At 40.8% G+C, this 72,089-nt stretch overlaps 2 long non-coding RNA genes across 3 annotated transcripts; one reads left to right on the top strand and one right to left on the bottom strand.

Moving 5' to 3' along the window:
- The first annotated feature begins 47,408 nt into the window (after window positions 1-47,408).
- On the top strand, window positions 47,409-63,098 carry LOC143099265 (uncharacterized). Of its 2 annotated transcripts, none has more exons than XR_012981464.1 (5): window positions 47,409-48,043; window positions 49,064-49,225; window positions 51,354-51,405; window positions 52,828-53,041; window positions 61,056-63,098. It is a non-coding gene; the product is annotated as an uncharacterized LOC143099265 (long non-coding RNA). The 2 variants fall into 2 exon arrangements; XR_012981463.1 differs by lacking the exon at window positions 61,056-63,098 and adding an exon at window positions 60,524-60,663.
- On the bottom strand, window positions 56,060-58,333 carry LOC143099255 (uncharacterized). The gene is made up of 3 exons (XR_012981456.1): window positions 57,480-58,333; window positions 56,735-56,798; window positions 56,060-56,314 (listed from the first exon to the last, which is right to left on the bottom strand). It is a non-coding gene; the product is annotated as an uncharacterized LOC143099255 (long non-coding RNA).
- Window positions 63,099-72,089: the final 8,991 nt, after the last annotated feature.

Here is a 72,089-nt window from a genome sequence, read left to right as displayed (position 1 = left end):
TTCCCTTTTGACTTCCCTCACACTGATTTGAATTTGTGTGTCGTATAATTTCCTTCATGAATTTCCAACACTTATTATTAATAATAATATATATTATTATTTATTTATTTATTAATTTTTTGAAGTTGCTTGTTTGGAGACTTTGCAGAGCACACGTGCCTTAAATTATTGCCATCTAGACGCTTTCCTCTGTGAAGTCACTCTAGTTGTGCTTCAGTTTTGTCAGTGACAGTCGTTTGAGGGCCCTCTCAAGAACTCTGAATAGTTCTGTGTCTCAGGGGCTCCTATTATGTTGTTTTATATGCTTTACAGTTTACATTTTCACATATAACATCTATCTCTTGTATTCATTTCTTCACTTTCAATTTTCTTTCATATTACTCACCTTTTGTATCCCATACTGTTGCTCCTTCCTCCTTCTGTCCAATCTAATAGATAAGAAAAAGAGACATTATTAAAACTTATCTAAGTATGGACTTACCAGAATTGTAACTTTACATTGTACAGCCGACGATGATTTCTCCATAATACTCTCGTACCTGCTTTCCTAAAAAAAGAACACAATATGAGAGAGAAAAAATGAAAAAACAAGAGAACTTTCTCTAACAAAAAAAAAAAAAAAAAAAAAATGGAGAATTAAATCTTAAGGCTTCTTAGTACATTTTATAAGTTTTTTTTACCTGATTTATTTACACATTAAGTTTAAGTATTTGAGAAGTGTACCCAGGTTTTTTAGACTATTTCCATTTTTCTTTACAGTAATATATACTTACCCAGTTGTTCAACCATTCCCAGTCTTTCCTTCCTGTATTCTTTCCTAGCCCTACTCCTAAACTCCTATGCCTAATTGTTAACCCCTTTCCCCTACTATCCTATACCTATACCTTAACCCAACCCCTTACCATAACCACTAATAATTCATCAACAAGTTTTAAAATGTCAGATTTCAACCGTCTACTTTTTTCCTTCTTACCCTAAACCTGTCTTCCTTTCCTATATTCTAACCCTAACCCCTACCCACATCCCTTTCCCCTGATATATTCCAAACCCACATCCTGTCCTTTCCATAAACTTACCTTAACCCTCCCATCATTTCAAATTATTGGTTACAGTAAAGGAGAACTTCCTTATAAAGAATAGGATACTTTTATTAACTGATGTCTGTGCCAATGCATTCGGGTGGATTGATTCCACCCCTCCCCCTAAACCAAACCTAACCAGCTAGTGCCAGAGGAATTGAAGATCCTATATCTGTCCTAACTTTAAACAGGAAACTCTTTCTAAATAGTCTATTGGATTTCCCTTTCCCCCTCCCACTTCTCTCATAATATATATATTTTTTTTTTAACATTTTCTACCCCATTTCTGTTGTATTGTGCTTGTTTTAACATTCTTCCCTAGAAAACTGGGTGATGACATCATCATAGGTGACAGCCCATGTGACTCAACCTGAACCAATGACACATCAAGGACCTATCTACTCATGGTCTATAAGGTTCTCACTCACTCACTGTCTCACCACCCCCTGAGGAAGTTGAAGCAACGAAAACGTTTGGGGACTTCTTTTTCTTTGTTTTTGAGTAACTTTTTAGTTTTATGTTTCAGTTTCACCTTACACTGAAAGGAAAGATCAGTTCCACTTGGATTTTACCTGTTACCAGGAACATCTTGGAATCCTTAACATCAAATGGATTACTACAAACTTTTCTAAAGCACATGACTGGAGAGACAAACCAACAAACTTTCAACTGGACTTCAAGGAAGGGTTTAAAGAGTATCTACATTCTACCACCTTCTAAGAAAATCTGTCCATATGGAGGAAGGTACTCACAGCATATTTGCTTTTAAAACATTGTAGACTTTTCCATATATTGCATTTAAAACCAAAAGAAGTACTGGTAAAACCTTAACGAGCTCCTGAGGATTCCAGCTGAAAGCTAGGTTACTAGCTTTCACAGGTGCTCATTTGGAAAAACCATGTGCAGGGTGCTTTTTGTATTTGGTTAGTTACTTTTATATTTTATCTAGTTACTGGACCTATGGACTAGGACTTTACATCTAATAGAATTCCAAGTCCAGTAAATAAGTGTTTTTACACTTAAGATTTTATTTACTTAAATTCTTTTTTATCTTGTGACTTTTTAGCTTCGATATTTAACATCATTGGGCCTATTGAAGCTTAAAGTTTGAAGAGTGTTCACACTCTGGATTGTTTATTTTGATTTGGGGTAGTTTTCTTTTATTTCTTTAACACTTTTTGACTATTTCCTTTATTTCTTTTTTCCATTTTCCTTTGTTTGTTCTCTGCTTTTACTCTTTGATCTCTTAGATCTTATCTCCACTTCCATTATGTCACGCTTTAGACCTCCCCGCATAGGGCATAGATACACTCAGCCAGTTGTACGTACCAAGCAGGAAGAAGAGTTATTCCATCTCACTAAGCAATACTTTCAGCTTTTCCAAGCTACTCATCACTTGGAGATACTATCCACTTGCTTAGCTAACCACACTTTTCCCATAGGTATGACACGCAAAGTACATGCTTTGACTTCTTTTATTAAACCAGCAGCACCCAATCAGAACATCTTAGAGAAAGTCCAGGCCAACACTAAAGAGTGGATGCATTGTAATATTAAGGCATTACAAGAACATTATAGTGAGATCAAAGAGCAGATTTTCCAGAACCTTTCCCCCTTCTCTCAAGAGGCATATGATAAAGCATTGAGATGGGCCCGCAGTCGTTATAAAAAGAAACTTACACTCTCCTCAATAGATTTACTCACACTACAACTTTTAGAAACTAGACCATTACCAACTATAAACAAGGATACTTTGTGGCATCTTGAAGTTCCTAATCCCCAGGACTGGCCAGTGTGTCCGCGTTCACCGCGACTCAAACCCAGGGTGAGACGTCGTAACATCACGCCACCTGTTAGTACACACATAACATCATCTGAAGGTATTAAATCTCCTTCACTTACCACCTTTACTCGGGAAACACCAGATCTTTCTCCAATCTTGACAGTTATAGCACCACCAGCTCTGCTGTCTGAATCCATCCGATCTAGTACAATAGAGAAACTTCATCAGGACATTGATAGTATCCCACCAGAAAACCCAGAGTGGCTTGAGTCTATCTTCTCAGACTCATTCGTTGAGGATAACAACTCTCACCTCCCTCAGGTACAGTCTTCCCCCCAGATATCTAGGACCCTGCTCCTACCCCCTCAGAACTCTTTGGAGAATGAACTCTCCAGTGTGGACCCTTTTTGAAGCGAGACACTTCGATGACGAAAAGTGCACCTAAGCAATCAGTTTTACTGACAAGCGCATTGGGCACAATTCTAAACACCTCTGAGAAGCTCTCACACGCTTCAATTGACGGTCCACCCCAGTCTTCTTCTCCTCCTCCATCTTCATGCACCACCTTGAGAATTGGTCAGATTAGTGAGTCTCATTCTAAGTCTATTGAGGTACCTAGTATATCCCACACACATACTAGTACTTCCACTCCGGTACCTGTTAATACACCGGTTACGACTGATTCGCCAAAGCGAACACCGGCCCAGCTTATGCCTCCGCCACCTACCATGTCCACCACAAAGAGAAGGTTATCGTTTTTAAACACATCTAATTCTAAGTTTTACCCTGATTTTGAGCCCTTGAGACACAGAAATACCACCAGGAAAACGGTGGACTGGAACATTAGAGTACGTAAACCTTGGGTACTTTTGGGGGACTCTAACTTGTCATATATTCCACCCTTTCAGGATCCCAGAGTACAGGTAGACAGCTTCCCTGGTGCCAACATGGACCATCTGTTTGAATTGTTGAGAAAGAGGAAACCAGATCACACCGTTACAAAGGTCATCTTGTCTGTGGGTCTCATTAATTGTCATAATGCGAATCAAGAACCGACACTTAAAAAATGCTTCACCAGACTTATGAAACAGGCAGAACTTACATTTCCTTGTGCATCCATTTACTTTCCCCTTCTTAACTTTCATGACAGGTTCAACAGAGCACAGTATTTGGCTATTAATCAACTAAATGATTTGGCTTTACGTAAGGGAAATTATCTTACTGAGGTTAATCAAATGTTTTTTGAGACAGAGGAGGATGGCGTCCATTGGTCACCCTCCACAGCACATGCATTGTATGAACACTGGATGGAACAGTTAAACATGTAGGGGGGGTTCAGGGCCCCAACACTCCTGACCCCTTGCTCTCCAATGTCACTAACCTCTGCTCTGCGTTTGTCTTATCCACAGTACAGTTAGAACTCCTGGAGAAGGGCCTCACCTTCGTACCTACTCCAGAGAAGGTAGACACAGCACTTTTCAGACAGGACTTACACTCATATCATCGTCGCTTACGAATTTTAGAGTACTTTGATTTTGAGACAGAACATTCACATTTACCTTTTCTTGAACCCTCTAACTGGGAACCAGATTCGGAGTCTACGCCGGCGTTCTTGATGGACCTAATAGGGAGAGACATTCGAGCTTTGAGGGGTCTGGAACGGATTACGGAGACCACTCAAAATCTCACGACAGCACAGAGATCAGCGCTTAAAAATCTAGCTTCTAACAGATCGATTGTCATCAAACCAGCAGACAAGGGCAGTCAAATAGTGTTACAAGACAGATCCCATTACATCAGGGAAGCACTCAGACATCTGGATGATAGAGCTTACTACGTACCTTTAACCTCTTTAATTCAGACAGAGACGCAAATGCTGGTTAGACGAGTAGTGGATGAGTTAGAAAGAGAGGGTTACATCAATAAGAAACAGAAAATGTACCTGTACGGCCCAGATGATTCAAGACCTAGACAGTTCTATCTTTTGCCTAAGATACACAAGTCGCCAGACACGTGGACTATCCCCGGGGTTTTACCCAAGGGACGTCCTATTGTCAGCGATTGCGGTTCGGAATCACACCGTCTAGCAGAGTTTGTAGATTTTTACCTCAATCCAATATCTCAGAGACATTCCAGCTATGTGAAGGACACGTACGATTTCGTAGCGCAAGTGAGAGGTCGCCAGGTTCCACTCAACACCTTTTTATTCTCCATAGACGTGGACTCACTCTATACCAACATAGAAACAGAGCGAGGGTTAGCAGCAGTTAAGAAAATTTTTACCCAATATCCGGATCCTCAGAGACCAGACAGACAGATTTTACAACTCTTAGAACTCACACTCACTCGTAATGACTTTGAGTTTAATGGTAACTACTACCTTCAAACATGTGGCTGTGCTATGGGTAGAAAATATTCACCGGCCTATGCCAATATCTATCTGGCCGTCTGGGAGGAAGAGATTTTGGCCAAGTGTGACCGAAAGCCCTTAGTCTATTTGAGATATTTGGATGACCTGTTTGGCCTGTGGACTTACTCAGAGTCCGAGTTTGTGGAGTTCATGTCTGTACTCAATAGCCATCATCCTAGGATCAAGCTTAAATATTCACTACAACAACACAGGGTCGAATTTTTGGATACACAACTCTTTTTTACTGCCTCCGATCTCTGTGCCGCCACCAAAACAATAGCCGCTAAGGTGTTCTTCAAAGAAACTGACAGACACGCCCTTCTCCATAAGGAGAGCTTTCATCCACGCCATACCTTCAAAGGCCTCATTAAGGCACAGTTAATTCGTTTTTATAGAATTTGTTCTTTTCTAGAAGATGTGAATTGGGCCACTCGAACATTATTCCGTGTGCTTAGGACATGAGGCTATTCCAACGCCTTCTTACGTAAAATCTATCGCGATGTAGCACGTTCTTTTAATAACCCGAACCCGTTAGCTACAGTAGCTAGCCCACTACGTCAGAGGTCGCTCTTACCGTTCGTCAGCACGTATTCCAAGGCTTCGTTACAGCTTCGCAAGCGGGTAGTAGCCCATTACAATCTGGCCGTAGCAGAGTGTTTTCACTTAGAAAATTTCCGCCTCATCTCAGCTCAGAGACGCAACAAAAATCTACAGGATATTCTTGTGCGAGCCAAACTACAGGGTGAGTTTGAGAGTAGTGAGAATACATCACGAGCCTTGTAACTACGCAAGCGCACGTATATCTATAGTAAACATTCACACAGGGGAGCTTTGATTACGCAAGAGCTGACACTCAAAACAAAGAACGTTGTTTATTGTCTCCAGTGTAAGTCTTGCGCCAAACTCTATATAGGCGAAACTAGGAACACACTTGAACTACGAGTCAAGCAACATCTTCGCTCACTAAAACAGGGCAGAGTTGACACTGTATTGTACGCACACTTTACACTGGGCCAATGTACAGACTTTTCCATCTCAGCTCTTCAAAGCGGAGTCCTTTGGACGGACAGACAAAGAAAATGGCATGAGAATCTTTGGATTAATAGACTAGGTACCTTCCATCCACTGGGTCTTAATAATTTGATTACGGTTACCACTGAATGATTCCAACAATATTATACGTGTCTGACGATCCAGAGTGTGCTAGGAAATAGAGAGTTTACATGTGAGGGTGACCTTTTCACATCATCTACTATTCCCATTTCTTTTAAGTCAGAGTTTAGTTTTCGTCATTATTCTTCCTTTAAGGGAGTTGCTTCCCTAGTTAGTGAGAGTAACTAGTGTATTACTACCCCCTATAGTCCTTTGATGCTCTCTAGGATTCTTAATTCTAGCTTTCTCTCCATAATGAGGTCTTACCATACCGCTAGAATCTTTGTAGTATTGTGATGATTATCATACGCGACTTTTCTCCTTCTTTCCTCCTTTTTTGAATTTTTACATCAATACCTTATTATTTTACCTGTAATGCAATTTATCACCTGCATATTCGTGTTATCTTCAGTCGTTTGTCACATGAACAGGAACATCTGTGGAAGATAGAGAGAGTTTACAGCACGGAGAGGGACCCTGGATCCCCCCTTTTAATAGCTTTGACTTGTTCAATGTTTCAGTCTGGAGTCACTTTTAATGTCTAGAACCTGCTATTTCCATTTATACTCTTCATTCTGAATAACACACTGGTCCTAGTTCAGTTTCCAACACTTTGAAATCCCTTTTAAAGTCCTTGTACCATCTTCCATTCACTTGCATTGTAGAGGTCGGTCTCTAGTGTCCAAAAGAGGTATTGCTTTTTGAAATTAAAAAACTTTTTTGTATATACTTCTAAAAGCTTTCTTAAGCTTAGTGAACATCAGAAGGGGTCATCATTAGGTTTATTAAATAGCTTAAACTCCCTTGAATTTTCCTAATTTCAGGGATTTTTTCAAATTTGTCCGTTTACAGACTTTTTCAGAAAAAGGGACATTGAGGTGACTATAATGCATACAAGCGTATCTCTTACCCACAGACAAGATGTTTACCTCTACTGGTCCTTCTTGTCCAATGCACATCTCTAATTAGAAGATTTGAAAGCTTCCTGCATTCTGAGGTTAAACCCTTGAGTTCACTACAGAACAGCTATTTATCAGTGTTTTAGACATCACCATCTATTGTCTGTATCTAGTATGCATATCTGCCTCTTCCCTTATGTGAGTTAAATTCTATTGGCTCTCTCACTGTGCACTGTTCATCTGTCAGTAATAATCTCAACAACTTTTTGGCACTTATCTGGGGAGATCCGTTGATCTTCTCTCCACGGAACATCACTCCAATTCCACTCGACTCCTAGGAGGAAGACCATGGTGTGCTCTGCATTGTCTCCATCTATGTAATTTTAAGCTGATTTTGATCCGTTTTAGGATCACTACCCTCCCAATGCACTTTATTCATGTTGTGTGTCCTATTAATAGACTCTATATATATATATATATATGTGTGTGCCTTTTTCTTTAATAAAAATTTAATCTAATTTAATTTTCACATTCCCTTTTGACTTCCCTCACACTGATTTGAATTTGTGTGTCGTATAATTTCCTTCATGAATTTCCAACACTTATTATTAATAATAATATATATTATTATTTATTTATTTATTAATTTTTTGAAATTGCTTGTTTGGAGACTTTACAGAACACACGTGCCTTAAATTATTACCATCTAGACGCTTTCCTCTGTGAAGTCACTCTAGTTATGCTTCAGTTTTGTCAGTGACAGTCGTTTGAGGGCCCTCTTAAGAACTCTGAATAATTCTGTGTCTCAAGGGCTCCTATTATGTTGTTTTATATGCTTTACAGTTTACATTTCCACATATAACATCTATCTCTTGTATTCATTTCTTCACTTTCAATTTTCTTTCATATTACTCACCTTTTGTATCCCATACTGTTGCTCCTTCCTCCTTCTGTCCAATCTAATAGATAAGAAAAAGAGACATTATTAAAACTTATCTAAGTATGGACTTACCAGAATTGTAACTTTACATTGTACAGCCGACAATGATTTATCCATAATACTCTCGTACCTGCTTTCCTAAAAAAAGAACACAATATGAGAGAGAAAAAATGAAAAAACAAGAGAACTTTCTCTAACAAAAAAAAAAAAAATGGAGAATTAAATCTTAAGGCTTCTTAGTATATTCTATAAGTTTCTTTTACCTGATTTATTTACACATTAAGTTTAAGTTTTTGAGAAGTGTACCCAGGATTTTTAGACTATTTCCATTTTTCTTTACAGTAATATCCCTTACTTACCCAGTTGTTTAACCATTCCCAGTCTTTCCTTCCTGTATTCTTTCCTAGCCCTATTCCTAAACTCCTATGCCTAATTGTTAACCCCTTTCCCCTACTATCCTATACCTATACCTTAACCCAACCCCTTACCATAACCACTAATAATTCATCAACAAGTTTTAAAATGTCAGATTTCAACCGTCTACTTTTTTCCTTCTTACCCTAAACCTGTCTTCCTTTCCTATATTCTAACCCTAACCCCTACCCACATCCCTTTCCCCTGATATACTCCAAACCCACATCCTGTCCTTTCCATAAACTTACCTTAACCCTCCCATCATTTCAAATTATTGGTTACAGTAAAGGAGAACTTCCTTATAAAGAATAGGATACTTTTATTAACTGATGTCTGTGCCAATGCATTCGGGTGGATTAATTCCACCCCTCCCCCTAAACCAAACCTAACCCTAACCCTAACCCTAACCCTAACCCGAGGAGCACTACTGAAGATGTGTCCTACAAAACATTTCACAGTCTGGTGGGGCCTCCCACTTAGTTTCTGTGAAAATAGGACTTTTCAAAGAAATACAGTCGGACTCTTTCATCTTTATTTATACAAGGTTTATACAAAATCAAAAACAATTCCACATGAAAAATCTTTGAAGTTTAGAACTTCTTAAATGACATATCAAAATCAACTCCAGACTCACTCCGAGCACATAGTGTCTATATTCCTGAACCTAATCAAATTCCTCATCTTAACCTCATCACTGATTCCAATTCCTAACCTTAACCTGTCACTGATTCATCAAAAAGTCCAACGTTTCACTTACTTTCTAACTTTAGGTATCCCTAAAGCTCTTCTTAACTATAAACTATAAACTTAATCTGAAAACCCCCTTAAACTCAACATTATAATTAAATTTAACCCCTATCTGTACCAACCCACTCCAAAATGGCTTATCTAAATAGACGTCAAGCCAAACCCAATTACAGACTCACTCGAAACACATAGGGATTGTATCCCTGAATCTTACCCAACTACTAACCTTAACCTGTCACTGCAACATTATGCCTAAGCTTAACCAAAAACACATATGTATTGTATCCCTGAATCTTACCCAACTACTAACCTTAACCTGTCACTGCAACATTATACCTAATCTTAACCAAAAACACATATGTATTGTATCCCTGAATCTAACCCAACTACTAACCTTAACCTGTCACTGCAACATTATGCCTAAATCTTAACCAAAAACACATATGTATTGTATCCCTGAATCTAACCCAACTACTAACCTTAACCTGTCACTGGAACATTATGCCTAATCTTAACCAAAAACACATATGTATTGTATCCCTGAATCTTACCCAACTACTAACCTTAACCTGTCACTGCAACATTATACCTAAATCTTAACCAAAAACACATATGTATTGTATCCCTGAATCTTACCCAACTACTAACCTTAACCTGTCACTGCAACATTATACCTAATCTTAACCAAAAACACATATGTATTGTATCCCTGAATCTAACCCAACTACTAACCTTAACCTGTCACTGCAACATTATGCCTAATCTTAACCCTTAACTTAACCAACCCACAGCAATAGGGTTTCTCACCTTGACCCTACACCTAAAAATTCAATCCTAAAATTAACCCAGTAGGGCCTGACTCTTAAAACTCAACACTATATGGTCTCTTCTTGTAATCCTACATTTAAATTTAACTCTAAATTTAACCTGAAAACGGTCTGACCTCCTAAAACTCAACACTATGACCAATTATTCTAGAAACTCACCATTTTGATCCGTTAAGTCGCCACCTTAAAAATTGATATGTAGATAGGATTAAGAGGAATTCTAAGCCCATAAAAGCTTTCCACACCAGAAATAACCACAAGTCTTGTGACAATGCTTAACAAGCGCTGGCCCGTGCATTTCCCTCGACTCCTCCTTTCAACCTCGCTTGGAGTAAATCTAAGTTTGGGGAGGATCGTTGTACATTGTCTAACACCTAACCCGCCAGAGCCTATCGGACCAAGCCTGTTACAAAGACACAAGGTTGAAAAAATAAAAATTCCTTTCATCAAACCTCCTGATGCTCCATTCCCCGCCTGGGGCAATGAATTGTTGGAGGTCTAAAATTCTTAGATGCCGATCTTGGCACAGTGGTGATAACAGCTCACTGTGGTGACTCTTCCCCACGTAATATCCCCCTCTAATCATGAGTCGACCCCCTTTTCGTAACACCCTCAACCATCGCTTCTAAATCTAAAATGTAATGCCATTACATGCCCTTATCCTTAACTTAACCCTTTCATCACACCCCAAAATAATTTTTACATACAAAAATAACTAATCCTACTCCGCCCCCAATCCTCACTCAGAGTCTGGTCTGAGAACACATAAAGCCGTGGACGCCTTGGGTGCCGCGAAGAGGTTCCCTCTGTAGCACTTGTGTTTCTCATCTGACTTGAACAACTGAGTCGATAATAATTTTCTTAGTCTTTCGTTTTAACCATACACCTAAAATTTAACCCTGTATCTAAACTTAATTCTGAACTTAAGCCCTACACGGCCTGACTCCTAAAACTCAACACCTCGTTAACCTTAACCTGATATCTTAAATTTACACCCCCAATCTTTGCTCAGAGTCTGGTCTGAGAACACATAAAGCCGTGGACGCCTTGGGTGCCGCGAAGAGTTCTTCTCTGTAGCACTTGTGTTTCTCTTCTGACTTGAACAACTGAGTAAATAATAACTTTCTTAGTCTTTCGTTTTAACCATACACCTAAAATTTAACCCTATATCTAAACTTAATTCTGAGCTTAAGCCCTACACGGCCTGACTCCTAAAACTCAACACCTCGCTAACCTTAACTGGATATCTTAAATTTACGCCCCCAATCTTTGCTCAGAGTCTGGTCTGAGAACACATAAAGCCGTGGACGCCTCGGGTGCCGCGAAGAGTTCTTCTCTGTAGCACTTGTGTTTCTCTTCTGACTTGAACGACTGAGTAAATAATAACTTTCTTAGTCTTTCGTTTTAACCATACACCTAAAATTTAACCCTATATCTAAACTTAATTCTGAGCTTAAGCCCTACACGGCCTGACTCCTAAAACTCAACACCTCGCTAACCTTAACTGGATATCTTAAATTTACGCCCCCAATCTTTGCTCAGAGTCTGGTCTGAGAACACATAAAGCCGTGGACGCCTCGGGTGCCGCGAAGAGTTCTTCTCTGTAGCACTTGTGTTTCTCTTCTGACTTGAACGACTGAGTAAATAATAACTTTCTTAGTCTTTCGTTTTAACCATACACCTAAAAAATTTAACCCTATATCTAAAACTTAATTCTGAGCTTAACCCCTACACGGCCTGACTCCTAAAACTCAACACCTCGCTAACCTTAATTAGATATCTTAAATTTACGCCCCCAATCCTTACTCAAAGTCTGGTCTGAGAACACACAAAGCCGTGGACGCCTTGGGTGCCGCGAAGAGGTTCCCTCTGTAGCACTTGTGTTTCTCTTCTGACTTGAACGACTGAGTAAATAATAACTTTCTTAGTCTTTCGTTTTAACCATACACCTAAAAAATTTAACCCTATATCTAAAACTTAATTCTGAGCTTAACCCCTACACGGCCTGACTCCTAAAACTCAACACCTCGCTAACCTTAATTAGATATCTTAAATTTACGCCCCCAATCCTTACTCAAAGTCTGGTCTGAGAACACATAAAGCCGTGGACGCCTTGGGTGCCGCGAAGAGTTCTTCTCTGTAGCATTTGTGTTTCTCTTCTGACTGGAACAACTGAGTAAATAATAACTTTCTTAGACTCTTGTTTTAACCATACACCTAAATCCAATAATAAAACTTAAATTTCAACACTAGACCTAATTAATCTAGAACCTCACCCGCTTGATCGGGTAAGACGCCACCTTAAACAGCGGTTATAGAGATAGGATTAAGAGGAATTCCAAACCCATAAAAGCTTTCCACACCAGAAATAACCGCGGATTCTATAACAATACTTAACAAGCGCTGGCCCGTGCATTTCCCTCGTTCCCTCCATTAACCTCGCTTGGAGTAAATCCAGTCGTGAGTGAGGACCGTTGTATCATGTTCCACACCGGATCTGTGACCAGGTTAATTTGTATCTTTCCACACCTCTCCGGCCCTCCATCCCCTGTGGGGGTTCTGGAGGGTTGGGGAGGTGGCCGTATGAATGCCAATCCCGGCATCAAGGGAGGCCTGCCCAATCTGGTGGCCCTCCCACACGGCTTCTCAAAAAAACGCCCAACTCTCTGGTTCTGTACAATACGTTATTAATTTTAGTTCCTTCTCCTCCTCTGTGCCCCCGCAGAATCTCAAAATGTCCGGGGAGAACCAACAGTTCAAAAAGCTCGTCAGAGCGATGCACATATATCTCAAAATGCATCACCACCTGTCCAATGTCACCGTTTCGGATGGTACGATACCAGAACCACCCTCTCTCCGTCATTTCATGGGTGTTTTACACACAACGATAAAACCGGCCAACCCCAACGAAATAACAGAGCTTATGCTGTATGGAAATGCCAGGAACTGGCTCCACAATAGCTTACAAATCATGGAGGACCATTATCTAGAGAATTTGAAGAAAGCAGAAAAAGAGATTGCGGACTTGCCGTTAGATGACTGGAATGAAGCTTGGAAAGTGGCCATAAAATGGAATAGACGCAACTTGAAAAACATAAAAGAAACCACAATAGTTAACACCACGGAAAAGATTACAAAGTACATAGAGTCCCTGTTGTCCCACAACCCAAACCCAACAGCAAACGTAATGGCTGACCCAACGTCCGACCCCACAGAGTGTAACCCAAGCTGGGCCACAAACAACACTGCAACAGTCATGGTCCCAAGTTCCAATCCTAACCTGATCCCCAGAACCAAACCCAATTTGAGGATCCAAATCTTTCAGGCTCCAAGTCCCGAGGCTTTAACCACTCTACCCCCAACGATTGACAGGGAAACCTTAACCTGTCACTGCAACATTATGCCTAAATCTTAACCAAAAACACATATGTATTGTATCCCTGAATCTTACCCAACTACTAACCTTAACCTGTCACTGCAACATTATACCTAATCTTAACCAAAAACACATATGTATTGTATCCCTGAATCTAACCCAACTACTAACCTTAACCTGTCACTGCAACATTAAGCCTAATCTTAACCCTTAACTTAACCAACCCACATCAATAGGGTTTCTCACCTTGACCCTACACCTAAAAATTCAATCCTAAAATTAACCCAGTAGGGCCTGACTCTTAAAACTCAACACTATATGGTCTCTTCTGGTAATCCTACATCTAAATTTAACTCTAAATTTAACCTGAAAACGGTCTGACCTCCTAAAACTCAACACTATGACCAATTATTCTAGAAACTCACCATTTTGATCCGTTAAGTCGCCACCTTAAAAATTGATATGTAGATAGGATTAAGAGGAATTCTAAGCCCATAAAAGCTTTCCACACCAGAAATAACCACAAGTCTTGTGACAATGCTTAACAAGCGCCGGCCCGTGCATTTCCCTCGACTCCTCCTTTCAACCTCGCTTGGAGTAAATCTAAGTTTGGGGAGGATCGTTGTACATTGTCTAACACCTAACCCGCCAGAGCCTATCGGACCAAGCCTGTTACAAAGACACAAGGTTGAAAAAATAAAAATTCCTTTCATCAAACCTCCTGAGGCTCCATTCCCCGCCTGGGGCAATGAATTGTTGGAGGTCTAAAATTCTTAGATGCCGATCTTGGCATAGTGGTGATAACAGCTCACTGTGGTGACTCTTCCCCACGTAATATCCCCCCCTAATCATGAGTCGACCCCTTTTCGTAACACCCTCAACCATCGCTTCTAAATCTAAAATGTAATGCCATTACATGCCCTTATCCTTAACTTAACCTTTTCATCACACCCCAAAATAATTTTTACATACAAAAATAACTAATCCTACTCCGCCCCCAATCCTCGCTCAGAGTCTGGTCTGAGAACACATAAAGCCGTGGACGCCTTGGGTGCCGCGAAGAGGTTCCCTCTGTAGCACTTGTGTTTCTCATCTGACTTGAACAACTGAGTCGATAATAACTTTCTTAGTCTTTCGTTTTAACCATACACCTAAAATTTAACCCTATATCTAAACTTAATTCTGAACTTAAGCCCTACACGGCCTGACTCCTAAAACTCAACACCTCGCTAACCTTAACCTGATATCTTAAATTTACACCCCCAATCTTTGCTCAGAGTCTGGTCTGAGAACACATAAAGCCGTGGACGCCTTGGGTGCCGCGAAGAGTTCTTCTCTGTAGCACTTGTGTTTCTCTTCTGACTTGAACGACTGAGTAAATAATAACTTTCTTAGTCTTTCGTTTTAACCATACACCTAAAAAATTTAACCCTATATCTAAAACTTAATTCTGAGCTTAACCCCTACACGGCCTGACTCCTAAAACTCAACACCTCGCTAACCTTAATTAGATATCTTAAATTTACGCCCCCAATCCTTACTCAAAGTCTGGTCTGAGAACACATAAAGCCGTGGACGCCTTGGGTGCCGCGAAGAGTTCTTCTCTGTAGCATTTGTGTTTCTCTTCTGACTGGAACAACTGAGTAAATAATAACTTTCTTAGACTCTTGTTTTAACCATACACCTAAATCCAATAATAAAACTTAAATTTCAACACTAGACCTAATTAATCTAGAACCTCACCCGCTTGATCGGGTAAGACGCCACCTTAAACAGCGGTTATAGAGATAGGATTAAGAGGAATTCCAAACCCATAAAAGCTTTCCACACCAGAAATAACCGCGGATTCTATAACAATACTTAACAAGCGCTGGCCCGTGCATTTCCCTCGTTCCCTCCATTAACCTCGCTTGGAGTAAATCCAGTCGTGAGTGAGGACCGTTGTATCATGTTCCACACCGGATCTGTGACCAGGTTAATTTGTATCTTTCCACACCTCTCCGGCCCTCCATCCCCTGTGGGGGTTCTGGAGGGTTGGGGAGGTGGCCGTATGAATGCCAATCCCGGCATCAAGGGAGGCCTGCCCAATCTGGTGGCCCTCCCACACGGCTTCTCAAAAAACCGCCCAACTCTCTGGTTCTGTACAATACGTTATTAATTTCAGTTCCTTCTCCTCCTCTGTGCCCCCGCAGAATCTCAAAATGTCTGGGGAGAACCAACAGTTCAAAAAGCTCGTCAGAGCGATGCACATATATCTCAAAATGCATCACCACCTGTCCAATGTCACCGTTTCGGATGGTACGATACCAGAACCACCCTCTCTCCGTCATTTCATGGGTGTTTTACACACAACGATAAAACCGGCCAACCCCAACGAAATAACAGAGCTTATGCTGTATGGAAATGCCAGGAACTGGCTCCACAATAGCTTACAAATCATGGAGGACCATTATCTAGAGAATTTGAAGAAAGCAGAAAAAGAGATTGCGGACTTGCCGTTAGATGACTGGAATGAAGCTTGGAAAGTGGCCATAAAATGGAATAGACGCAACTTGAAAAACATAAAAGAAACCACAATAGTTAACACCACGGAAAAGATTACAAAGTACATAGAGTCCCTGTTGTCCCACAACCCAAACCCAACAGCAAACGTAATGGCTGACCCAACGTCCGACCCCACAGAGTGTAACCCAAGCTGGGCCACAAACAACACTGCAACAGTCATGGTCCCAAGTTCCAATCCTAACCTGATCCCCAGAACCAAACCCAATTTGAGGATCCAAATCTTTCAGGCTCCAAGTCCCGAGGCTTTAACCACTCTACCCCCAACGATTGACAGGGAAACCTTAACCTGTCACTGCAACATTATGCCTAAATCTTAACCAAAAACACATATGTATTGTATCCCTGAATCTTACCCAACTACTAACCTTAACCTGTCACTGCAACATTATACCTAATCTTAACCAAAAACACATATGTATTGTATCCCTGAATCTAACCCAACTACTAACCTTAACCTGTCACTGCAACATTAAGCCTAATCTTAACCCTTAACTTAACCAACCCACATCAATAGGGTTTCTCACCTTGACCCTACACCTAAAAATTCAATCCTAAAATTAACCCAGTAGGGCCTGACTCTTAAAACTCAACACTATATGGTCTCTTCTGGTAATCCTACATCTAAAATTAACTCTAAATTTAACCTGAAAACGGTCTGACCTCCTAAAACTCAACACTATGACCAATTATTCTAGAAACTCACCATTTTGATCCGTTAAGTCGCCACCTTAAAAATTGATATGTAGATAGGATTAAGAGGAATTCTAAGCCCATAAAAGCTTTCCACACCAGAAATAACCACAAGTCTTGTGACAATGCTTAACAAGCGCCGGCCCGTGCATTTCCCTCGACTCCTCCTTTCAACCTCGCTTGGAGTAAATCTAAGTTTGGGGAGGATCGTTGTACATTGTCTAACACCTAACCCGCCAGAGCCTATCGGACCAAGCCTGTTACAAAGACACAAGGTTGAAAAAATAAAAATTCCTTTCATCAAACCTCCTGAGGCTCCATTCCCCGCCTGGGGCAATGAATTGTTGGAGGTCTAAAATTCTTAGATGCCGATCTTGGCACAGTGGTGATAACAGCTCACTGTGGTGACTCTTCCCCACGTAATATCCCCCCCTAATCATGAGTCGACCCCTTTTCGTAACACCCTCAACCATCGCTTCTAAATCTAAAATGTAATGCCATTACATGCCCTTATCCTTAACTTAACCTTTTCATCACACCCCAAAATAATTTTTACATACAAAAATAACTAATCCTACTCCGCCCCCAATCCTCGCTCAGAGTCTGGTCTGAGAACACATAAAGCCGTGGACGCCTTGGGTGCCGCGAAGAGTTCTTCTCTGTAGCACTTGTGTTTCTCTTCTGACTTGAACAACTGAGTAAATAATAACTTTCTTAGTCTTTCGTTTTAACCATACACCTAAAATTTAACCCTATATCTAAACTTAATTCTGAGCTTAAGCCCTACACGGCCTGACTCCTAAAACTCAACACCTCGCTAACCTTAATTGGATATCTTAAATTTACGCCCCCAATCTTTGCTCAGAGTCTGGTCTGAGAACACATAAAGCCGTGGACGCCTCGGGTGCCGCGAAGAGTTCTTCTCTGTAGCACTTGTGTTTCTCTTCTGACTTGAACGACTGAGTAAATAATAACTTTCTTAGTCTTTCGTTTTAACCATACACCTAAAATTTAACCCTATATCTAAACTTAATTCTGAGCTTAAGCCCTACACGGCCTGACTCCTAAAACTCAACACCTCGCTAACCTTAACTGGATATCTTAAATTTACGCCCCCAATCTTTGCTCAGAGTCTGGTCTGAGAACACATAAAGCCGTGGACGCCTCGGGTGCCGCGAAGAGTTCTTCTCTGTAGCACTTGTGTTTCTCTTCTGACTTGAACGACTGAGTAAATAATAACTTTCTTAGTCTTTCGTTTTAACCATACACCTAAAAAATTTAACCCTATATCTAAAACTTAATTCTGAGCTTAACCCCTACACGGCCTGACTCCTAAAACTCAACACCTCGCTAACCTTAATTAGATATCTTAAATTTACGCCCCCAATCCTTACTCAAAGTCTGGTCTGAGAACACATAAAGCCGTGGACGCCTTGGGTGCCGCGAAGAGTTCTTCTCTGTAGCATTTGTGTTTCTCTTCTGACTGGAACAACTGAGTAAATAATAACTTTCTTAGACTCTTGTTTTAACCATACACCTAAATCCAATAATAAAACTTAAATTTCAACACTAGACCTAATTAATCTAGAACCTCACCCGCTTGATCGGGTAAGACGCCACCTTAAACAGCGGTTATAGAGATAGGATTAAGAGGAATTCCAAACCCATAAAAGCTTTCCACACCAGAAATAACCGCGGATTCTATAACAATACTTAACAAGCGCTGGCCCGTGCATTTCCCTCGTTCCCTCCATTAACCTCGCTTGGAGTAAATCCAGTCGTGAGTGAGGACCGTTGTATCATGTTCCACACCGGATCTGTGACCAGGTTAATTTGTATCTTTCCACACCTCTCCGGCCCTCCATCCCCTGTGGGGGTTCTGGAGGGTTGGGGAGGTGGCCGTATGAATGCCAATCCCGGCATCAAGGGAGGCCTGCCCAATCTGGTGGCCCTCCCACACGGCTTCTCAAAAAACCGCCCAACTCTCTGGTTCTGTACAATACGTTATTAATTTCAGTTCCTTCTCCTCCTCTGTGCCCCCGCAGAATCTCAAAATGTCTGGGGAGAACCAACAGTTCAAAAAGCTCGTCAGAGCGATGCACATATATCTCAAAATGCATCACCACCTGTCCAATGTCACCGTTTCGGATGGTACGATACCAGAACCACCCTCTCTCCGTCATTTCATGGGTGTTTTACACACAACGATAAAACCGGCCAACCCCAACGAAATAACAGAGCTTATGCTGTATGGAAATGCCAGGAACTGGCTCCACAATAGCTTACAAATCATGGAGGACCATTATCTAGAGAATTTGAAGAAAGCAGAAAAAGAGATTGCGGACTTGCCGTTAGATGACTGGAATGAAGCTTGGAAAGTGGCCATAAAATGGAATAGACGCAACTTGAAAAACATAAAAGAAACCACAATAGTTAACACCACGGAAAAGATTACAAAGTACATAGAGTCCCTGTTGTCCCACAACCCAAACCCAACAGCAAACGTAATGGCTGACCCAACGTCCGACCCCACAGAGTGTAACCCAAGCTGGGCCACAAACAACACTGCAACAGTCATGGTCCCAAGTTCCAATCCTAACCTGATCCCCAGAACCAAACCCAATTTGAGGATCCAAATCTTTCAGGCTCCAAGTCCCGAGGCTTTAACCACTCTACCCCCAACGATTGACAGGGAAACCTTAACCTGTCACTGCAACATTATGCCTAAATCTTAACCAAAAACACATATGTATTGTATCCCTGAATCTTACCCAACTACTAACCTTAACCTGTCACTGCAACATTATACCTAATCTTAACCAAAAACACATATGTATTGTATCCCTGAATCTAACCCAACTACTAACCTTAACCTGTCACTGCAACATTAAGCTTAATCTTAACCCTTAACTTAACCAACCCACATCAATAGGGTTTCTCACCTTGACCCTACACCTAAAAATTCAATCCTAAAATTAACCCAGTAGGGCCTGACTCTTAAAACTCAACACTATATGGTCTCTTCTGGTAATCCTACATCTAAATTTAACTCTAAATTTAACCTGAAAACGGTCTGACCTCCTAAAACTCAACACTATGACCAATTATTCTAGAAACTCACCATTTTGATCCGTTAAGTCGCCACCTTAAAAATTGATATGTAGATAGGATTAAGAGGAATTCTAAGCCCATAAAATCTTTCCACACCAGAAATAACCACAAGTCTTGTGACAATGCTTAACAAGCGCCGGCCCGTGCATTTCCCTCGACTCCTCCTTTCAACCTCGCTTGGAGTAAATCTAAGTTTGGGGAGGATCGTTGTACATTGTCTAACACCTAACCCGCCAGAGCCTATCGGACCAAGCCTGTTACAAAGACACAAGGTTGAAAAAATAAAAATTCCTTTCATCAAACCTCCTGAGGCTCCATTCCCCGCCTGGGGCAATGAATTGTTGGAGGTCTAAAATTCTTAGATGCCGATCTTGGCATAGTGGTGATAACAGCTCACTGTGGTGACTCTTCCCCACGTAATATCCCCCCCTAATCATGAGTCGACCCCTTTTCGTAACACCCTCAACCATCGCTTCTAAATCTAAAATGTAATGCCATTACATGCCCTTATCCTTAACTTAACCTTTTCATCACACCCCAAAATAATTTTTACATACAAAAATAACTAATCCTACTCCGCCCCCAATCCTCGCTCAGAGTCTGGTCTGAGAACACATAAAGCCGTGGACGCCTTGGGTGCCGCGAAGAGGTTCCCTCTGTAGCACTTGTGTTTCTCATCTGACTTGAACAACTGAGTCGATAATAACTTTCTTAGTCTTTCGTTTTAACCATACACCTAAAATTTAACCCTATATCTAAACTTAATTCTGAACTTAAGCCCTACACGGCCTGACTCCTAAAACTCAACACCTCGCTAACCTTAATTGGATATCTTAAATTTACGCCCCCAATCTTTGCTCAGAGTCTGGTCTGAGAACACATAAAGCCGTGGACGCCTCGGGTGCCGCGAAGAGTTCTTCTCTGTAGCACTTGTGTTTCTCTTCTGACTTGAACGACTGAGTAAATAATAACTTTCTTAGTCTTTCGTTTTAACCATACACCTAAAATTTAACCCTATATCTAAACTTAATTCTGAGCTTAAGCCCTACACGGCCTGACTCCTAAAACTCAACACCTCGCTAACCTTAACTGGATATCTTAAATTTACGCCCCCAATCTTTGCTCAGAGTCTGGTCTGAGAACACATAAAGCCGTGGACGCCTCGGGTGCCGCGAAGAGTTCTTCTCTGTAGCACTTGTGTTTCTCTTCTGACTTGAACGACTGAGTAAATAATAACTTTCTTAGTCTTTCGTTTTAACCATACACCTAAAAAATGTAACCCTATATCTAAAACTTAATTCTGAGCTTAACCCCTACACGGCCTGACTCCTAAAACTCAACACCTCGCTAACCTTAATTAGATATCTTAAATTTACGCCCCCAATCCTTACTCAAAGTCTGGTCTGAGAACACATAAAGCCGTGGACGCCTTGGGTGCCGCGAAGAGTTCTTCTCTGTAGCATTTGTGTTTCTCTTCTGACTGGAACAACTGAGTAAATAATAACTTTCTTAGACTCTTGTTTTAACCATACACCTAAATCCAATAATAAAACTTAAATTTCAACACTAGACCTAATTAATCTAGAACCTCACCCGCTTGATCGGGTAAGACGCCACCTTAAACAGCGGTTATAGAGATAGGATTAAGAGGAATTCCAAACCCATAAAAGCTTTCCACACCAGAAATAACCGCGGATTCTATAACAATACTTAACAAGCGCTGGCCCGTGCATTTCCCTCGTTCCCTCCATTAACCTCGCTTGGAGTAAATCCAGTCGTGAGTGAGGACCGTTGTATCATGTTCCACACCGGATCTGTGACCAGGTTAATTTGTATCTTTCCACACCTCTCCGGCCCTCCATCCCCTGTGGGGGTTCTGGAGGGTTGGGGAGGTGGCCGTATGAATGCCAATCCCGGCATCAAGGGAGGCCTGCCCAATCTGGTGGCCCTCCCACACGGCTTCTCAAAAAACCGCCCAACTCTCTGGTTCTGTACAATACGTTATTAATTTCAGTTCCTTCTCCTCCTCTGTGCCCCCGCAGAATCTCAAAATGTCTGGGGAGAACCAACAGTTCAAAAAGCTCGTCAGAGCGATGCACATATATCTCAAAATGCATCACCACCTGTCCAATGTCACCGTTTCGGATGGTACGATACCAGAACCACCCTCTCTCCGTCATTTCATGGGTGTTTTACACACAACGATAAAACCGGCCAACCCCAACGAAATAACAGAGCTTATGCTGTATGGAAATGCCAGGAACTGGCTCCACAATAGCTTACAAATCATGGAGGACCATTATCTAGAGAATTTGAAGAAAGCAGAAAAAGAGATTGCGGACTTGCCGTTAGATGACTGGAATGAAGCTTGGAAAGTGGCCATAAAATGGAATAGACGCAACTTGAAAAACATAAAAGAAACCACAATAGTTAACACCACGGAAAAGATTACAAAGTACATAGAGTCCCTGTTGTCCCACAACCCAAACCCAACAGCAAACGTAATGGCTGACCCAACGTCCGACCCCACAGAGTGTAACCCAAGCTGGGCCACAAACAACACTGCAACAGTCATGGTCCCAAGTTCCAATCCTAACCTGATCCCCAGAACCAAACCCAATTTGAGGATCCAAATCTTTCAGGCTCCAAGTCCCGAGGCTTTAACCACTCTACCCCCAACGATTGACAGGGAAACCTTAACCTGTCACTGCAACATTATGCCTAAATCTTAACCAAAAACACATATGTATTGTATCCCTGAATCTTACCCAACTACTAACCTTAACCTGTCACTGCAACATTATACCTAATCTTAACCAAAAACACATATGTATTGTATCCCTGAATCTAACCCAACTACTAACCTTAACCTGTCACTGCAACATTAAGCCTAATCTTAACCCTTAACTTAACCAACCCACATCAATAGGGTTTCTCACCTTGACCCTACAACTAAAAATTCAATCCTAAAATTAACCCAGTAGGGCCTGACTCTTAAAACTCAACACTATATGGTCTCTTCTGGTAATCCTACATCTAAAATTAACTCTAAATTTAACCTGAAAACGGTCTGACCTCCTAAAACTCAACACTATGACCAATTATTCTAGAAACTCACCATTTTGATCCGTTAAGTCGCCACCTTAAAAATTGATATGTAGATAGGATTAAGAGGAATTCTAAGCCCATAAAAGCTTTCCACACCAGAAATAACCACAAGTCTTGTGACAATGCTTAACAAGCGCCGGCCCGTGCATTTCCCTCGACTCCTCCTTTCAACCTCGCTTGGAGTAAATCTAAGTTTGGGGAGGATCGTTGTACATTGTCTAACACCTAACCCGCCAGAGCCTATCGGACCAAGCCTGTTACAAAGACACAAGGTTGAAAAAATAAAAATTCCTTTCATCAAACCTCCTGAGGCTCCATTCCCCGCCTGGGGCAATGAATTGTTGGAGGTCTAAAATTCTTAGATGCCGATCTTGGCACAGTGGTGATAACAGCTCACTGTGGTGACTCTTCCCCACGTAATATCCCCCCCTAATCATGAGTCGACCCCTTTTCGTAACACCCTCAACCATCGCTTCTAAATCTAAAATGTAATGCCATTACATGCCCTTATCCTTAACTTAACCTTTTCATCACACCCCAAAATAATTTTTACATACAAAAATAACTAATCCTACTCCGCCCCCAATCCTCGCTCAGAGTCTGGTCTGAGAACACATAAAGCCGTGGACGCCTTGGGTGCCGCGAAGAGTTCTTCTCTGTAGCACTTGTGTTTCTCTTCTGACTTGAACAACTGAGTAAATAATAACTTTCTTAGTCTTTCGTTTTAACCATACACCTAAAATTTAACCCTATATCTAAACTTAATTCTGAGCTTAAGCCCTACACGGCCTGACTCCTAAAACTCAACACCTCGCTAACCTTAACTGGATATCTTAAATTTACGCCCCCAATCTTTGCTCAGAGTCTGGTCTGAGAACACATAAAGCCGTGGACGCCTCGGGTGCCGCGAAGAGTTCTTCTCTGTAGCACTTGTGTTTCTCTTCTGACTTGAACGACTGAGTAAATAATAACTTTCTTAGTCTTTCGTTTTAACCATACACCTAAAAAATTTAACCCTATATCTAAAACTTAATTCTGAGCTTAACCCCTACACGGCCTGACTCCTAAAACTCAACACCTCGCTAACCTTAATTAGATATCTTAAATTTACGCCCCCAATCCTTACTCAAAGTCTGGTCTGAGAACACATAAAGCCGTGGACGCCTTGGGTGCCGCGAAGAGGTTCCCTCTGTAGCACTTGTGTTTCTCTTCTGACTTGAACGACTGAGTAAATAATAACTTTCTTAGTCTTTCGTTTTAACCATACACCTAAAAAATTTAACCCTATATCTAAAACTTAATTCTGAGCTTAACCCCTACACGGCCTGACTCCTAAAACTCAACACCTCGCTAACCTTAATTAGATATCTTAAATTTACGCCCCCAATCCTTACTCAAAGTCTGGTCTGAGAACACATAAAGCCGTGGACGCCTTGGGTGCCGCGAAGAGGTTCCCTCTGTAGCACTTGTGTTTCTCTTCTGACTTGAACGACTGAGTAAATAATAACTTTCTTAGTCTTTCGTTTTAACCATACACCTAAAAAATTTAACCCTATATCTAAAACTTAATTCTGAGCTTAACCCCTACACGGCCTGACTCCTAAAACTCAACACCTCGCTAACCTTAATTAGATATCTTAAATTTACGCCCCCAATCCTTACTCAAAGTCTGGTCTGAGAACACATAAAGCCGTGGACGCCTTGGGTGCCGCGAAGAGTTCTTCTCTGTAGCATTTGTGTTTCTCTTCTGACTGGAACAACTGAGTAAATAATAACTTTCTTAGACTCTTGTTTTAACCATACACCTAAATCCAATAATAAAACTTAAATTTCAACACTAGACCTAATTAATCTAGAACCTCACCCGCTTGATCGGGTAAGACGCCACCTTAAACAGCGGTTATAGAGATAGGATTAAGAGGAATTCCAAACCCATAAAAGCTTTCCACACCAGAAATAACCGCGGATTCTATAACAATACTTAACAAGCGCTGGCCCGTGCATTTCCCTCGTTCCCTCCATTAACCTCGCTTGGAGTAAATCCAGTCGTGAGTGAGGACCGTTGTATCATGTTCCACACCGGATCTGTGACCAGGTTAATTTGTATCTTTCCACACCTCTCCGGCCCTCCATCCCCTGTGGGGGTTCTGGAGGGTTGGGGAGGTGGCCGTATGAATGCCAATCCCGGCATCAAGGGAGGCCTGCCCAATCTGGTGGCCCTCCCACACGGCTTCTCAAAAAACCGCCCAACTCTCTGGTTCTGTACAATACGTTATTAATTTCAGTTCCTTCTCCTCCTCTGTGCCCCCGCAGAATCTCAAAATGTCTGGGGAGAACCAACAGTTCAAAAAGCTCGTCAGAGCGATGCACATATATCTCAAAATGCATCACCACCTGTCCAATGTCACCGTTTCGGATGGTACGATACCAGAACCACCCTCTCTCCGTCATTTCATGGGTGTTTTACACACAACGATAAAACCGGCCAACCCCAACGAAATAACAGAGCTTATGCTGTATGGAAATGCCAGGAACTGGCTCCACAATAGCTTACAAATCATGGAGGACCATTATCTAGAGAATTTGAAGAAAGCAGAAAAAGAGATTGCGGACTTGCCGTTAGATGACTGGAATGAAGCTTGGAAAGTGGCCATAAAATGGAATAGACGCAACTTGAAAAACATAAAAGAAACCACAATAGTTAACACCACGGAAAAGATTACAAAGTACATAGAGTCCCTGTTGTCCCACAACCCAAACCCAACAGCAAACGTAATGGCTGACCCAACGTCCGACCCCACAGAGTGTAACCCAAGCTGGGCCACAAACAACACTGCAACAGTCATGGTCCCAAGTTCCAATCCTAACCTGATCCCCAGAACCAAACCCAATTTGAGGATCCAAATCTTTCAGGCTCCAAGTCCCGAGGCTTTAACCACTCTACCCCCAACGATTGACAGGGAAACCTTAACCTGTCACTGCAACATTATGCCTAAATCTTAACCAAAAACACATATGTATTGTATCCCTGAATCTTACCCAACTACTAACCTTAACCTGTCACTGCAACATTATACCTAATCTTAACCAAAAACACATATGTATTGTATCCCTGAATCTAACCCAACTACTAACCTTAACCTGTCACTGCAACATTAAGCTTAATCTTAACCCTTAACTTAACCAACCCACATCAATAGGGTTTCTCACCTTGACCCTACACCTAAAAATTCAATCCTAAAATTAACCCAGTAGGGCCTGACTCTTAAAACTCAACACTATATGGTCTCTTCTGGTAATCCTACATCTAAATTTAACTCTAAATTTAACCTGAAAACGGTCTGACCTCCTAAAACTCAACACTATGACCAATTATTCTAGAAACTCACCATTTTGATCCGTTAAGTCGCCACCTTAAAAATTGATATGTAGATAGGATTAAGAGGAATTCTAAGCCCATAAAATCTTTCCACACCAGAAATAACCACAAGTCTTGTGACAATGCTTAACAAGCGCCGGCCCGTGCATTTCCCTCGACTCCTCCTTTCAACCTCGCTTGGAGTAAATCTAAGTTTGGGGAGGATCGTTGTACATTGTCTAACACCTAACCCGCCAGAGCCTATCGGACCAAGCCTGTTACAAAGACACAAGGTTGAAAAAATAAAAATTCCTTTCATCAAACCTCCTGAGGCTCCATTCCCCGCCTGGGGCAATGAATTGTTGGAGGTCTAAAATTCTTAGATGCCGATCTTGGCATAGTGGTGATAACAGCTCACTGTGGTGACTCTTCCCCACGTAATATCCCCCCCTAATCATGAGTCGACCCCTTTTCGTAACACCCTCAACCATCGCTTCTAAATCTAAAATGTAATGCCATTACATGCCCTTATCCTTAACTTAACCTTTTCATCACACCCCAAAATAATTTTTACATACAAAAATAACTAATCCTACTCCGCCCCCAATCCTCGCTCAGAGTCTGGTCTGAGAACACATAAAGCCGTGGACGCCTTGGGTGCCGCGAAGAGGTTCCCTCTGTAGCACTTGTGTTTCTCATCTGACTTGAACAACTGAGTCGATAATAACTTTCTTAGTCTTTCGTTTTAACCATACACCTAAAATTTAACCCTATATCTAAACTTAATTCTGAACTTAAGCCCTACACGGCCTGACTCCTAAAACTCAACACCTCGCTAACCTTAACCTGATATCTTAAATTTACACCCCCAATCTTTGCTCAGAGTCTGGTCTGAGAACACATAAAGCCGTGGACGCCTTGGGTGCCGCGAAGAGTTCTTCTCTGTAGCACTTGTGTTTCTCTTCTGACTTGAACGACTGAGTAAATAATAACTTTCTTAGTCTTTCGTTTTAACCATACACCTAAAAAATTTAACCCTATATCTAAAACTTAATTCTGAGCTTAACCCCTACACGGCCTGACTCCTAAAACTCAACACCTCGCTAACCTTAATTAGATATCTTAAATTTACGCCCCCAATCCTTACTCAAAGTCTGGTCTGAGAACACATAAAGCCGTGGACGCCTTGGGTGCCGCGAAGAGGTTCCCTCTGTAGCACTTGTGTTTCTCTTCTGACTTGAACGACTGAGTAAATAATAACTTTCTTAGTCTTTCGTTTTAACCATACACCTAAAAAATTTAACCCTATATCTAAAACTTAATTCTGAGCTTAACCCCTACACGGCCTGACTCCTAAAACTCAACACCTCGCTAACCTTAATTAGATATCTTAAATTTACGCCCCCAATCCTTACTCAAAGTCTGGTCTGAGAACACATAAAGCCGTGGACGCCTTGGGTGCCGCGAAGAGTTCTTCTCTGTAGCATTTGTGTTTCTCTTCTGACTGGAACAACTGAGTAAATAATAACTTTCTTAGACTCTTGTTTTAACCATACACCTAAATCCAATAATAAAACTTAAATTTCAACACTAGACCTAATTAATCTAGAACCTCACCCGCTTGATCGGGTAAGACGCCACCTTAAACAGCGGTTATAGAGATAGGATTAAGAGGAATTCCAAACCCATAAAAGCTTTCCACACCAGAAATAACCGCGGATTCTATAACAATACTTAACAAGCGCTGGCCCGTGCATTTCCCTCGTTCCCTCCATTAACCTCGCTTGGAGTAAATCCAGTCGTGAGTGAGGACCGTTGTATCATGTTCCACACCGGATCTGTGACCAGGTTAATTTGTATCTTTCCACACCTCTCCGGCCCTCCATCCCCTGTGGGGGTTCTGGAGGGTTGGGGAGGTGGCCGTATGAATGCCAATCCCGGCATCAAGGGAGGCCTGCCCAATCTGGTGGCCCTCCCACACGGCTTCTCAAAAAACCGCCCAACTCTCTGGTTCTGTACAATACGTTATTAATTTCAGTTCCTTCTCCTCCTCTGTGCCCCCGCAGAATCTCAAAATGTCTGGGGAGAACCAACAGTTCAAAAAGCTCGTCAGAGCGATGCACATATATCTCAAAATGCATCACCACCTGTCCAATGTCACCGTTTCGGATGGTACGATACCAGAACCACCCTCTCTCCGTCATTTCATGGGTGTTTTACACACAACGATAAAACCGGCCAACCCCAACGAAATAACAGAGCTTATGCTGTATGGAAATGCCAGGAACTGGCTCCACAATAGCTTACAAATCATGGAGGACCATTATCTAGAGAATTTGAAGAAAGCAGAAAAAGAGATTGCGGACTTGCCGTTAGATGACTGGAATGAAGCTTGGAAAGTGGCCATAAAATGGAATAGACGCAACTTGAAAAACATAAAAGAAACCACAATAGTTAACACCACGGAAAAGATTACAAAGTACATAGAGTCCCTGTTGTCCCACAACCCAAACCCAACAGCAAACGTAATGGCTGACCCAACGTCCGACCCCACAGAGTGTAACCCAAGCTGGGCCACAAACAACACTGCAACAGTCATGGTCCCAAGTTCCAATCCTAACCTGATCCCCAGAACCAAACCCAATTTGAGGATCCAAATCTTTCAGGCTCCAAGTCCCGAGGCTTTAACCACTCTACCCCCAACGATTGACAGGGAAACCTTAACCTGTCACTGCAACATTATGCCTAAATCTTAACCAAAAACACATATGTATTGTATCCCTGAATCTTACCCAACTACTAACCTTAACCTGTCACTGCAACATTATACCTAATCTTAACCAAAAACACATATGTATTGTATCCCTGAATCTAACCCAACTACTAACCTTAACCTGTCACTGCAACATTAAGCCTAATCTTAACCCTTAACTTAACCAACCCACATCAATAGGGTTTCTCACCTTGACCCTACAACTAAAAATTCAATCCTAAAATTAACCCAGTAGGGCCTGACTCTTAAAACTCAACACTATATGGTCTCTTCTGGTAATCCTACATCTAAAATTAACTCTAAATTTAACCTGAAAACGGTCTGACCTCCTAAAACTCAACACTATGACCAATTATTCTAGAAACTCACCATTTTGATCCGTTAAGTCGCCACCTTAAAAATTGATATGTAGATAGGATTAAGAGGAATTCTAAGCCCATAAAAGCTTTCCACACCAGAAATAACCACAAGTCTTGTGACAATGCTTAACAAGCGCCGGCCCGTGCATTTCCCTCGACTCCTCCTTTCAACCTCGCTTGGAGTAAATCTAAGTTTGGGGAGGATCGTTGTACATTGTCTAACACCTAACCCGCCAGAGCCTATCGGACCAAGCCTGTTACAAAGACACAAGGTTGAAAAAATAAAAATTCCTTTCATCAAACCTCCTGAGGCTCCATTCCCCGCCTGGGGCAATGAATTGTTGGAGGTCTAAAATTCTTAGATGCCGATCTTGGCACAGTGGTGATAACAGCTCACTGTGGTGACTCTTCCCCACGTAATATCCCCCCCTAATCATGAGTCGACCCCTTTTCGTAACACCCTCAACCATCGCTTCTAAATCTAAAATGTAATGCCATTACATGCCCTTATCCTTAACTTAACCTTTTCATCACACCCCAAAATAATTTTTACATACAAAAATAACTAATCCTACTCCGCCCCCAATCCTCGCTCAGAGTCTGGTCTGAGAACACATAAAGCCGTGGACGCCTTGGGTGCCGCGAAGAGTTCTTCTCTGTAGCACTTGTGTTTCTCTTCTGACTTGAACAACTGAGTAAATAATAACTTTCTTAGTCTTTCGTTTTAACCATACACCTAAAATTTAACCCTATATCTAAACTTAATTCTGAGCTTAAGCCCTACACGGCCTGACTCCTAAAACTCAACACCTCGCTAACCTTAACTGGATATCTTAAATTTACGCCCCCAATCTTTGCTCAGAGTCTGGTCTGAGAACACATAAAGCCGTGGACGCCTCGGGTGCCGCGAAGAGTTCTTCTCTGTAGCACTTGTGTTTCTCTTCTGACTTGAACGACTGAGTAAATAATAACTTTCTTAGTCTTTCGTTTTAACCATACACCTAAAAAATTTAACCCTATATCTAAAACTTAATTCTGAGCTTAACCCCTACACGGCCTGACTCCTAAAACTCAACACCTCGCTAACCTTAATTAGATATCTTAAATTTACGCCCCCAATCCTTACTCAAAGTCTGGTCTGAGAACACATAAAGCCGTGGACGCCTTGGGTGCCGCGAAGAGGTTCCCTCTGTAGCACTTGTGTTTCTCTTCTGACTTGAACGACTGAGTAAATAATAACTTTCTTAGTCTTTCGTTTTAACCATACACCTAAAAAATTTAACCCTATATCTAAAACTTAATTCTGAGCTTAACCCCTACACGGCCTGACTCCTAAAACTCAACACCTCGCTAACCTTAATTAGATATCTTAAATTTACGCCCCCAATCCTTACTCAAAGTCTGGTCTGAGAACACATAAAGCCGTGGACGCCTTGGGTGCCGCGAAGAGGTTCCCTCTGTAGCACTTGTGTTTCTCTTCTGACTTGAACGACTGAGTAAATAATAACTTTCTTAGTCTTTCGTTTTAACCATACACCTAAAAAATTTAACCCTATATCTAAAACTTAATTCTGAGCTTAACCCCTACACGGCCTGACTCCTAAAACTCAACACCTCGCTAACCTTAATTAGATATCTTAAATTTACGCCCCCAATCCTTACTCAAAGTCTGGTCTGAGAACACATAAAGCCGTGGACGCCTTGGGTGCCGCGAAGAGTTCTTCTCTGTAGCATTTGTGTTTCTCTTCTGACTGGAACAACTGAGTAAATAATAACTTTCTTAGACTCTTGTTTTAACCATACACCTAAATCCAATAATAAAACTTAAATTTCAACACTAGACCTAATTAATCTAGAACCTCACCCGCTTGATCGGGTAAGACGCCACCTTAAACAGCGGTTATAGAGATAGGATTAAGAGGAATTCCAAACCCATAAAAGCTTTCCACACCAGAAATAACCGCGGATTCTATAACAATACTTAACAAGCGCTGGCCCGTGCATTTCCCTCGTTCCCTCCATTAACCTCGCTTGGAGTAAATCCAGTCGTGAGTGAGGACCGTTGTATCATGTTCCACACCGGATCTGTGACCAGGTTAATTTGTATCTTTCCACACCTCTCCGGCCCTCCATCCCCTGTGGGGGTTCTGGAGGGTTGGGGAGGTGGCCGTATGAATGCCAATCCCGGCATCAAGGGAGGCCTGCCCAATCTGGTGGCCCTCCCACACGGCTTCTCAAAAAACCGCCCAACTCTCTGGTTCTGTACAATACGTTATTAATTTCAGTTCCTTCTCCTCCTCTGTGCCCCCGCAGAATCTCAAAATGTCTGGGGAGAACCAACAGTTCAAAAAGCTCGTCAGAGCGATGCACATATATCTCAAAATGCATCACCACCTGTCCAATGTCACCGTTTCGGATGGTACGATACCAGAACCACCCTCTCTCCGTCATTTCATGGGTGTTTTACACACAACGATAAAACCGGCCAACCCCAACGAAATAACAGAGCTTATGCTGTATGGAAATGCCAGGAACTGGCTCCACAATAGCTTACAAATCATGGAGGACCATTATCTAGAGAATTTGAAGAAAGCAGAAAAAGAGATTGCGGACTTGCCGTTAGATGACTGGAATGAAGCTTGGAAAGTGGCCATAAAATGGAATAGACGCAACTTGAAAAACATAAAAGAAACCACAATAGTTAACACCACGGAAAAGATTACAAAGTACATAGAGTCCCTGTTGTCCCACAACCCAAACCCAACAGCAAACGTAATGGCTGACCCAACGTCCGACCCCACAGAGTGTAACCCAAGCTGGGCCACAAACAACACTGCAACAGTCATGGTCCCAAGTTCCAATCCTAACCTGATCCCCAGAACCAAACCCAATTTGAGGATCCAAATCTTTCAGGCTCCAAGTCCCGAGGCTTTAACCACTCTACCCCCAACGATTGACAGGGAAACCTTAACCTGTCACTGCAACATTATGCCTAAATCTTAACCAAAAACACATATGTATTGTATCCCTGAATCTTACCCAACTACTAACCTTAACCTGTCACTGCAACATTATACCTAATCTTAACCAAAAACACATATGTATTGTATCCCTGAATCTAACCCAACTACTAACCTTAACCTGTCACTGCAACATTAAGCTTAATCTTAACCCTTAACTTAACCAACCCACATCAATAGGGTTTCTCACCTTGACCCTACACCTAAAAATTCAATCCTAAAATTAACCCAGTAGGGCCTGACTCTTAAAACTCAACACTATATGGTCTCTTCTGGTAATCCTACATCTAAATTTAACTCTAAATTTAACCTGAAAACGGTCTGACCTCCTAAAACTCAACACTATGACCAATTATTCTAGAAACTCACCATTTTGATCCGTTAAGTCGCCACCTTAAAAATTGATATGTAGATAGGATTAAGAGGAATTCTAAGCCCATAAAATCTTTCCACACCAGAAATAACCACAAGTCTTGTGACAATGCTTAACAAGCGCCGGCCCGTGCATTTCCCTCGACTCCTCCTTTCAACCTCGCTTGGAGTAAATCTAAGTTTGGGGAGGATCGTTGTACATTGTCTAACACCTAACCCGCCAGAGCCTATCGGACCAAGCCTGTTACAAAGACACAAGGTTGAAAAAATAAAAATTCCTTTCATCAAACCTCCTGAGGCTCCATTCCCCGCCTGGGGCAATGAATTGTTGGAGGTCTAAAATTCTTAGATGCCGATCTTGGCATAGTGGTGATAACAGCTCACTGTGGTGACTCTTCCCCACGTAATATCCCCCCCTAATCATGAGTCGACCCCTTTTCGTAACACCCTCAACCATCGCTTCTAAATCTAAAATGTAATGCCATTACATGCCCTTATCCTTAACTTAACCTTTTCATCACACCCCAAAATAATTTTTACATACAAAAATAACTAATCCTACTCCGCCCCCAATCCTCGCTCAGAGTCTGGTCTGAGAACACATAAAGCCGTGGACGCCTTGGGTGCCGCGAAGAGTTCTTCTCTGTAGCACTTGTGTTTCTCTTCTGACTTGAACAACTGAGTAAATAATAACTTTCTTAGTCTTTCGTTTTAACCATACACCTAAAATTTAACCCTATATCTAAACTTAATTCTGAACTTAAGCCCTACACGGCCTGACTCCTAAAACTCAACACCTCGCTAACCTTAACCTGATATCTTAAATTTACACCCCCAATCTTTGCTCAGAGTCTGGTCTGAGAACACATAAAGCCGTGGACGCCTTGGGTGCCGCGAAGAGTTCTTCTCTGTAGCACTTGTGTTTCTCTTCTGACTTGAACAACTGAGTAAATAATAACTTTCTTAGTCTTTCGTTTTAACCATACACCTAAAATTTAACCCTATATCTAAACTTAATTCTGAGCTTAAGCCCTACACGGCCTGACTCCTAAAACTCAACACCTCGCTAACCTTAACCTGATATCTTAAATTTACACCCCCAATCTTTGCTCAGAGTCTGGTCTGAGAACACATAAAGCCGTGGACGCCTTGGGTGCCGCGAAGAGTTCTTCTCTGTAGCACTTGTGTTTCTCTTCTGACTTGAACAACTGAGTAAATAATAACTTTCTTAGTCTTTCGTTTTAACCATACACCTAAAATTTAACCCTATATCTAAACTTAATTCTGAGCTTAAGCCCTACACGGCCTGACTCCTAAAACTCAACACCTCGCTAACCTTAACTGGATATCTTAAATTTACGCCCCCAATCTTTGCTCAGAGTCTGGTCTGAGAACACATAAAGCCGTGGACGCCTCGGGTGCCGCGAAGAGTTCTTCTCTGTAGCACTTGTGTTTCTCTTCTGACTTGAACGACTGAGTAAATAATAACTTTCTTAGTCTTTCGTTTTAACCATACACCTAAAATTTAACCCTATATCTAAACTTAATTCTGAGCTTAAGCCCTACACGGCCTGACTCCTAAAACTCAACACCTCGCTAACCTTAACTGGATATCTTAAATTTACGCCCCCAATCTTTGCTCAGAGTCTGGTCTGAGAACACATAAAGCCGTGGACGCCTCGGGTGCCGCGAAGAGTTCTTCTCTGTAGCACTTGTGTTTCTCTTCTGACTTGAACGACTGAGTAAATAATAACTTTCTTAGTCTTTCGTTTTAACCATACACCTAAAAAATTTAACCCTATATCTAAAACTTAATTCTGAGCTTAACCCCTACACGGCCTGACTCCTAAAACTCAACACCTCGCTAACCTTAATTAGATATCTTAAATTTACGCCCCCAATCCTTACTCAAAGTCTGGTCTGAGAACACATAAAGCCGTGGACGCCTTGGGTGCCGCGAAGAGTTCTTCTCTGTAGCATTTGTGTTTCTCTTCTGACTGGAACAACTGAGTAAATAATAACTTTCTTAGACTCTTGTTTTAACCATACACCTAAATCCAATAATAAAACTTAAATTTCAACACTAGACCTAATTAATCTAGAACCTCACCCGCTTGATCGGGTAAGACGCCACCTTAAACAGCGGTTATAGAGATAGGATTAAGAGGAATTCCAAACCCATAAAAGCTTTCCACACCAGAAATAACCGCGGATTCTATAACAATACTTAACAAGCGCTGGCCCGTGCATTTCCCTCGTTCCCTCCATTAACCTCGCTTGGAGTAAATCCAGTCGTGAGTGAGGACCGTTGTATCATGTTCCGCACCGGATCTGTGACCAGGTTAATTTGTATCTTTCCACACCTCTCCGGCCCTCCATCCCCTGTGGGGGTTCTGGAGGGTTGGGGAGGTGGCCGTATGAATGCCAATCCCGGCATCAAGGGAGGCCTGCCCAATCTGGTGGCCCTCCCACACGGCTTCTCAAAAAACCGCCCAACTCTCTGGTTCTGTACAATACGTTATTCATTTTAGTTCCTTCTCCTCCTCTGTGCCCCCGCAGAATCTCAAAATGTCTGGGGAGAACCAACGGTTCAAAAAGCTCGTCAGAGCGATGCACATATATCTCAAAATGCATCACCACCTGTCCAATGTCACCGTTTCGGATGGTACGATACCAGAACCACCCTCTCTCCGTCGTTTCATGGGTGTTTTACACACAACGATAAAACCGGCCAACCCCAACGAAATAACAGAGCTTATGCTGTATGGAAATGCCAGGAACTGGCTCCACAATAGCTTACAAATCATGGAGGACCATTATCTAGAGAATTTGAAGAAAGCAGAAAAAGAGATTGCGGACTTGCCGTTAGATGACTGGAATGAAGCTTGGAAAGTGGCCATAAAATGGAATAGACGCAACTTGAAAAACATAAAAGAAACCACAATAGTTAACACCACGGAAAAGATTACAAAGTACATAGAGTCCCTGTTGTCCCACAACCCAAACCCAACAGCAAACGTAATGGCTGACCCAACGTCCGACCCCACAGAGTGTAACCCAAGCTGGGCCACAAACAACACTGCAACGGTCATGGTCCCAAGTTCCAATCCTAACCTGATCCCCAGAACCAAACCCAATTTGAGGATCCAAATCTTTCAGGCTCCAAGTCCCGAGGCTTTAACCACTCTACCCCCAACGATTGACAGGGAAACCTTAACCTGTCACTGCAACATTATGCCTAAATCTTAACCAAAAACACATATGTATTGTATCCCTGAATCTTACCCAACTACTAACCTTAACCTGTCACTGCAACATTATACCTAATCTTAACCAAAAACACATATGTATTGTATCCCTGAATCTAACCCAACTACTAACCTTAACCTGTCACTGCAACATTAAGCCTAATCTTAACCCTTAACTTAACCAACCCACATCAATAGGGTTTCTCACCTTGACCCTACACCTAAAAATTCAATCCTAAAATTAACCCAGTAGGGCCTGACTCTTAAAACTCAACACTATATGGTCTCTTCTGGTAATCCTACATCTAAATTTAACTCTAAATTTAACCTGAAAACGGTCTGACCTCCTAAAACTCAACACTATGACCAATTATTCTAGAGACTCACCATTTTGATCCGTTAAGTCGCCACCTTAAAAATTGATATGTAGATAGGATTAAGAGGATTTCTAAGCCCATAAAAGCTTTCCACACCAGAAATAACCACAAGTCTTGTGACAATGCTTAACAAGCGCCGGCCCGTGCATTTCCCTCGACTCCTCCTTTCAACCTCGCTTGGAGTAAATCTAAGTTTGGGGAGGATCGTTGTACATTGTCTAACACCTAACCCGCCAGAGCCTATCGGACCAAGCCTGTTACAAAGACACAAGGTTGAAAAAATAAAAATTCCTTTCATCAAACCTCCTGAGGCTCCATTCCCCGCCTGGGGCAATGAATTGTTGGAGGTCTAAAATTCTTAGATGCCGATCTTGGCACAGTGGTGATAACAGCTCACAGTGGTGACTCTTCCCCACGTAATATCCCCCCCTAATCATGAGTCGACCCCTTTTCGTAACACCCTCAACCATCGCTTCTAAATCTAAAATGTAATGCCATTACATGCCCTTATCCTTAACTTAACCTTTTCATCACACCCCAAAATAATTTTTACATAGAAAAATAACTAATCCTACTCCGCCCCCAATCCTCGCTCAGAGTCTGGTCTGAGAACACATAAAGCCGTGGACGCCTTGGGTGCCGCGAAGAGTTCTTCTCTGTAGCACTTGTGTTTCTCTTCTGACTTGAACAACTGAGTAAATAATAACTTTCTTAGTCTTTCGTTTTAACCATACACCTAAAATTTAACCCTATATCTAAACTTAATTCTGAACTTAAGCCCTACACGGCCTGACTCCTAAAACTCAACACCTCGCTAACCTTAACCTGATATCTTAAATTTACACCCCCAATCTTTGCTCAGAGTCTGGTCTGAGAACACATAAAGCCGTGGACGCCTTGGGTGCCGCGAAGAGTTCTTCTCTGTAGCACTTGTGTTTCTCTTCTGACTTGAACAACTGAGTAAATAATAACTTTCTTAGTCTTTCGTTTTAACCATACACCTAAAATTTAACCCTATATCTAAACTTAATTCTGAGCTTAAGCCCTACACGGCCTGACTCCTAAAACTCAACACCTCGCTAACCTTAACTGGATATCTTAAATTTACGCCCCCAATCTTTGCTCAGAGTCTGGTCTGAGAACACATAAAGCCGTGGACGCCTCGGGTGCCGCGAAGAGTTCTTCTCTGTAGCACTTGTGTTTCTCTTCTGACTTGAACGACTGAGTAAATAATAACTTTCTTAGTCTTTCGTTTTAACCATACACCTAAAAAATTTAACCCTATATCTAAAACTTAATTCTGAGCTTAACCCCTACACGGCCTGACTCCTAAAACTCAACACCTCGCTAACCTTAATTAGATATCTTAAATTTACGCCCCCAATCCTTACTCAAAGTCTGGTCTGAGAACACATAAAGCCGTGGACGCCTTGGGTGCCGCGAAGAGGTTCCCTCTGTAGCACTTGTGTTTCTCTTCTGACTTGAACGACTGAGTAAATAATAACTTTCTTAGTCTTTCGTTTTAACCATACACCTAAAAAATTTAACCCTATATCTAAAACTTAGTTCTGAGCTTAACCCCTACACGGCCTGACTCCTAAAACTCAACACCTCGCTAACCTTAATTAGATATCTTAAATTTACGCCCCCAATCCTTACTCAAAGTCTGGTCTGAGAACACATAAAGCCGTGGACGCCTTGGGTGCCGCGAAGAGTTCTTCTCTGTAGCATTTGTGTTTCTCTTCTGACTGGAACAACTGAGTAAATAATAACTTTCTTAGACTCTTGTTTTAACCATACACCTAAATCCAATAATAAAACTTAAATTTCAACACTAGACCTAATTAATCTAGAACCTCACCCGCTTGATCGGGTAAGACGCCACCTTAAACAGCGGTTATAGAGATAGGATTAAGAGGAATTCCAAACCCATAAAAGCTTTCCACACCAGAAATAACCGCGGATTCTATAACAATACTTAACAAGCGCTGGCCCGTGCATTTCCCTCGTTCCCTCCATTAACCTCGCTTGGAGTAAATCCAGTCGTGAGTGAGGACCGTTGTATCATGTTCCACACCGGATCTGTGACCAGGTTAATTTGTATCTTTCCACACCTCTCCGGCCCTCCATCCCCTGTGGGGGTTCTGGAGGGTTGGGGAGGTGGCCGTATGAATGCCAATCCCGGCATCAAGGGAGGCCTGCCCAATCTGGTGGCCCTCCCACACGGCTTCTCAAAAAACCGCCCAACTCTCTGGTTCTGTACAATACGTTATTCATTTTAGTTCCTTCTCCTCCTCTGTGCCCCCGCAGAATCTCAAAATGTCTGGGGAGAACCAACGGTTCAAAAAGCTCGTCAGAGCGATGCACATATATCTCAAAATGCATCACCACCTGTCCAATGTCACCGTTTCGGATGGTACGATACCAGAACCACCCTCTCTCCGTCGTTTCATGGGTGTTTTACACACAACGATAAAACCGGCCAACCCCAACGAAATAACAGAGCTTATGCTGTATGGAAATGCCAGGAACTGGCTCCACAATAGCTTACAAATCATGGAGGACCATTATCTAGAGAATTTGAAGAAAGCAGAAAAAGAGATTGCGGACTTGCCGTTAGATGACTGGAATGAAGCTTGGAAAGTGGCCATAAAATGGAATAGACGCAACTTGAAAAACATAAAAGAAACCACAATAGTTAACACCACGGAAAAGATTACAAAGTACATAGAGTCCCTGTTGTCCCACAACCCAAACCCAACAGCAAACGTAATGGCTGACCCAACGTCCGACCCCACAGAGTGTAACCCAAGCTGGGCCACAAACAACACTGCAACGGTCATGGTCCCAAGTTCCAATCCTAACCTGATCCCCAGAACCAAACCCAATTTGAGGATCCAAATCTTTCAGGCTCCAAGTCCCGAGGCTTTAACCACTCTACCCCCAACGATTGACAGGGATTTAGAACACGTGTTTTATGAGGACCTGAGTGAACCGCTAGGAGGGAGTTTTGAGGAGGCCGGTCCTGCCACGCTTTTGAGGGCTTCTCCTGCCACACAAACTAGGGCTGCTCCTGCCACGCTACCTAGGTCCGTTCCTCAAGATGGGCTCCCCAAAACCCAACTTTCCAAGCGTAGAAGTGTATCCCCCATACAGAGGATGGAAAAAAGAACTAGAAGGGCCCAACCCCCAGATGATCCGAGGGAAAGGTCCCCAGACACTTCCACCCCTTTATACGAGAGACATGAACATTACGGACTGAAATATCAGAATTTCACACTGGACCCTAGAAGACCCATCCTCATCTTGGGAGGTTCAAACCTTGATAGGATTCCGAAGATTGAGAACAATGAAGTCCAGGTGGACTGCTACCCAGGGGCACTGATGGCCCATGCTACCCACATCCTGAAACACAAGACGGCGATATCTCCACAAACCCAAAAGGTCATTCTATCCTTTGGTCTGAACAACAGAGATCAGAGCAACTCGTCGCTTCTTAACAGCCAACTTTCTCGTCTCATCGAAGCGGCTCAAATAGCTTTCCCAAACGCCCTTATTAGAATACCGGAAATAAATTACAGTCAAAGTCTTAAACCCGAATTCAGGAGCAACTTGGATAACTTAAATGCTTTAATTAGGAGAACAGGCCTCAGCCTCCCCCCACTACCCAGTGAAGTCTTTGGTACGACCTGGGATAAAATCCACTGGTCCCTAGCGACTGGTAGAGCCATGGTTCAGCATTGGCTTTCCCTTTTGCATTAAAAGCAAACTTGCTAAAAGAGGTAAAAACCAACTAGTGACTTCCTTACAACCTTAAAAAACAAAAGGATAGAATAATAGAGGTCATTTTCATAGTTAACTTTGGACTTTAATTTCTAAAAATTCATATACAAAAAAAAAAAAAAAAAATGGGTCTATGATGAAAGGGAAATATGCAAGGCAATGTTGCCTTTTCGGACAACCCTTCCTGAAAAACCCAAAAGAATCCGTACATTGCACCCTAAATGAGAACATACCTTAACCATCATCAACAGGTTATATACAATACTCATCGCACGGCGAATAAACAAAAACTCACTGGGACGCCACCCTTTCACCTCTTCGTTCTTCCCAAAACCGCGATGGACCAAAACCTTAAACCCTCTAAGACTAAGTGTTGGAGAGCACCGTTGTACCTGGTTTCACACTTAACGTCATGCCAAAACCAACTCCAGACTCACTCGAAACACATGGAGAAAAATGACTAGCTTCCACAAATTAGCTTTGTCATTTCCGTGGGCTTGGAATTTGCAATAAACACCACGCTACGCACATCAGAATCGAATGCCGCTCTGAAAAGTTATTTAATTAGTCTCAAATCAGAAATGAAATTATCACAGGTAGGTAGGACGGGAAATAAAAACCCCTATATACCAAACCACAGAAAACCAGAGGGTTGATCGTCCAATAAACGCCACGCCGCGCACATTAGAATCCAATTTCTTTTCTAATACAATGTGAAAAAATACTTTGTTTCTACATGGCTCTTAGTTCATGTTATGTATCCTATTAATCAATATTATCAGTGTTGCAACTGTACACCTTTGCAGATGTTTTTCCCCTTTTATCTATTGGAATGCCAGTGTGGTAACTGTACACTGCATGCTCTTAATTATTTATCTATTTAATTATCTAATTTCATTCCAAATAGGTATACATTTAGCTTTTACCTTTTAATTTTTAGTTTCTTCCTTTCTGTAAGACAATCTTTTTAATTACTCTATGTATCTAAATTGCTCTTAGCTCACGTTGTGTATCCTATTAATCAATACTGTCAGTGTTGCAACTGTACACTTTGGACAGATATTTTCCTTATCCTGCTTGTCTGTTGGAAGGCCAGTGTTGCAACTGTACACATTGGGCCATGGTTTATCTATTGTCATTCTAGCTTGTCATTGTACAACACTTTGGTCAGTGTGGCACTGTCTTAAATGTACTTTATTAATATAAATGACTGACTTACTTATTTTATACAAAAGTACAAATTAATCCTATCTGACTTTTACTTCCTTTGGGAGAAGGTGGAGGAATCTGGTGAAGACCCATGGGAGGTTGATTTGGAGCGCCTACGCCATGGGACAAACAAATCTCATCCGATAAAACCAATACGCTGACTCCTTGAGCCTCTTATTTGACACGTCGGATTCACAGGATTCATTCATACGCATTACATAAGCAAAAACAAACAATGAAAAGACATGGTGCAAACAAATCTCATCTGGTAAAACCAATATGCTGACTGTTTGAGCATTTTATTCAGCGCATCTGATTTACAGGATTCACCCGATACGCATTACATAAGCAAAAACAAACAATGACAACAAATGGAAACATAGAAGGACAATATATTCCAAAAAACACCTAATAGATAAAGAGTATAGTAAAAAATAAACATCATGACTAAAATTAAAGAACAGTTACAGGACCCCATGCAAGACTAAAGCCCATTATGTATTTATAGTTTAATTTAAAGCATTGATCCAAGAATACAAACAAATCCCATTTTATCCTTAACCTCCTTCTAGGATAAGGTGGAGGAATTGAACAAAAGCCTACTGGGATTTAATTTACAACACCTACGCTAAAACACAAATAAATCCCATCTGATTTTTAAACCTTCCTCTCTGAGTCAGGTGAAAATGGCAATCTGGTGCTTTTTCATTGTCCACTGGAGGGCACCATCATAATAACATTGCAGTTTATTCTCAATCAATGGAACTTAACATGTGGAAACACAAATACGCTTATTTCTTTGGAACCGTAATAGATAAAAACTCGGGGTCTTTTACATTGAAAAGAGCTGATTTTCCTCATGTAAACCGACTGATTTTGCAACCTTAATAATCCCGAATCAGCGAACCAAAGACGAAATTGTAAACCGGAAGTTTAACAAACCTCAGAACCAGGAAGTGAGTGAGAGACCAGCCTAACCACGTTTGAGCCTCCGTATCTCGGGAACCACAAAAGCTACAAACTTCTAGTTTTCTGCATTAAAAAGAGCATCTTCTCTACTTGTAAACACACTAAGAGAACAATCGTTATAATCTCACAACGACGGATCGAAGACGAAGTTCAAAATGTAGGTAATATGAAAATGTGGTAAACACTAAGCACAAAAAAACCCCATATCTCGAGAACCAAAAGGGTTAGAAACGTCTAGTTTTTGGCATTGTAAAGAGCACGGCCTCTACTATTAAACGGACTAGGTCAGCAACCCCAGCAACCGGTTTTCTGAAAACGCGAATTTCCCAACTTTAAGATGCAGTCTAAATTAAGGACACAAAAAAGCCTGTATCTCTGGAACGGTGATAGCTAGAGACTTCCAGTTTTTTGCATTGTAAAGAGCACGGTCTCTACTATTAAACTGACTAGGTCAGCAACCCCAACAACCGCGTTTTGAAATCGCCATTTTTCCAACCTCAAGATGCAGTTTAAATTAAAGACAAAATAGCTTATATCTCTGGAACAGTAACAGTTAAAAAACTAATAAATGAGCACAATCTCTACTATTAAACTAATTAGGATATCAACCCCAGTAGCCACGTTTTGAGATCGCTATTATTCCACCCTTAAAGTGATAATTACATTAAACAATGACCTCCCTACTCCTGAATCGTTAGCCTCCTTTGCACCTCATCGGCACTAATCTGGACAACATTTACCAGCACCATTTATCCCAATTCCAGGTCAACAACTCTTACTCCCAGCTAACGCAACCGGCGATTACCCTACCCTATTCAAACTACTCTCAACTTATGGAACAATAAAAACAGAGAAGCTGGACCATATGCTTTATCTATCAAACATTCTGTATCCTTTAATAGGAGCCTCAAAACATTCAAAATGTTCTGCTTAGCCCCTCATTGGGGATGGTGCACAATACCATTCACGGGCCCCCCATAAAAGACAAACAGCACTATCATGATTTAAAACCAACTCCACAGGTTCTACTATGGTTCTACTCAACCTTTACTGCGAATTTTCACTCCATTTTTGTCGTAATAGGTTAACCCAATTGGACAGGGGACACACGCTAAGGACTGATCATCCTATAGCGAGGCCGCCTCAGATGAGGGTGTATAGTGATTAAAGGCCTGAAACATCCGATGATTCTGAGGAGCACTACTGAAGATGTGTCCTACAAAACATTTCACAGTCTGGTGGGGCCTCCCACTTAGTTTCTGTGAAAATAGGACTTTTCAAAGAAATACAGTCGGACTCTTTCATCTTTATTTATACAAGGTTTATACAAAATCAAAAACAATTCCGCATGAAAAATCTTTGAAGTTTAGAACTTCTTAAATGACATATCAAAATCAACTCCAGACTCACTCCGAGCACATAGTGTCTATATTCCTGAACCTAATCCAATTCCTCATCTTAACCGGTCACTGATTCCAATTCCTAACCTTAACCTGTCACTGATTCATCAAAAAGTCCAACGTTTCACTTACTTTCTAACTTTAGGTATCCCTAAAGCTCTTCTTAACTATAAACTATAAACTTAATCTGAAAACCCCCTTAAACTCAACATTATAATTAAATTTAACCCCTATCTGTACCAACCCACTCCAAAATGGCTTATCTAAATAGACGTCAAGCCAAACCCAATTACAGACTCACTCGAAACACATAGGGATTGTATCCCTGAATCTAACCCAACTACTAACCTTAACCTGTCATTACAACATTATGCCTAAGCTTAACCAAAAACACATATGTATTGTATCCCTGAATCTTACCCAACTACTAACCTTAACCTGTCACTGCAACATTATACCTAATCTTAACCAAAAACACATATGTATTGTATCCCTGAATCTAACCCAACTACTAACCTTAACCTGTCACTGCAACATTATACCTAATCTTAACCAAAAACACATATGTATTGTATCCCTGAATCTAACCCAACTACTAACCTTAACCTGTCACTGCAACATTATGCCTAAATCTTAACCAAAAACACATATGTATTGTATCCCTGAATCTAACCCAACTACTAACCTTAACCTGTCACTGGAACATTATGCCTAATCTTAACCAAAAACACATATGTATTGTATCCCTGAATCTTACCCAACTACTAACCTTAACCTGTCACTGCAACATTATGCCTAAATCTTAACCAAAAACACATATGTATTGTATCCCTGAATCTTACCCAACTACTAACCTTAACCTGTCACTGCAACATTATACCTAATCTTAACCAAAAACACATATGTATTGTATCCCTGAATCTAACCCAACTACTAACCTTAACCTGTCACTGCAACATTAAGCTTAAGCTTAACCCTTAACTTAACCAACCCACATCAATAGGGTTTCTCACCTTGACCCTACACCTAAAAATTCAATCCTAAAATTAACCCAGTAGGGCCTGACTCTTAAAACTCAACACTATATGGTCTCTTCTGGTAATCCTACATCTAAATTTAACTCTAAATTTAACCTGAAAACGGTCTGACCTCCTAAAACTCAACACTATGACCAATTATTCTAGAAACTCACCATTTTGATCCGTTAAGTCGCCACCTTAAAAATTGATATGTAGATAGGATTAAGAGGAATTCTAAGCCCATAAAAGCTTTCCACACCAGAAATAACCACAAGTCTTGTGACAATGCTTAACAAGCGCCGGCCCGTGCATTTCCCTCGACTCCTCCTTTCAACCTCGCTTGGAGTAAATCTAAGTTTGGGGAGGATCGTTGTACATTGTCTAACACCTAACCCGCCAGAGCCTATCGGACCAAGCCTGTTACAAAGACACAAGGTTGAAAAAATAAAAATTCCTTTCATCAAACCTCCTGAGGCTCCATTCCCCGCCTGGGGCAATGAATTGTTGGAGGTCTAAAATTCTTAGATGCCGATCTTGGCACAGTGGTGATAACAGCTCACTGTGGTGACTCTTCCCCACGTAATATCCCCCCCTAATCATGAGTCGACCCCTTTTCGTAACACCCTCAACCATCGCTTCTAAATCTAAAATGTAATGTCATTACATGCCCTTATCCTTAACTTAACCTTTTCATCACACCCCAAAATAATTTTTACATACAAAAATAACTAATCCTACTCCGCCCCCAATCCTCGCTCAGAGTCTGGTCTGAGAACACATAAAGCCGTGGACGCCTTGGGTGCCGCGAAGAGTTCTTCTCTGTAGCACTTGTGTTTCTCTTCTGACTTGAACGACTGAGTAAATAATAACTTTCTTAGTCTTTCGTTTTAACCATACACCTAAAATTTAACCCTATATCTAAACTTAATTCTGAGCTTAAGCCCTACACGGCCTGACTCCTAAAACTCAACACCTCGCTAACCTTAACCTGATATCTTAAATTTACACCCCCAATCTTTGCTCAGAGTCTGGTATGAGAACACATAAAGCCGTGGACGCCTCGGGTGCCGCGAAGAGTTCTTCTCTGTAGCACTTGTGTTTCTCATCTGATTTGAACAACTGAGTAAATAATAACCTTCTTAGTCTCTTGCTTTAAATATACACCTAAATCTAATAATAAAACTGAAATTTCAATACTAGGCCTAATTAATCTAGAACCTCACCATTTTGTTATCCTAAACTTAACTTCTTAATCACACCCCAAAACAATTTTGGATGGAAAAATAGCCAGTTTTCAGAAACAAAATTTCTTAGTCCCTCATCCTATAAACCACATTCTGACACTAGACCTGTCTTAATCCTCAAACCGCGTTAGTTCATAGCATCCCACACCTTTCCGTCCCTCCACCTGGAGTGTCGGGGGGGTGGCCGGACAAATGCCAAATCCCGGCATCGAGGGAGGCCTGCCCAACCTGGTGATCTTCCCTCACGGCTTCTCGTCACAAGACCGTTTGATACACCTGTGTCGTATATAAAAGTTTCTAAAATTAGCTCTTTCACCTCCGCGTTTTTGGAATTTGCAATAAACGCCACGCCGCACACATCAGAATCGAATACCGCTCTGAAAAGTGATCAAATTAGTCTCAAATCAGAAATGAAATTATCACAGGTAAGTAGAACGGAAAATAAAAACCCCTATATACCAAACCACAGAAAACCATAGAGTTGATCGTCTAATAAATACCACGCCGCTCACATCAGAATCCAATCTTTTTTAATACAATGTGAAAAAATACCTTATGTATCTAAATCGCTCTTAGCTCACGTTATGTATCCTATTAATCAATACTGTCAGTGTTGCAACTGTACACTTTTTGCAGATGTTTTTCCCTTTAGTATATTGGAATGCCAGTGTTGTAACGGTACACTGCATACTCTTAATTATTTATCCTTTTAATTATCTAATTTCATTCTAACTATGTATACATTTGGCCTTTGCCTCTTAGTTTTTAGCTTCTTTCTTCCTTTAAGACACTGTTTAATCACTCTATGTATCTAAATTGCCCTTAGCTCACGTTGTGTATCTTTTTAATCAATACTGTCAGTGTGGCAACTGTACACTTTGGACAGAGTTTTTCCTTATCCTGCTTATCTATTGGAAGGCCAGTGTTGCAACTGTACACTGGTTGCTTTTATTTATCTATTTTCATTCTAGCTAGTCACTGTACAACACTTCTTTACTTCCTTTTAGGATAAGGTGGATAAACCTAATATAAACCCACTAGAGGTTGATTTGGAACACCTACGCCATGGTGCAAACGGGTCTCATCTGATGGAACCAATACGCTGACTCCTTAAACCTTCTATGCAGCGCGTCGGATTCACAGGATTCACTTAATGCGCTTTACATAAACAAAAAACAAACAATGACAACAAATGGAAGCATAGAAGGACAATATATTCTAAAACATTTAATAGATAAAGATTATAGTAAAAAATAAACACCATAATAAAAGGAAAAAAACAAGTTAACATCAATTAAAACACAAGATACTGGCAAGAGATAATCAGTAAACAAAATATTTCTAACCTTCTTTTCTGAGTCAGGTGAAAATGGCAATCTGTTTACTTTTTCATTGTCCACTAGAGGGCACCAGCATAATAACATTGCAGTTTATTCTCTATCAATGGAACTTAACATGTGGAAACACAAATACGCTTATATCTTTGGAACCGTAATAGATAGAAACTCGGGGTTTGTTACATTGAAAAGAGCTGATTTTTCTCATGTAAACCGACTGATTGTGCAACCTTAATAATCCCGAATCAGCGAACCAAAGACGAAATCGTAAACCGGAAGTTCAACAAACCTCAGAACCAGGAAGTGAGTGAGAGATCAACCTCACCACGTTTGAGCCTCCGTATCTCGGGAACAACAAAAGCTACTAACTTCTAGTTTTTTTGCATTAAAAAGAGCCTCTTCTCTACTTTTAAACCCACTAAGAGAACAATCGTCATAATCCCGCAACGACGGATCGAAGACGAAGTTCAAAATGTAGGTAATATGAAAATGTGGTAAACACTAAGCACAAACCCCCCCATATCTCGAGAACCAAAAGGGTTAGAAACTTCTAGTTTTTTGCATTGTAAAGAGCACAGTCTCTACTATTAAACTGACTAGGTCAGCAACCCCAACAACGTTTTTCTGAAATCGCGATTTTCCAATCTTAAAATGCAGTTTAAATTAAGGACATAAAAAAGCTTATATCTCTGGAACGGTAACAGTTAAAAACTTCCGGTTTTTTACGTTATAAAGAGCACAATCTCTACTATTAAACTAATTAGGATATCAACCCCAGTAGCCACGTTTTGAGATCGATATTATTCCACCCTTAAAGTGATAATTACATTAAACAACCCAGATAGCAAAGGGGCGTTTAATCCACGTTGAATCAACCTCCGCCGCTTCAACCAAACCGCGTTGAATCAACGTTGAAGCCGGTCGTCGATTCGACGGCAATTTGCTCATACTGTTCCACGTCGAATCAACGTTGAAAAGGGGGTGACTGGTGACAGCGAATCGACCCCCCTTCAACCTTTATTCAACTAGCGATTATGGTCGAATTTTGGTCGATTGATTCATTCAGTTTCACTTCCTGTTTTATCTACAACAGGACATCATAAAATTACTCTTACAATAGGATAACAAAGACATTTTACTTAATCTCCTTCAAGGCAGAGTGCCAGATCTAGGCTACTAATGAACACACAGAACATCTTATCAAACACATTTTCGTTTATTTATGTTCCATCGGATCCATGTAGGTTTATTTTTGTTCCATGACTTGTCTTGTCATGAAGGCGCCTGAAAAGAAATAGAGAAATATTAACATTTGGTAGGCTACAAAATATGCCCAGCAATACGCTCAATGAGATTTCTAAAAAGCTCGACTAGCTGATCTACCTGATCTTGCGCTGGCCTGCTTCGCCTCCCTACGCCTCCGTCTCTCTCCGGAGCGTACTTTAACCACTTCTTCACCGTGCCTTCATAAATCATTATTGTGCTCCCTGGCAGCTGTTTTTGGAGTGCAGCTGAAAGAAACAAACAAGACAAGACAAACGTTAAAAGAAAGGAGGACATTCTGATATAAAACAATTTTGAACAACAAAACATGAACAGGAAATTATACGACTCGTTTTTGGATGGTCAACCCCGTCAAGAGTGATCAACGTGCAGGTAAGCAACATTTTAACCTCTATGCATGTCAATCATTTAGTTTACAAAGAAACTTAATTTAATTAATTTAACTTAGAATAAAACCAAAATGGGCACAATGTCAGAATGCCTGGTGCAGCATTAGGCGTGCACGAGATAGAGAAACTAATCCCTGAGCCAGGATTGGTCAGTAGCCTAGCCATGAAGACAGAAGGTTAAAGGAGTTTTGTAATAACACTCTAAAGGTAATAAATTATATTATTGTTGGATGTAGTGGAGGTAGTTTGGGATTAGACTATCTAGCCTAACCATTTTCTGAAATAGCACCAACATTTATTGTTATTTATTAATTTTAAGAATAGGCCTAGCCTACAGAAGGAGAATTGTTAGTTTTCTGGTCAAATTTGCTCGTAGGTGCGCAATCCGCCAAGTTCAACAGGTGTCAGAATGCTGTGTATTGACAGTCTAGCCCAGTGTTACTCATTGCGCGGCTCGTCAAGCTATAATTGGTGGCTCGCATGCAGCTTTGGCGAGATTTCGCCAAATTTGGTTTTACTCATTTTGAGTAGGCCTAAACTGTTCGCCAAAGGCCATCATCTTGATAAAAACAAAAGTAGGCTCTGATTTAGCCTAGTCTACTGTGTGACTTCAACGAGGTGATCTTTAGTTTCGTTCTGCTTACAGTATCTCAATGCCACTTGCAACGCCTTTGAATGCAGTCCGCTGCCCTGTTTACCGGCAATGCTACAGAGGACTTAAACTGTCACCTTGTGGCGATAAGTTGTAAGACATTTCATGCAGCTGCGTGTTTTACGGAAAGCGCGAATGTGCTATGTGGCCGTTTCTAAATGGGACCCACGGTAGGCTATGTGGTAACACAGCCAATATATTTTTTCAAATGTGCTTCATAAACATACAATACTGCACTACAAAAACGCAAACATCTGAATTATACTTCTCCCTTCACCCAAATAATGAAGGTGAAGTTGAATTAAGCTAATGAAGTTATTAAGCCTTGGCTGTATATATTTAGCTATTGGCTGTGTTATTTCTTTTTTGTGGGATATTTATTGATATGTATTTATATTAGAATGTATATTATATATTATATGTAGAAATGCACATTTGCAAAGGTGAGTTAGTATGTTGTCGTAAAAGTTGCTCTCTTTGATTTTGCACTGCCAATGTGGCTCTTGTGTAAAAAATAGTGAGGATCACTGGTCCAATTCTGGAGCCAACTGAAACCCCCATAAGCATAACCCGGCTGTCATAGTGCGTTTTCAATAGTCCCCATCTCATACAAGGTATCTCGGTGTACAGTAGCCTACTTTACGTGATGCAGCGGTGCCAATGCGCTGCTTGTTCCTTGGAACAATAACGAAAAGATAGGCCTTCTTGTAGCAACAATTTGCATTTAGACTTCTCAGTGCTCAGGTTGAGCTTCTTGTAAAGACCAAGGAAGAACCGGGGCACACCGGGTACTGAGCTTTTGACGCTGAGGAAGACGCTGTGCGTTGAACCGTCAGTTATTTGCACCAAATAAAGCAAAGTACCCTATGCTCCGGTTCTTCCTGGGTCTAGTCTTTAGAGTTTTGCTGTTTTCCCTCAAGGCTAAAAGTCAAAAACACATAATCTGTCCCCTATATTAAAGACTTTTGAATCAAGAATGAACCAAGAACACATACTCATAAACTACATCTTTTCTGAAAGCCTATGATCTCTCGATGTAGACATTTTGACTTGTCCCAACTTCTTTTAGTTACATTACTTTGTTAAAGTAATTGAAATAGTTACACTACTAGCCTATTACATTTTAGATAGGGTAACTTGTAATAGTAACACATTACATTTTTTGACAAACATACCATACAGTACATCACTGAGCATTGTTTCTTTAAAAGGTTTCTTGTGGCCTTTTCCTGCCCAGTTGAAAAGGCTAGCCAGGTTGTTGGTGAGGCCATTCTGCAGCATCCGCCTTACGGTCACTTCAGCAGTGTGCCCACCAACAAGAGTAAATGTAGAGATCTGACAAGACATAATGAACCAACAAACAAACAGATGAAAAGAAACATTGCATGAATAATTATGTACCATATTAGCGAACTCATCTGTGTCACCTAATGAGAAATGTGTTCCTTTTGTTTTCAAGGATTATTCCTACAATTACTGCGAGTGGTGTAGTGGATGGCTGGAAAGAAGAGGTATGTTCATAATAATTTAAATTGATGTAATGTAATGTTAGTTAAAGTTTTTTGGTAGTGCTCATTTAAGTACCATTTTTTGCTTCTCGAGCGGGTTTTCCTTGATGAGAGCTTCTGCCTGTTCAAACTCCTCCATTGTGTTGAGAGGCAGTTTGATGTTTGACGGGGAAGCTTCAGGGGTTGCCTGCCTCACCGTCTCTCTCCTTAGGGCCCTAATGTCACTCCCCAGCTTGCTGATTTCCTCTTTCATTTGTCTGTTTTCGTCCAGCACTTGCGACAACAGCTGTACCACTTTTGTTAATCCAATATCTGTCAATTTAAGTTACTTAATATTAGAAATATGTTTTCTTACTGGTGTACTTTCACATTTTAGCTCATTCTGATGTATATGACTATGAATGTTTGTGTCTCCTTAACTTACCACGCAACAGCTGTTGGTGTGGCTGACGTGCATCTATATTTGAAAATCACAAGGTGCATCGATTAGATTGGTGTATCTAAGGAAGAGTTTGTGTAAAATTTACCTTGTGTAAAATGCCCTTCTTGATGTGAGTCTGCATGGTGTTTGAGAGAAAAGAAAAAGAGTAGAGTGTTAGAGGGCAAAGACTGACAGATACAGGCGTAGGGTGTCAATGTTTCAGTAGTGGACGGGTAGGAAGGGTTAGGCCTAAATTACCTCTTTGGGTGGTTGATGACCCAAATCGCCACTCACTATTGATGTCTGCAAAGGAAAAAACACTTTAATACAGAATAAGATAATGGTACTGTTAGCATTTGAGTGTTACTAGAAATGGCCTTAAACAGTAAACACACAAATGTTTAGCCTATCCTACCTGGCCCAAAGTCAATCGCTGGCCTTGCCGTTTTTCTAGGGGTTGGCTCATCCTCATCAGTGTCCTCACCTTGAAGCATAGGAAATGGCAGTTGAATTTCAGTCTGGCCTAAATGGACAATCAGATATTTGTTTAATTCTGAAATATGTGTTATTGCAGTAGATCTGCACCTCCAATAGCCTCTCGTGGCAAGCTCCAACTCCTGGCTGTAGCTGATGAGTCCGCTCTTTCAAGATTGCTACCTTGCTTGTAGCGTGGGTTTGCCCTTTGGAACAGTCATGGTAGTGGGTCAGCAACACCAGAAATATAAACAGAACACACTGAACAAACTTTTTTTTTTTTGTATATATTTTGTGAGCTTTTCGGTTTTGCTTACACACGACAGAATTTTTTTTTACCTTCTTTTCCTCTTGTCCGGAATCTCAGCCTCTGACTGGATGTCTGTTGTTGCACAGTCAGGTTGCAAACACTTATCCAAATAGTCTTTGGCCTTACCATATGTTGCTGAAAGTGAATGACATGTGTTAGTGCAATGTAACAAGTTGAATCTTAAAGAAATGTTTTAATGCAGTATGTTTCCTTACCACAGCCTACCAAGACCCTCACGTCATCAAAAACATCCCAGTTTTGACCTGGTGGAAGGTGGTTTAAAACGGCTTTTTGGAGCCGCCAGTGGTCATAGGATCCAGGCCAGTAACACCTCCAGCTTTCCCCAGCCTTCTCGAGCCAGCTGGATGGCACTACGGCAGCGCCTTTGTCCGTGAACTCGACCACCTTCCACATCTGTGCCATCTGATAATAAGGTGAATGAATGAAATTCTTGAAAAAGAATAATATTTCTGAATGAATGAAACACTTGAAATAGAACAACAGTTCTGATGAGTTTTGAATGTGTGAAAAATAACCCTTAGAAATATATTTCCAGAATTTCCTATATTACAAGTATCTATCTATCTGTCTTAATCTACACACCAAAGTCACTATTGGTGTATATGCTGCAAGTGATCACTATGTTAAGTGATAGGTAAACTGCTTGAAAATGGGTAAACCATCGATGTTAAATTGCAATCTAATTGTCTGAAGGCAACTAGGTAGGTGGATTGAATTCAATTTGGACAAAATTCCCTTAGCCAATCCAAAATGGTGATATTCACCCCCACCTAATGTTTCCACAGCTATTCTCCTTTGAGTGCCAAGAAGTGTCCTAGCATCTCTAGGCAGCGCTGGGTGGTATACTGTCAATATTGACAGAAGAGCAGTAACTGCAACGAGATTAATGCCAAAAGTCGCTGCCCATTGCTTAAGTTTCTCTCGTAGACTCATCTCCTCAGGATCACTTTCATCAGAGCTGGATGACTCACTAAAATCTTCGCTGTCTGTACTGTCACTGACACCACTGTTTGTACTGTGTTGACAAGGACTGTTCGCATAGTCTACAGCTGCCTCACAAAGTGGTAGATGTGATGAGCTTTCACTAAGCGGAACCTTTTCGGCCTGACTAATTGTCACATTAAATTGCTGCCAAATCTCATTCTCTGTCTCCCTTGCGTTTGACAAGACTCGCCTTCTTTTACTCCAATAAGAGGCCATTTTTGTGTGTATTGGCCACTATTGAAAAAGAAATTAGGCTGATACCTTTACTGTGAGCTTGAAATGGTCTTCAGTGTCCCATATACATGCAAATGGAAGGGAAAAAAACAAACACAAAATTAGTTTCAATGGCATAGTGTGGCAACGATTGACAATTACATTTAATATGACACAGTGAAATTAGGATGAATTTAAGTTTTAACATTAAATAACGTGATTTCTAGTTTTGTAATATATTAAAATGGTATTGCCCAAGTCCCTCCACGTCGAAAAAATCCTATGCATTCTTATAAGGCCTATGCCAACAACGTATTTAAAGGTCTCATCTCATCGTTTTTTCATTAATTTTGCAGTGGTCTGTAGTATTGATGAATGCCCTGTGAGCCGGTTTTGGTGAAAAAAATGCTGTCCTGCGTCTGTTTCATGCTGTTCTAGTTTGGTGGGGAAGGTGGGCGGGGAGGAACGACTGGATTTCGCCTCTAGTCATGAATATTAATGACATGCTAATCAATTCACCTCTGATTGGCTAACAGTACTGTGACGCTTCCTCCAGTGCGTCCTCATCCGATTCTGCCTGTGCTATGCTCCATATTCAACTTTACAGTGCTAAAACCTGGCTAAAACTCGAGTCAAAACTGTTGCACAAAATGTCTTCGGAGATACAACTTCATGTGTTTGATCCTAGTATTCGAGTAGGAAGAAGAACCGTTTCGTGATCGTTTGTCGGTGAACGTTGGTTTAATAGAATGGTAACAATTGCCTGTCAGCTAAAAATTTCTCCTAAAAGAGGTAACGTTAGCAGCTAAACATTTGTGACAATCGTCATCTTGCTTTCAAGTAATAAACAGTTGGAAACGTTTTAAAATAAAGACTTATTTCTTTACACAGTCAAAAGTCTTCCTAGTAGATATTTTACTTCACAACACAGGTAAGCACCCTAAATGATGTTCAGCCACTGACCTAGCCTGCTAATGCTATCGGAATAGATAGTTACTGTATGGTTTGAATTCCATGATACTATCATTGAAAGACCTTGGTCATAGCCCAATATATATATAGATCTAAATGCAAACACACCTACCTAGCTATATTTTGCTGGAATTGTACGAGAATGCCTACAGAAGCAGAGAATGTGTGCTGCAAGACTTCTCCGGTAATGAGAACTATGGCTTTGATAGCCTGACATTGGCAGAGGTTAGCCTACTCAAGTTGTTTTCTGTCACGTATGACAGAAAAAGTAGCCTACTATAGGAATCTTATAGTATTTTGGGACTAAATATTACAGTAATCTTATAGGAATACTATAGTATTTGGACGTACTATAAGACTACTATAGAAAAACTATACAGGATATTATAGAATTATTAGTAGTACTTCTACAGTATGTCCCAATTATTCCTATAATAATTATTCCTATAAGATTACTATAATATTTTGTCCCAAATACTATAAGATTCCTATACTACTTTTTCGTAAGGGGATTGCTCATGTGGTTAGAAAAATGTTGTCTGGATCCTGGCCAGGATTAGAACCAGTCTGCCTTAGCATAATGTACTCCCTTCAAAATGCACTAAACATTCGACTATGGCCCTCTGTGAGACAGAAGATATGAAAGGTAAGATAAACCTTTAGCTTAAAAGGGACAAAAACTGATGAAACTCCTAAAACAAATATACAAAACAGGTCAATTTTCAATAAATAACTTTATTATATTTACATACAGCAGTGGTACTCAAAAGTGTGGTCCGCAAGCTCTCAAGTGTTCCACAAGTAGATGTGGTAAAATATAATAGAGGAGTTGTTTGCAATATTGAACCAACTTGTATGTAAATCCAAACAGTTCTGCAACACTGATGTAACCTTTGCCAGTTTAAATCATATGAATCCTCTGACACCATAAGCAAGGTGCAAAGACAATAAGCAAGGTGGTTCAGTGAGAAGGCCTATTGTGTAATATACTGTTGAAGTAGGTCTACTGTTTTTTTTTTTTTGCTAGGTGGTCCGTGAAACACTGACAAATAGTAATATTGCAGTCTATTAAATAATGCAAACACAAAACAAGAACATCCAAACTATGCACAGAATTAACAATGTCCTCTTTTTGCCAGACGATGCAGACATCTGGCCTACAGATCCTTTGTAAGATGGTGCTGGGATTATTTAGGGAAAAAGGTCTGAGTTGTTGTTTCGGCTTGTATTGTCCTGGGGATCCAACTCACAAAACACATTCGTTGGCTGTGATGATTCTATTACATTGCTCTTTGATTGTGCTGGGCCATAGGTGTTATTGTGCTGGGCCATAGGTGTTATTGTGGAGATGTCGCTTTCATCCTCCTCCTCCTCCTTTTGATCAACCCGAGGTCTTCTAGCTGGCCTTGGATGAAGAGGCTTGATGGCAGTAGAGGTAGCAGGCCCCCATGCCCATGGTGTACCCGAAGTGCTTGTATCAATACTCATACTTTTCATGAAGTATTCTGTTTGGGTACCTAAAGTAAATAAATGTGTATTACTGTCAAGTTACAAGATACTAATAGTACACAGGACATTCACTATCTCACACAAAACTGTACTGGCACAATGGAAACAAACATATTTTAGTGACTGTGGTAAGGTGTATGATGTACTAAGTAGCACACCCAGAAGAAGACTTTCGGTAATATCAATTCTATCTGTTATGCAATTCATGGGTTTCATCAGGTCCATTTACACAGGTGTATTAATCAAGCACCATGCAGTCTGCATTCATAATCGAGGTGCTTGATTTTATACACCTGTGGAAAGTAACCTGAAGAAACCCATGAATTGACTTTCCCAAACATTGACGAGCACATAAGAACCTGTATTAGCCTACTAGAAAAAGACTTCTAGAAACTAACTAGCACAACAATAAAAGTTAGATCACAAACCTTTCCTTAACGTGATGACCTAATGTAGGCTAGAAAGCTGTGTAGCCTGACATGAGGATGTGCTCTGGAAGACATACAAAACACTAAGTAAACAGCAAGTAATCAAACAAAACATCATTGCAGGCCTACAGTACAAAGGTCAATGTAATAATGGCAAGACGACATAAATTAGACTGAAGTGTAAATACCTGAGCTCTATAGTGATAGCAACTTATCCTAGTGCACGGGTATTGTGTTTTTGATTTTCCCTGTTCAGACTAGAACAATACCCGTACTTAGTTGAGCATAAGATATTGTTGCTAATATTATTATTTGTGGTTTAACGCTTAGGTTAGAAGATTATAGGTTCAACAAGCTAAATCTCTGGGTAGTGTGGTCAGTTTCTTATGAGTGTAGCTACACCAGGCACGTAACTGAAGCATTCCGTTCGCGTTATGTACTGCAACAATAGCTTCCAATAGGCCTAATCAATGGAAGTAGCTACACCTGGTGTGTTAGTGGCCTGTAGGCTACGTTCGGGAAAATAGACCATTCCTTTAATGGATTTTACCAGAGCCCTTCCTATTAGACATTCTCTGATTTTACACGTCGCGAACAGAACACTTCAGTTACGTGCCTGGTGTAGCTTCCTGTAATATAGGCTAGCCTAAGCCTAGCTTGTACCCTTTTCATGCATGCTAACGTGAAGAATATGAACATGCTATTTTGTAACAGACGTTAGGTGGAAAAGTTTGTTTGTACTTACAGCCTGTGAGCCTGGTGGTCGATCGTCATGACGGTACAGAGCCAGGTTTTCAGAACATCGATGCAAAACCACTTTCTAACTGTAGGCAGTGAGTGTGGTCGAAATGATTGGAACACAGAACTAATGTTGCACTACTTCGGTGGTGGTGTTCCAACGATAAATCCGAACCATTTCTTCCTCAACTCTTGCTTCTAAGGCAAGACATGCAACATTGATGTGTTATTGCCACAAATAACACTGGCACGATTTTTTTCCGCTATGTTAGCAACTTGCTGTTAGCTCCTAGCTGCAGAGAGACAATCCCCTAGCCGCAAAATCTTCCAGTCTTCCTGTAGGCGGTCACAAGCCAAGGTGGGCGAGGCAATGAATAATCAGTTTCCCTTCCTTGTCATTGGGAAGGGCTCTTTCTGATTCGCTTGTTTTTCCGTGTATTTTCTTTCATTGGCTACTGCGGGCAATGGGGGTAGAAGATCATTTTCACGTGCAGCATGCATATGCAACTTGGAGTGAGCTATAGTATTTCGAAAGTAACAAGTATTAAACGGTTTCTCAGTGAATGAGACCTTTAATCAACTGCGCTCAGATTGGTTAAAAGCCAGAGGCTGCCTGTAATTCACTTCCGGTTCAATGCCTTTAAAACGGAGGGGGAGCGGCACAGCGCTTAGATGCTGCGCCGCGGATTTGCCAGCTGGATGGATGAGGATGCTGTTGGTGGTGGATGGATTTTCACGTGGCATAGCAAGGTTAGCAGAATTGTTTCCTAAGCGTAATATAAAAGATTGAGTCGCAGTATTTGGTACAATATTATGTAGAATGGACCGACATGTCCACGGGTCGATTTCCCGTAGCGAATCGACCCTTTTAATGTCTTAAATTTATTCTAGTATAGTCAGATGAGTTTAAGCATGGGCTAACATTAGCTTCAACAGTTTCCCGGGGATTTAGTAAGGAACGCAGTGCGCCATGCTGACATCACTCAATAACGTTCTCTCTTAGAAAGAAATTGTACTAAATACCAATATTATGGATGATATTCCTAGTAATATTGGTATAGTAATAGAGTAGTATAGCAAACGGAACAAATTTGTAAACATGTAATCGGTCATATTTTATCGACAATTGCCTTGGGGAAAAAACCTTGGACTGCGGTGTTAACTGCTGTAACGTTAACGTTAGCTAAACTGTCACGAACTTTGAATCAAACGATTCCTGGCTAAGTTGCCCGCTTATGCCTCGCGCATTTTCGCTGTATTAACGGACATTTATTCTTTAATGATAAGGTAGTACATGTAGGCCAACTATAACGTTAGCATGTTTTGATTAAAGTTCGTCAGCTAACGTTAATGTAGCCTAATAGCCAATCATAGCATTATATATCCCAAGGGGAAATTCAAGGTCTCAATTCTAGTAGTGCTATTAACTTGATACACAAAATACCCGTCGGAAATGTAACTTAACGTTATGCCTTCAATAGTTAACTTGACTTATATATTCATGACATTTATTTACATGTCATGTGTTATGTTGCAATGCAAGTGGACTGTAACGTTAACTTTGTTGCATTGCTAGTGGACTGTAACGTTAACTTTTAACGTTAGATATCAAGTCTAATCAACTCCGAGTTAACGTTTGCCATAGCTGATGGCGTTGGTAAAAAATAGCCCATATTCGTCGTAAATGTACAACATTTACGTTATTCATGACATTATCTACATGTCGTGTTATTGGATACGAGAGGTGAAGTTGTTGACATTATCAATGGAGATCAAAGGTGCTCGCGCAGCAAATGTTCTAGGTTGTTGCCGTTGGCTAATAACGTTATCATGCTAGCGTTAACGTTAGCACACTAAAGTGATTTAACATTGTAGTCACTATCATTACACTTAAACTTACCTTTTCAACAGCTCAATGAAGGAAAAAAGTCCTTAAACTATTTAACGCTATCTAATCTATCTATTTAATACTATACGCTAATTTATCTAAATTAATCTAAAACTCTATATATATACAACAAAGATTACACTGATTAATAGCTAACAATATAAACAAACAAATATATATACAAAATCTATTCTACCTATCTTCTATTCTAAGCTAAAGTTAATATTAATATAAAAACAAATCAATCTAAATATCGCTATGTATCGCTAAAAATGCTGTGTCTTGTCTGTCTTGTCTATCACCACCAACGTCTGCGCAGATTGTTGGTAGCTGGGGCTATTATAGTAGCGGCTGGTTGGCAAGCACGCGACTTTTAGATGTGCAGTATTCTGTTAAATAATCTGATAAGTGAAGTGCTCACATGGCACTGAACTCTTCAATTTACCCCCACATTTCGCTGAATTGTAACGGGCTACACCTCTGCGTTTGCTAACTAAGTGGGTTAGGTTGACCTAGCACCTAAGCAATGGAAGGCAATACCATCAAATGCATTACAACCATTTGTTCAGTAAATATCTTTCTTATTCCAGAGGTGAGGAAAATGACTTACCTCTTTCATGCATCTCCTTTGTCCATCTCCTGTGTTCGGTGAATGTCATTTGAAATCAGTCTTCAGGTCGTGATGTGATTAGAAAATGCATAAATTAACCTTCATAGTTCTTTTCAATTGAGACTCATTCAGTTCATATTTTTTAAATGAAGAAAGACAGTGAGTGCTTCTGGTTTCTCTCTTCAAATAAACTAGGGCTGCAGCTATGAGTATGCTAGTGATTATTTCATCGAATAACAAAATATGTATGTATTTATTTCTTAAAATATATTTTGCAAATTGATTAATGTGCACAATAAATATCAAGCTGTAAAGCCCTAGTCACTTCAAAGTAAATTTATTTATTTTATGTATATTTGTGCATCTGCAGCATCTACCTTTCCTACCAAATTACCTCATTTACAAAAAATAACTGCAGTTTTCACAGTGCAGTTATTCTACAATACAGTGCAGTACTTAAGTATTTTCATGTTTAAAATACAGAATTTCTGCAGTAAAGTACAGCAGGCTACAATAGAGTGCAATGCCGTTTTGACGTCCTTGTCTTTTCTAGATTTGAAATGATCTCAAAACTTTGGACATCTGCTGCCTTTTACGGATGGTTTCTTTGGTGTAATCACGCCAACTTACTTCTGAAAGTGGTGTGCGCGTTGGCAATAACAGTCCGTGTGAAACAATAACGCCTGAGCTGAGCAGGCCACATCGCAAGTGATGGAAATTAAGCGAAGCTTCGAGGCAGATCATTTTCATCAATCATTTTTTGTAATTTAATAATTTTGAGTTACTCAAGTAATCAGTTCAGCCCTAAAATAAACCTTTAACAATTCCTTTCATAATCAGCTTTCCATCACTACCATCTCCAGTTGTTGTGGAAATTCTGTTACCTATTTCAATCACAACTAAATAATATAAGCATGTGTTACCAAGCTGGACCTAAATTGATTCTGAGTCTGAACTATCTGAGCTAGATTAAGTTATTATGTCAGGAATGTGTTCAATTCACTGTTAATAGGAAATGAAATTGGTTCATGCATAACACTGCTTTTGAAATTGTATCCTTAAAATTCTTTTATGATTCCTTTTAGGAGTATTTGTGATGCACACCACACTACTCTGTGAAGTGTTCCTGACCTTCAGGAGGAACAAGGATCAACTGGAGGTCAACCTGGGAAGAGGATACTTGAAGCTGTTGCTGCCACTGAATGGCGCAACCCTGTTGTAAGAATTGTGCTTTCCTGCTCATCTTTCATACACCTTCACTTTCAGCAGCTTAAACACGTTTTGGATTATAATTTCTTATTCCACTGCTTGGTTGGTCGGAAGTCAAGTGTGCTGATCTTGGCAGACCTGTGCCACTGTGAGGTGTTGAGTGCGTCTTGGGAGACCTGACATCTCTTCACAGCAAAAACCTTGATTGGTGCAGAGCTGAAGCATCACACATAAAGGAGTGCACAATCACCTTTAGAGGTTTACCTCTGGTCACTCCATAGACTCCTGAAATTAACGTGTTAAACCCTCGCAGGGATGACAAAATCAGATATTCAAATGTTTGTTCTACACACTTTTGTCCTCTGTCTTTGAGTGGATACTGTGATCTCCGGTATGTGAACGCTGCACACTTTGATTTTTGCTACCCCATATGAGATAGGCAGGCGTAAGGGATGGGCAGGGGTAAGTGAAATGTGATTCTCTGAAGCTTAGGTCTTTTGTAGACTATAAAAACTGAACCAGACACAGACAAATCTTTTGTGACTGTAATTCAGCAATGCCAAACAGTACAGAAATGCAGAGACAATGGACCATCCTGGTGTAAGTCAAACAGAAGGGGCTGTATACTTGGAAGTTAAGTCAAGGTATCAGGCACCTTTGACAACCTCTTGACCACCTGTTGTAATGGTAGATTAGGCTTTCTCAACATTTTTTTTTTTTTTTCCAAGAAAATTTTCATAGGGAAACGAAGAGACACGGTCAAGGGCACCAAATTGTCGGTATACATCAGTTAGATGCATCACCTGATGTATAGTAAAAACAATTTCCCCTTCACCATTTAAGTCGCCAAAGTTTTTTACAAATGCTGTCAGTACTCTATTGGCAAAATCAATCATGGGTGCAGAGAGGTTGGGACTGAGCAATAAAAACACACCCACGGAGAACCAAGAAGTTTTCAAAAATCTCTTGTGGAAGAATGCGCTTCAGAACCACAGGCCCACTGTAAACCATGAATTGCCTTAGCTCTGTGGCCTTCAATCTGTCTATTTCTGTAAATACAGGTGATGCAACTTGCCATTTTGTTAGTTAGCTAGTTAGCTCTGGTGTAGCAAAAATCAAAGTGTGCAGCACTAGCGTATCGGAGATCACAGTATCCGCTCGAAGGCAGAGGACAAAAGTGTTTAGAGCAAACGTTTGCATTTCTGATTTTGTCGTCGCCGTGAGTTCAACAGGTGCGATAATCCCAAATCCCTATGTAATTTTCAGTTAGTGATCACTGTTGATCTTGCAACATGTACACCAACCGTGACTTTGGTGTGTAGGCCAAATATGTTTCTCATGGTTCTCTTTTTTTCACACACTCAAAACTATTGTTCTTTTTCAAGTGGTCCATTCATTCACCTCTTTATCAGATGGCATAGGAAAAATCTCAAGATCTCTAAGCAGCTCTGGATGGTATGCTGTCAATATGATTAATGCTAGAACTTTTGAAAATGGGTAAACCATCACTGTTAAATTGCAATCGAATTGTCTGAAGGCAACTAGGTAGGTGGATTGAATTCAATTTGGACAAAATTCCCTTAGCCAATCCAAAGTGGTGATATTCACCCCCACCTAATGTTCCCACAGCAATATTGACAAGAGCAGTAACTGTAACGAGATTAATTTCGAAAGTCGTTGCCCATTGCTCAAGTTTGTCTCGTAGACTCATCTCCCCAGACTCATTTTCATCAGAGCTGGATGATTGACTAAAATCTTTGCTGTCTGTACTGTCACTGACACAACTGTTTGTACTGTGTTGACGAGGTCTGTTCGCATAGTCTAAAGCTGCCTCACAAAGTGGTAGATGTCATGAGCTTTCACTAAGGGGGACCTTTTCGGCCTGACTAATTGTCACATTAAATTGCTGCAAAATCTCATTCTCTGTCTCCCTTGCGTTTGACATAATATAAAACAATAAGAGGCCATTTTTGTGTGTGTTGGCCACTATTAAAAAATAAATTAGTTATCTTGTAGATTTTTGCTTGGTATGCTGTATTGTTTGGTTTACTATACCTCTTCATTAGCTGTACTTGTCTATGTTTTGATTTTATTTTAAATAAACTATTTTTTGTTGCACTACATTTCTTTTGATGTAATTTTCATGTATTCCTTTAACATGCAAGTGTTTTCAATTTTGTTTAATGGGTATTGAAACCTTTATCTGTGAAATCAAACTCTTGAGTAACTATTTCAAGGAAGCGGGGTCTGGAAATTCAATGGTGTATGAGTGGGCTTTGTGACTTATGTCTAAACTTACCTTTGAACTGTGTTAGATTATAAGCACATCGTGCATTGTTGAATAGTTTTACTAGGATCTCTAAATTGCAGCCTGTGTGCCCCCCTCCCTAAATGCCATTGTTGTTGCATGATGTTAAGCACTGTGAGCTTAACAAAAATGACTAGATATACATATAGGCTAAAAGGAAAGTATATAGGCTAGGCCATAGTTTTCATTTCATGCCAGAAGTTGTTCCAGGGATAATAATGACCATAGCCTATCTGCAGCTTAGGTAGGTAGGCTGGCTACAAGAAATAGCATTATTGAACCTACAACATGCTTGGACTCATCCTGTCTTTATTAAATTGCTGCCCCAGATGCGTTGATGTTACAACCACAATTCAACCTCATTTCGACATCCCGTTAATGACGTTGAAAATTAGCCAGCATATCAACGTTGATTCAACGGAGTGTTTTCGACATTCTCCGACAGTTGAAAGAATGACCTTCCACTCCGTTGATTCAACGGTGAATTTCGGTCGTCTGACGGAAACCGACCATTCTAACCAACAATCAACGTGGATTCAACGCCCCTTTGCTATCTGGGAATGACCTCCCTACTCCTGAATCGTCAGCCTCCTTTGCACCTCATCGGCACTAAATCTGGACAACATTTACCAGCACCATTTATCCCAATTCCAGGTCAACAACTCTTACTCCCAGCTAACGCAACCGGCGATTACCCTACCCTTTTCAAACTACTCTCAACTTATGGAACAATAAAAACAGATAAAACATATGGTCCAGCTTCTCTATCAAACATTCTGTATCCTTTAATAGGAGTCTCAAAACATTCAAAATGTTCTGCTTAGCCCCTCATTGGGGATTGTGCACAATACCATTCACGGGCCCCCCATAAAAGACAAACAGCACTATCATGATTTAAAACCAACTCCACAGGTTCTACTATGGTTCTACTCAACCTTTACTGCGAATTTTTACTCCATTTTTGTCGTAATAGATTAACCCAATTGGACAGGGGACACACGCTAAGGACTGATCATCCTATAGCGAGGCCGCCTCAGATGAGGGTGTATAGTGATTAAAGGCCTGAAACATCCGATGATTCTGAGGAGCACTACTGAAGATGTGTCCTACAAAACATTTCACAGTCTGGTGGGGCCTCCCACTTAGATTCTGTGAAAATAGGACTTTTCAAAGAAATACAGTCGGACTCTTTCATCTTTATTTGTACAAGGTTTATACAAAATCAAAAACATTTCCGCATGAAAAATCTTTGAAGTCTAGAACTTCTTAAATGACATATCAAAATCAACTCCAGACTCACTCCGAGCACATAGTGTCTATATCCCTGAACCTAATCCAATTCCTCATCTTAACCGGTCACTGATTCCAATTCCTAACCTTAACCTGTCACTGATTCATCAAAAAGTCCAACGTTTCACTTACTTTCTTACTTTAGGTATCCCTAAAGCTATTCTTAACTATAAACTTAATCTGAATACCCCCTGAAACTCAATATTATAACTAAATTTAACCCCTATCTGTACCAACCCACTCCAAAATGGCTTATCTAAATAGACGTCAAGCCAAACCCAATTACAGACTCACTCGAAACACATAGGTATTGTATCCCTGAATCTAACCCAACTACTAACCTTAACCTGTCACTGCAACATTATGCCTAATCTTAACCAAAAACACATATTTATTGTATCCCTGAATCTTACCCAACTACTAACCTTAACCTGTCACTGCTACATTATGCCTAATCTTAACCAAAAACACATATGTATTGTATCCCTGAATCTTACCCAACTACTAACCTTAACCTGTCACTGCAACATTATGCCTAATCTTAACCAAAAACACATATGTATTGTATCCCTGAATCTTACCCAACTACTAACCTTAACCTGTCACTACAACATTATGCCTAATCTTAACCCTTAAACTTAACCAACCCACATTAATGGGTTTCTCATTTTGACCCGACACCTAAAAATTCAATTTTAAAAACTTAACCCCAGCAGGGCCTGACCCCCCTAAAACTCAACACTGCGTGGTCTCTTATCGTAACCACTACACCTAAACTTAATTCTAAAACTTAACCTTAAAACAGTCTGGCCTCTTAAAACTCAACACTATATGTCATTTCAAACCCAACTACAGACTCACTCGAAACACGTATGTATTGTATCCCTGAATCTTACCCAACTACTAACCTTAACCTTAGTTGCAACATTATGCCTAATCTTAACCCTTAACTTAACCAACCCACATCAATAGGTTTTCTCACCTTGACCCTACACCTAAAAATTCAATCCTAAAATTAACCCAGTAGGGCCTGACTCTTAAAACTCAACACTTTATGGTCTCTTTTTGTAATCCTACATCTAAATTTAATTCTAAATTTAACCTGAAAACGGTCTGACCTCCTAAAACTCAACACTATGACCAATTATTCTAGAAACTCACCATTTTGATCCGTTAAGTCGCCACTTTAAAAATTTGATATGTAGATAGGATTAAGAGGAATTCTAAGCCCATAAAAGCTTTCCACACCAGAAATAACCACAGGTCTTGTGACAATGCTTAACAAGCGCCGGCCCGTGCATTTCCCTCGACTCCTCCTTTCAACCTCGCTTGGAGTAAATCCAAGTTTGGGGAGGATCGTTGTACATTGTCTCACACCTAACCCAAACACATTTTCTTTCATAACTCCCGAACCCTACCCCTAGTGGCGAAATGGAGGGGTGCAATTGTAAGTCATTTTCAAAGACAGTAAAAAAAAATTGTATGGGGAAAAAAAGGTTCACTACAAAGGTATGCCATTCGACTCAGAATCACCTAAAATGTACTCCTATACACTTTCTGGGGGAACTTTTTTCGGAACCCACTTTGGACTTGGTGATAGGTCAAAAATTTTCCGCCTCCCCAAAACCGACCACGAGGAAGCCGGAGAACTTGTCCCCATGTCTCTACGACCTTCCGTTCTCGAGATATAAGGATTTTAAAGTTTATTTCCTGTTTTAAAAATACTTCCGGTAATCGGAGGTATACAGGGCACTTGGTCTGAAGTCTCCATGACCTTCCTATCCGGAGATATGAGGAGATGAGGACATCAGCAGAGATCAGTCATCGACTGATCGATCGGTGGTTTTTAGCCCTATTCCTTTTTCTTCTCTGTTGGACATTGTGCGCACGTGGATTTGCGGTAGCGCTTTATATGACTTTGGGTTTGGGGCGGGGTAGAACAAAGTGATCAAGTTTAACTGTACATGCTTGGACTGAATTATATATTTCTGTTTGGGGTAGGGGTGATTTTATTAATTGTATGGGGTTTGTTGCATGTATGAAGTGAAATCAGTTAAGCGAGAGAGAAGAAGCATAACGTGACCGTGAAGTCTCACTAAACGGCAACTAAACTTAAAATCAAATGACTGGTGTCCGAATTATTTCCTTCTGAATTTAGTAGCGTTCATCTCGTATATAAAATATAGGGTTGAACTGTTACACACCCTCTGGTAGTCCAACAATGTGTATATTCTTCTTCCGACCTCTATTCTCCAAATCATCGACATGTTCGTTTAAATCCGCCACCTGTTGTTCTGGTGCCTTCATCTTGCTATCCATTGGGTCCACAGAATCCTCTGCCCTCCACCTCTGTAATGCGTTTACCATGACTGTCCAGCTCCTCACAATGTACTTGCAGTATATGTGACAGCGGACTTAATTTTTCATCAATAATCTTTGAGATGTTAGCAGTAATCTGAGAGCAATCATCAATCCATTCGAATTATTAAAAACATATACAATTATGCAAGTCCTTCCAAACTAAAAGGATTGGGGTTTTTTAGCTGCTGCTCCTTTCCTTATCATTTAGCATGTTTACATTGATTAATTTAGCGTACACTTATCCTAAGAACATTCAGGCTACAGTGCAAAGGAAACATTATCAAGGAATTAATTGCGACATCTGTCAATATTAATTTATTATAAGACTAGTCAAAAATGTGATAGGAGGGTAGGCTACATGCCAGTGAACAAGTCAGAGCCGGGCAGGGCTTTATTAAACTCATCATAACATAATTTAATTATAAAACCTAATAATAAAACAACAATAATACGCAGCACTATTTGAAGGGCATACGACGAGCCTTGCGCTCCGCGAACTCGTCCACCATGCTCTGTGTATGTCCATTTTCTTTGCTCTCTCATTCTCTATGGACAACATAGCAAGTCCACTCAGTCTCTCCTGTCCCACTGTGCTCCTCAAGTGGTTTTTAATGATCTTTAACTTGGAGAATGAGCGCTCAGAGGTTGCAACGGTGACGGGAAGAGTCAAAAATAAAATTACGGTGGTGCAAATCTCACTGAATGCAGAAGTTACTTCTGGGTGGTTGCATTGGCGGAGCGAGAGGGTTGCTTCGGGGGCTCAAGCCCCGAATCTCTTTTCAAAAGCCCCGAATCTTTTTTGTATGTGTTTTCAATTTCCAACTAATTTCTACTTTAACTTCCCCTCGGTTTCTCTATAAATGTTACAAAATGTAGCCTACTATTACTGATCAAATATCCCTTACGTTCAAAGCCCAATATTGATAGATAATCTGATTTCCCACATGATGAGTTCCCAGCTAACACATGACGTTGCAGCAATGTCGCCATAAAGTTGTCATTTGGTCACAGCGACATTACCTTCTGGCTACGTTGTTGCAACGTCACAGCTACTTTGCAAGACAATGTTGTCACTTGGTACCATTAGTGACATTGCAGCGACGTTGTGACCTGGTCAGCTGATGATGTTGCAATTTGGTACCGTTAAGAACGGTGCCACAACATTGTGATTAGGTCAGCTGGTGACATTGCCATTTGGTGCCGTGGGAAACGTTTCCGCGACGTCTGCCAATGACGTTGCCATGTAGTATTGTGAGTGATGTTGCCACAACATCATGGTCAGGTCAGCTGATGACGTTGCCATTTAGTATCAGGAAATGTCCCCGCGACGTCAGCCAATGACGTTGACATGTAGTATTTGGAGTGATGTTGCCCCAACGTTGTAAACGGGTCAGCTGATGACGTTGCCATTTGGTGCTGTGGGAAATGTACCGGCGACGTCAGCCGATGATGTTGCCATGTAGTATTTGGAGTGATGTTGCCACAACATCGTGATTAGGTCAGCCGATGACGTTGCCATTTGGTGCTGTGGGAAATGTACCGGCGACGTCAGCCGATGATGTTGCCATGTAGTATTTGGAGTGATGTTGCCACAACATCGTGATTAGGTCAGCCGATGACGTTGCCATTTGGTGCTGTGGGAAATGCACCGGCGACGTCAGCCGATGATGTTGCCATGTAGTATTTGGAGTGATGTTGCCACAACGTTATAAACGGGTCAGCTGATGACGTTGCCATTTGCTGCCTTTGGAACCGTCCCCGCGACGTCAGCCGATGACATTGCCATGTAGTATTGTGAGTGATGTTGCCACAACATTGTGAACTGGTCAGCTGATGATGTTGCCATTTGCTACCATGAAGAATGGTGCCACAACATCATGATCAGGTCAGCATTTTACCTATTGGTCGGGGATCGAACCAGCAACCCTTCGGTTTCAATTCCTGACCAGTAGGCCATGACTGCCCCAAATTAGTTAGAAATATCCACCATAATGTATTCAGATGGGGAAATGTATTGGTAATATTTGTAAAGATATATGTATATACACAATATATGTACATATATGAGACCATGCACATACAATGTATGCACAATACATATGTGGTGATACAGTATATACAGTATATGTACAGTACATGTAACATCTAAAATATATATGTACTTACAGTTTTTCACAGTTGCTAAAACACTAAAACCCATTGGCTGAAGAAAGTTCTCAGTTGCTTGAACTCATTAAGCTAATTATTCAGTCTGTTGTCAATACCTTAAACCATTTCACATGGTAAAACACAATTTTTAGAAAAACTTTAAACACTCATTCTCAAAACACATTCTGCACTAAATGCTTATGTACTGTATCCATACTGGTAAACACAAGTGGCAAAAATAAAATACAAATAGACATACACATGTCATCGATTAAACACAACCACTCAAAATTGATTTCACTTGTTTCAAATGATGTGACAAAACCAATATACGCCAGTTCAGAGAGCAAACAGGTTGTTGAAGGTGGGAATGAAAATGGATAGAAGAAACTATGTAAGAAGACGAGTGCATATGCAACGTGGGGGATGAGGAGGAAGGGGAGGATGGCAAGAAAGAGGATTTTTATTGGACACTGAACTACAGTGCATTGTAGGCTGTATACTGTACAATACTGTAAACAAATCGTATGGCCCTGAACGTTGTGCTTTCCATTTGTTTGCAGTACTGACTGCTCAATAGATTTTGACTGGTACACGTTCATATCAACAAAGAACAAGAATCAAAGGACAAGTTTGTGAGATGCAGGATACTGTAAAAATAGAGGTACAAGGAGGAGGAAGAACAAAAAAATGCAAAGAGCAAAGCAAAGTAGTAATTTCCTTGTTTTGAGGCGAAAGTTTGATTTTGCAAGAGGAGTCAGAGGTTTTGTAAATAGTGCTTGTAAATAGGGTTTTGTGTTTAATGCTTTAAGAAAATGGAGCAAGGTTTCAGAAATTGTGTTTTAGCGATTGAAAAAAACTGTAATTGTTGTCACTTGTGTTTACCAGTATGGATGACATGTGCATTAGAGTTCAGAATGTGTTTTGAGAATGTGAATGTGTTTAGAGTTTTGCTGAAAAGTGTAAGTGGGATCTGAAAATTGTGTTTTACCATGTGAAATGGTTTAAGGTATTGACAACAGACTGAACAATTAGCTAAATGAGTTCAGGCAACTGAGAACCTTCTTCAGCCAATGGGTTTTAGTGTTTTAGCAACTGAGAAAAACAGTGAAAAACTGTAAAAAGTAGGCTATTTCATAATGAGGGGGGAACTAATGTAGCCTAAGGTGTCTCTTATTTCATGTTGAGGTTTGCTTCCCAGCATGCATTTCAAGTCAGTTGTCTCGTTTATAGGCTATTATTGTTATTGATTTTGAAACAATATGGTTGAAACAGTTTAGCATCTTACTGATGTTTTGAACAATAAATTGAATAGTTTATATTTTTTTAAAAAGAAACCGTGGACGTGAAACTACTAGTTCTAACCCAGTATAAAAGTCCAGCTGACAATTCCATCGTGTATCTTGTTGGAGGACATAAGCCTGAATGGTTGAAAATCAGCAAATCAGCTACACACATAAGGTAAGTTCATACATAGACTGTATGTAATTAATAGCAAAATGGATAACCATGATGATGTGATCGATCTGATGTTACAAGTTGTCTCTCTCCCACAGTAACAGTAATATCACCCGGATCAAAGCATTCGCTGTGCCTACAGGTATTAATTGGCCTATGTACAAGTGCTGTAAGAAGGGTAGTTGTCATGTAAGGCACATACTATAATTGTATTATTGTTGCGGTTACGGATTGGCAAGTTACGTTGCGGTTACGTAATGAAACCTTCCACTTGCGACGTTGCCGCAATGTTGCCTGAAGTTGTTAAGGACTGGCGACGTCGGTAACTTATGTTACGGTTACGAAACGGCACCTTTCAATTCCATGATGCTACAACGTAACCTGATGTTGCAGATACGGATTGGCAACGTTGGGGAGTTACGTTGCGGTTACGAATTGTCACCTTTCACTTTGCATGTTGTGGCAACGTTGCTAAACAGGACTGGTGGCGTCTGTAACTTACGTTATGGTTACGGAACGGCAACTTTCAACTCCATGTTGCTGCAACGTCACCTGATGTTGCGGTTACGGAGTGGCGACGTTGGGGAGTTACGTTGCAGTTACGAATTGTCACCTTTCACTTTGCATGTTGTGGCAACGTTGCTAAACAGGACTGGTGGCGTCGGTAACTTACGTTACGGTTACGGAACGGCAACTTTCAACTCCACGTTGCTGCAACGTCACCTGATGTTGCGGTTACGGAGTGGCGACGTTGGGGAGTTACGTTGCGGTTACGAATTGTCACCTTTCACTTTGCATGTTGTGGCAACGTTGCTGAACAGGACTGGTGGCGTCGGTAACTTACGTTACGATTACGAAACGGCACCTTTCAATTCCACGTTACTGCAACGTAACTTAATGTTGCAGTTACGGATTGGCAACGTTGGGGAGTGACGTTGCGGTTACGAATTCTCACCTTTCACTTTGCATGTTGTGGCAACGTTGGATACGACGTTGTGGCAATGTATTTTGGGTCATTCAGTTACATTGCAGCAACGTACCGGCAACGTAACTGTGCTAGCTGGGTTTAGGCAATGCCAGAGCCGAGATGTAGCGGTTTACGTCATAAACCTGGCAGGAAAGTTCAGAACGGCGCAGTCAGTTTAAACAGCAAGCCGGTAAGAAAAACTATTGTCAAGACATTAGGCAATTAGGCTACTGTACCCCGGAATACAAAAATAAACTTCATTTTCTTGTTGTACTGTATTCTGTAGTCTGTATTCTGTAGTCTCAACGACCAAATCAGTAGATATAGGCCTACCTGTTGTCAGTTGAGTTCGTTCAATTCATTTATTGTAGGCTAGTA

The sequence above is a fragment of the Alosa pseudoharengus genome, unplaced genomic scaffold (assembly GCF_046254945.1).
Source record: "Alosa pseudoharengus isolate Yale_2024_CS ecotype anadromous, Long Island Sound unplaced genomic scaffold, YU_APseudo_1.1 YU_APseudo_1.1_scf_26, whole genome shotgun sequence".
Lineage (NCBI taxonomy): Eukaryota > Metazoa > Chordata > Actinopteri > Clupeiformes > Clupeidae > Alosa > Alosa pseudoharengus.
This window is presented reverse-complemented; position numbering and strand designations above follow the sequence as displayed.